Here is a 72089-nt window from a genome sequence, read left to right on the forward strand (position 1 = left end):
AAAGAGTGTGCTTAAGAGCTCTGGACACCTCTAATTGGGGACTCTAGCAAAGATGAGTCACAATCTGAAAAGGTTCACCCAGTTATGTGTCTGTAGCATTTATGTATCCGGTGGTAATACTGGAAAACAAAGTGCTTAGGGCTACGGCCAAGACTCATAAAGTAGCTGTGTTCAAGAATCAACATACTTAACTAGGAGAATCAATAACACTATCTGGATTCTGAGTTCCTATAGATGCCAATCATTCTGAACTTCATGGAATAAAGTGAGATGCCAAAACTGTTCAGAAGCAAAAAGCTAAAAGCCCCGCTCATCTAATTAATACTGATCTTCATAGATGTTTTTGGAATTCATTGAACATTCTCTTCTTTTTATCCTATTTGATTTTCAGTTTCTTGGGGACAAGCAACAATTTAAGTTTGGTATTGTGATGAGCGGATAATTTATACGCTTTTTGGCATTGTTTTTAGTATGTTTTTAGTATATTTTAATTAGTTTTTATTATATTTTTATTAGTTTCTAAACAAAAATCACAATTCTGGACTTTACTATGAGTTTGTGTATTTTTCTGTGATTTTAGGTATTTTCTGGCTGAAATTGAGGGACCTGAGCAAAAATCTTATTCAGAGGCTAAAAAAGGACTGCAGATGCTGTTGGATTCTGACCTCCCTGCACTCTAAGTGGCTTTTCTGGAGCTACAGAAGCCCAATTGGCATGCTCTCAATTGCGTTGGAAAGTAGACATCCTGGGCTTTCCAGAAATATATAATAGTCTATACTTTGCCTAAGATTTGATGGCCCAAATCGGCGTTCCAAGTCAGCTCAAGAATTCTAGCGTTTAACTCCAAAACTGGCACAAAAGCTGGAGTTAAACGCCCAAACTGGTATAAAAGCTGGCGTTTAACTCCAAGAAAAGTCTCTACACATGGAAGCTTCAATGCTCAGCCCAAGCACACACCATGTGGGCCCGGAAGAAGATTTCTGCATTAATTACTTATTTTTGTAACCCTAAACTACTAGTTCTCTATAAATAGGACCTTTTACTATTGTATTTGTACACACATCTTTGGACGTTTAGTCCCTAGACCTTGGAGGCTGGCCATTCGGCCATGCTTACACCATTATCACTTTTGTATTTTCAACGGTGGAGTTTCTACACACCATAGATTAAGGTGTGCAACTCTACTGTTCTTCATGAATTAATACAAAGTACTATTATTTTTCTATTCAATTCACGCCTACTTCTTCTCTAAGATATTCATTCGTTCTTCAACTTGATGAATGTGATGATCCGTGACACTCATCATCATTCTCACCTATGAACATATGCCTGACAACCACCTCTGTTCTACTAGCAATGGCTTGAATGCGTATCTCTTGGGTTTCTAATCTAAGATTGGAACCTTTGTGGTATAGGCTAGAATTATTGGCGGCCATTCCTGAGATTCAGAACGTCTAAACCTTGTCTGTGGTATTCTGAGTAGGATCTGGAAAGGGATGACTGTGACGAGCTTCAAACTCGCGATTGTTGGGCGTGTGACAGACGCAAAAGGATCAATGGATCCTATTCCAGCATGATCGAGAACCGACAGATGATTAGCCATGCGGTGACAGCGCATTTGGAACGTTTTCACTGAGAGGACGGGAAGTAGCCATTGACAACGGTGATGCCCAACATAAAGCTTGCCATGGAAAGGAGTATGAATGATTGGAAGAAGGCAATAGGAAAGCAGAGGTTCAGGAGGAACAAAGCATCTTCATACGCTTATCTGAAATTCCTACCAATGAATTACATAAGTATCTCTATCTTTATTTTATGTTTAATTTATCTTTTAATTATCAATTCTCCATCACCATCTGAATTCGCCTGACTGAGATTTACAAGGTGACCATAGCTTGCTTCAAGCCGACAGTCTCCGTGGGATCGACCCTTACTCACGTAAGGTATTACTTGGACGACCCAGTGCACTTGCTGGTTAGTTGTGCGGAATTGTGACAAAGTGTGATTCACGTTTAAGAGCTCCAAGTCCTTTGGTGCCATTGTTGATGATCACAATTTCGTGCACCAGTACTAAATCGACCATAAATTAAGCTACAGAGGTCCAAATGAGGCGGTTCCAGTTGCATTGGAAAGCTAACATCCGGGGCTTCGCAACAATATATAATTTGCCATAGCTGCCCCAAAGATAGGTGACACGCACGTGTGGATCTCGCGCACATGTGACCTGGAGAAAATTCAATCCACGCGTACGCGTGACTTTGCGTGTGCTGGACGTATCAGAAATCGCTGGGGGCGATTTCTGGGCTATTTTTGACCTAGTTTTCGGCCCAGAAAACACAGATTAGAGACTGTAAAGTGGGGGAATCCATTCATTCATTTATACAACTTTCAGATTGATAATTTTAGGTTTTAGATGTAGTTTTCTAGAGAGAGAGGCTCTCTCCTCTCTCTAGGTTTTAGGATTTAGGATTTCTCTTAGTTTTAGGATTGTTTCTTCTCAATTCCAGATTCAATGTTCCTTTAATTTATGTTCTCTTCTACTTTTATTCATTCTATTACTTTAGTTTTTTATTTTTCCAATTTGGTTTATGAATCCTTATATTGAAATTGATTTTCTATTTAATAGAAACTGAGGTATTTCAGATTTATGATTGTCTTTTCTATTTAAGATTATTGATGCTTTTAATTTAATTTAGATTTTTTCCCCTTTGCTTTGGTTGAGTAATTGGTGACACTTGAGTTATCAAACTCAACTGTTGATTGAAAATTTGAATTTGCTGATTAATTTGGATCTCTCTAAAGCTAGTCTTTCCGTAGGAGTTGACTAGGACTTGAGGAATCAAATTGATTAGTCAACTTGACTTTCCTTTATTTAGTAAGGGTTAACTTAGTGGGAGAAATAAACAATTCTCATCACACCTGATAAGGATAACTAGGATGGGATTTCCAGTTCTTATACCTTGCAATGGTTTTCATGATAATTAATTTACGTTATTGCCAATTTATTTCCTTGTTTCATATTTCAAAAACCCAACAATATACCTTTTTCCATAACCAATAATAAATCATAATTCCCTACAATTCCTTGAGAGACGACTCGAGGTTTAAATACTTCGGTTTCATTATTTTTATTGGGTTTGCTTTAGTGACAACCAAAACTTTTGCACGAAAGGATTCCTTGCTGGTTTAAAAACTATACTTACAACGTGATTATTTTTATAAAATTCTTTACTGGCAGAAATCCGCTCGTCATCTATCTAAGAGGAAACTCTTGTGCTTCACAGATTCAATTACTATCGAGAGAGGGATTGAATCTATTTGAATTGTGTGATGAACTTGAGCAAGGAGTTATAGAATTCAGTTTGGAGTTGTTCTCTCATGATTCTCTTGATTGATATATTCTTGGTTTGGTATGTGAGATGTAACCACCATGAATTGAAATACTGGGAATTGTGTGGCGTTTGGGATTTGCAATTGATCTTCGCATCTTCTCATGAGCAATTAGATCAAGAGATTGGCAATTGTTTATGATAAGAGAAATTGAATCACCAAGAAATTGGGATCCAATTACTCACAGTCTGCCATAGATCTATCCACATGATTGAGAAGGAATTGATCACCATTAATTCATGAGAAATCAACATCTCTGATCCCTAGTGATCTTACCAATTTAAATCGTTACCTCAATTCTTTTGAGTTTCTAGTTTTCTTTAATACCCACTACTCAATCTCCCTTTTACGTTGCTGCAATTTACAATTCCTGCCATTTACATTTCAGCTCTTACTTACTTGCAATTTAAGCTTCAGCCATTTACATTTCAGTTCTTACTTTCTTGCACTTTAAGTTTCTTCTCTTACATTTTTAGTCATTTATTTCATTCTTTTACTTTCAGTTATTTCAATTCCATGTCATTTATATTTCTGTATTTTACTTTCATGTTGAATATATCAAGAAATCACAAATTGTTTGTCTAATTAGAACATATTTAACTAAAATTGCTTAATCCACCAATCTCCGTGGGATCGACCTCATTCTTGTGAGTCTTACTACTTGATACGACCCGGTATACTTGCCGGTAATTACGTGAAATTAATTTTTCCATATCATCTGGTAAAATGGTCCGAATAACATAAATCTGATCCCTTAAATACTAAACAAATGACTAGTAAGGGTAAAACAGTCTTTTTAGTACTAAAATCCACTTATGGGGCCTACTTAGTGAGTGTTTGGCCTGAGATTTGATGAGATCCACGTGCTAGGAGGCTTCTAGAGCGTTGAACACTGGCTAGGGGGTCCTCTCTGGGCATTTAGACACTGGCCTCTGCTTTGTGGGCGCTGGACGCCTGGAAGGGGGCAGAAGGCTGGCGTTGGACGCCAGTTTTGGGCCTTCTAATCCGAAGCAAAGTATAGACTACTATACATTGCTGGAAAGCTCTAAAAATCAGCTTTCCATTGCCGTTGAGAACACTCCCTTTAAACTTCAGTAGCTCCAGAAAAGCTCTTGTGAGTGCAAGGACGTCAGATCTGAACAACATCTGCAGTGTTTTCTGTCTCTGAATCAGACTTCTGCTCCAGCTCCTCAATTTTAGCCAAAAATTACCTGAAATTGCACAAAAACACATAAACTCATAATAGAATCCAAAAATATAAATTTAACACTAAAACCTATAAAAACTTAATAAAAACTAAATAAAATATGGTAAAAACTATATGAAAATAACACCAAAAAGCGTATAAAATATTCGCTCATCACAACACCAACTTAAATTGTTGCTTGTCCCCAAGCAACTAAAAATAAAATAGGATGAAAAGAAAAGTAGGATTCAATAAATCTCTAAGTTTCCAATGAAGCTCAGTTTTAATTAGATGAGCGGGACTTAATAGCTTTTTGTTTTTGAATAGTCTTGGCATCTCACTATTCATTGAAAATCAGAATGGCTGGCATCTCACTAGTTCAGCTCTTTTTTATTCTTGAATACAGCTTTTTAGAGACTTAGCCGTGGCCCTAAGCACTTTTTTTCCAGTATTACCACCAGATACATAAATGTCACAGACACTTTACCTGGGTGAACCTTTTTAGATTGTGATTCATCTTTGCTAGAATCCCCAGATAGAGGTGTCCAGAGTTCTTAAGCACACTCTTTTTGCTTTGGATTACGACTTTAACCGCTCAGTCTCAAGCTTTTCACTTGACACCTTCACGCCACAAGCACATGGTTAGGGACAGCTTGGTTGAGCCGCTTAGGCCAGGATTTTGTTTCCTTTAGGCCCTCCTAACCATTGATGCTCAAAGCCTTGGATCCTTTTACTCTTGCCTTTTGAATTGAAGAGCTGTAGGCTTTTTGCTCTTGCCTTTTGGTTTAAAGAGCTAATGGTTTTTTCTTTCTATTTTTTCTTTTCTTTTCGCCATTTCTTCTCATTTGCTGCTTTTTCTTGCTTCAAGAATCAAATTTTGGATTTTTAAGATCATCAATAATACTTTTACTTTTTTTTCATTCTTTCAAGAGCCAGCATCCTAAAATTCCAACTTTAAATATGTACTGTTTATTCATACATTCAGAAAACTAAAGCAATGACACTACATTAAAATAATTCACTATTCTTTATTGGAAAACTAAAAAAATTATGCATCTTTAATTCTTCTAAAAAAGTCTAATATTTTATTCATGTTCAATGATGATAGGAGAAATAAATTATAGCTAATTGGAAAATAAAAATTAATTAATTACCACTAATGCTTATGTAATCCTAAAAATTAAAAGACATAAAATAAAAAAATTAAAATAAAGACTTAAATACTACTAGTGATCATGTAAACCTAAATATGAGACATAGGAATTAGAATAACAGAAATATAAGAAATAGGAATTAGCATAGCCACAGAGTTGAAACTCAACAACCTTCAGCTTGAGAAATGCTGGGCTCTTCTGGTTGATGGGCGCTGGACTCTTCAACTTGAGGGGCACTGGGCTCTTCAGGGGAGAGCTTCTAGCGCTTCAGCTCCTCCAACTCATGCCCTTGTTTCTTCTGCTCCTTGATCAGTTTACAAATCATACTAGTCTGATCTTTCTGCTCCTCTCTAAGCTGATCTAAAGTGCCCTGCAAGTGTATTACAGACGCCTTTAGCTGGTCCCAATACTCCATTGGAGGGATCTCTTGGGGAGGCTCAGGTGCCTTCCTTTTGGATTGATCCTCTTCTATCTTGGAACTCTCCATCACCTTCTTGGTGATTGGATTTACCACTGGAATAAAGTTATCCGATAGGATCATAACCTTAGCCTCTTGGCATAGGCGAAAGATGAGATTTGGATAAGCTAGCATTGCATTAGTGGACACCCTGTTTGCTAGCTTGTAAATCTCACGGGGGATGATTTGGTGGACTTCCACCTGATTCCCCATCATGATGCAGTGAATCATCACAGCTCTTGGAATAGTGACTTCAGAGTGGTTACTTGTGGGGAGTATAGAATGCCCAATGAAGTCTAGCCATCCTCTAGCAACTGGCTTGAGGTTCGCCCTTTTTGTATTCTTAATCCATTGAGTTCTAGGCAAGCATATGTCCTCTAGGACTTGATCTAGCTTTTGGTTGGCTACAACCCTTCTGTTGTATGATTCAGGGTCATCCTTTTGCAAGGGTAATTTGAAGATCTTTCTCACCCTATCCAGATGAAAATACATGATCTTTTTCCTGACCACTTATTTTCATTCTTTTGTGTATTATTCTCTTTCTATGATTGTATCTTTGATTTGTTTAATTCTTTATGTCCATTATTTTGTGTATGAATACATTTATATGATTGAGGCCATTGTTTCAATTAGCTCACTTACCCAAATAGCCTTACCTTTTATCTTCCATTGTAAGCCAACCTTGAGCCTATACTAAACGCATTTATTCTTAATTTTAGCACATTACAAGCCTTAAAGTGAAAAATAACAAATGTCCCTTGTTTGGATCTTTGATTAGTTTAGGCTAGTGAGTGTGTGTAACATTTAAGTATGGGAAATTTGGGAACATTGGGTGAGATAAAAGTGTGTTTTTATATTTTTGTCAAAATATTGGGAATTGGGTACATACTCATGCATTAAATGTTAAACCATATGCATTGATACTTTTGTATATACTTTATTGCAAAAAGAAAAAAATATACAAAATAAAGAAAAATATATATCAAAAGAAAAATAAAAAGAAAAAAATAAAAAAAGAAAAAAATATATATAGAAAAAAGAAAAGCAATAAAAAGGGGACAAAACCCCAAAGTGAAGTTCAATAATAATCAATGCATATGGAGTGTGAATTAAAGAGAATACATGAGTGTGTGAAAAAGTGAAAAATCGATAGTTAGGTTTGCTCTAAATAGTATAGGTTGTCATAGGTTAGGTGGGAAGTTTAAGCTTATCAAAGATTAAAATTTCAAGCTCACTTGACCAAATACAATCTTACCTTAACTCTAGCCCCATTACAACCCATGGATAAGTCCTCATGATATTTGTATGTATGTATGAAATAATTGTTGATTGTTAGATGAAAAACAAATCCTAGAAAGCATGATTAAGGGAGAATTGAGTGACTCAACCTGATAAACCCCCTTTGTAGGGTTTATCTAGTGTTGAATTTAGAGCATTTTGATAACCTTTCCTCACATTTATTCAATGAAATAGCATGATTTTGTGATTGTCCCCGTACTTGTTCTTAGATGTGAAAATATGCTTTTTAGACCTTTAATTTGATAGTTTTAATCTTCCTTTGATTCCACTAGATGCCTTGATGTGTTTGTTAGTGATTTCAAATTGGAAAAGGCTAGGAAAGGGTCCAAGGAGTAAAAGGAAAGCATACAATGTAGAGAAATCATGAAAAGCCAAAGATTTGGAAAAGCTCATGGACTCACGCGCGCACTTTGCACCTACGCGCAGATCGCGAAATTTTCCAGGGATGCGTACGCGCACTGTGCGCCTACGCGCCGAAGGCCGCACGTGATTTTTAAAGAAGAAATCGTGCCTGGTGATTTTGGAGGGTTTCTGGCCCCATTTGGAGCAGAGTTTTTGGCGAGAAAAGGCTAAATAGACCAAAGAATGAAGGGGAAGGCATGTAGACATTCATACACACATTAGGCTAGTTTTAGTTAGTTTTAGGGAGAGAGAAGCTCTTTCTTCTCTCTAGGATTAGGATTAGGATTAGGTTTAGTTCTTAGATCTAGGTTTTAATTCATGCTCTCTTCTACTTCTTCTTCTTAATTCTTTGTTGTTACATTCATCATTCTTCTATTGTTTGTTATAATTTCTTCTACTTTGTTTGTAGATCTACTTTTGTTCATTCTATTTTCTTTCAATTTAATTTGAGGTAATTCATGATAATTGTGTTCCTTTTGATTGTTGTTATCAATTCCTTGCAATAATTGTTGTTAGATTTCATTGTTGTTATCAATCTACTTTACTTTCCTTTTATTCCTTCCAAGTGTTTGATAAAATGCTTGGTTGGATTTTAGTATAGATTTTGTTTCTCTTGGCCTAGATGGAGTAATTGGTGACGCTTGAGTTATTTAATCCTTTTGTTGATTGATAATTAGAAGTTGCTAATTGATTTGGATACCACTAAAGCTAGTCTTTCCATTGGGAGTTGGCTAGGACTTGTGGAATCAAGTTAATTCATCCACTTGACTTTCCTCCATGATTAGAGCTTAACTAAGTGGTAGCAATGGACAATTCTCATCACAATTGAGGAGGATAATGAGGATAGGACTTCTAATTCTCATAACCTTGCCAAGAGCTTTTCTTAGTTGTTGGTTTATTTCTTTTGCAATTAACATTCCTTGTCCCTTAACTCAAAAACCCCAAACATACTTCATAACCAATAACAAGACACTTCATCGCAATTCCTAGGGAGAACGACCCGAGGTTCAATACTTCGGTTTATAAATTTAGGGGTTTGTTTTAGTGACAAACAATCTTTTGTATGAAAGGATTATTATTTGGTTTAGAAACTATACTTGCAACGAGATTTCATTTGTTAAATTCTAAACCGTCAAAAGTCCACTCATCACAACCCTATACACTTGAGTGACTAGAACGGATACACATCCGGTGAGGGTTTGATCGCTCAATTACATGTTTTCACCCATGATCAACACTTTTCTTGCAAGTTGTTAAAATCTTTTAATAACTCAATTCAATTGTGGGTTTGATTTGATAGCTATTGCTCTAGCCCTTGCACTTATATATGTATTCTTAGAAGTTGATTTATTTTGACCAAGTAGTTGCATTCATATAGATAGATTGCATGTAGATAGGTTGCATTTAGATAGTTTGCATTGAATAAATGTTGATATCCTTTGTCTCTTTCTTGAGTTTAGCATGAGGACATGCTTAGTTTAAGTGTAGGGAGATTTGATAAACCCCAATTTTGTGGTTTATCTTGTGCTTAATTTGGGGGATTTTTTCAACTTATCCCACATTTATTCAATGAAAAAGCATGATTTTGTAATTCTCCCTAAATTTGTGCTTAAGTGTGAAAACATGCTTTTTAGGCCTTAAAATAGCTAAATTTAATTCACCTTAATTCCATTCGATGCCTTGATATGTTTGTTGAGTGATTTCATATTCATAAGGCAAGTATTGGATGGAAGAAGTGAAGGGAAAAGCATGCAAAGTGGAGAATTCATGAAGAAATGAGCATTTGGAGAATTCAGGGCCACGCGCATGCGTCGCCCACGCGTACGCGTGAGAAGAGATTTGCAAGTCACGTGCACGCGTCACCAACACATACGCGTGAGGAGGAATTTTGGCGAACGATGCGAACGCGTCATCCACGCGCACACGTGACAAGAGGCACGTGACCTCATTAAAGTGAATTTGCTAGGGGTGATTTCTGAGCTTCCCAGGCCCAAATCCAACTTGTTTCTGAGGCTATTTCATGCAGAATTGAAGATTGGACAATGGGGGAGCAATTAGATTAGCTAGGATCATGCTTTAGTTGGCTTTCTAGAGAAAGAAGCTCCCTCTTCTCTCTAGAATTAGGTTAGGATTAGGTTAAATTCTCTTAGATCTAGGTTTAATTTCGTGTTTCCATCTTATTTTCTCTACAATTTCTTGTTCTATTGCTTGGATTTTCTTAGTTCTTTTTGTTAACTTCTCATTTTGGGTACTTTTTATGTTAATGAACTCTTATTAATTTCCATTCTCTTTAATGCAATTTTGAGGTATTCCATGTTTAATGTGCTTTCCTTAGTTGTTATTGTTAATTTCTTGCATTGGGTAGTGGTAGAATTTACTATTTCTTGCAATTTACCATGCTTTTTTTTATGCCTTTGATGCCAAGGCATCTTAGGCTAGTTTCACTAGCCTTTTCTTTTGTTTTTAGTAGGTTTTATGTATTTTCTTGAACTATAAGTATGCATTTGGATTAAAAGGTCATGTGTGCCTTAATTCATTCAAACATGGTTAATTTGATGCATTTTCATGAGATTTATGTCATAATTACTTGTGTGCTAAGAATGATGCAAATTCTCATGACTTTAGCAAGGCTTTGATGCATGTATTGGTTGATGATAGGTGAAGAAATGCATGGAAAGAAGTTGGAGAATGGCCATGGAAAGGAGTAAAGGAAGCAACGTTGGTGGCCAAAGTTTTCCCACCAACGTTGCCTCAAACATTGGAGAAAAGAGTAGTGAAAAGTGCTGAAGTTTTGGTGCCAACGTTGGAGGGGACGTTGGTGAGCCAACGTTACCTCCAACGCTCTTTGATACAGTTTGCTTTCTGGAATCGGAAAAATTTAGTGCAACACGTACGCGTGGACGACGCGCATGCGTGCATCGAGGAATTTTGATGATCCACGGGCACGCGTAGGTGACGCACACGCGTGAATCAGCCAACGTTGGAGGGAACGTTGCCACTCCAACGTTGAGGCAAACGTGCACGATATAGCATTCAAATCTAGAGTTCTAAAAAATGGCACCGACACGCACGCGTGGGTGACGCGCATGAGTGGGTTTGCCAACGTTGGAGGGAGCGTTGCCAGGCCAACGTTGAGGCAAACGTGTGCGAAAACCTTTCGAAAATTGGAGTTGGGGAAATTGCAATGACGCATACGCGTCGATGATGCATACGCATGTACGTGCATTCCTTCCCAACCACGCGTATGCATAGGTGATGCGCACGCGTGACTAGGCAAACGTTGATGCTCCAACATTGAGTCAAACATTGCTCAAAGTACCCAGAACCCCATTTCTCTAAAAGAATGTTTGACTCAACGTTTTCTCAAAAACGTTAACTCTAACTTTGACATCAGAACTCTGCAACTTAAGCACATCTCTTCTCAACAGCATTGGAGCCACTCCAACCCACTTCAGTAAAGGCCAAAAGCCCAATCCAAGAGTCTAAGTTAGTAGGGGTTAGCCAGTAAGGAACCCAATTGGGGAATTCTCTGCATAATTTACTTTCTCTAAAATTTTAGTTTACTTGCAATGTACTTTCAATTTCAATTTCCATTTTCTAGAGCCATGAACAACTAAACCCCTTTCATTGGGTTAGGGAGCTCTGTTGTAATTCAATGGATCAATAATAGTTTTCATCTTCTTGTCTATCTTTTTTCTTGATTTTGTTAGAAAGCTTTCGATCTTACTTCAATTGAATAGTTGTCTTGACAGAGAAGCTATTCATAATTGGATTTCCTTTGATCCTTGAGAGAGGGATGAGGAAATCATGCTAGAAATGCTTTCTCACATTGGATTAGATTGGGGGTTGGATGGATATCGTGACATGTAATCCTACCAATACTTTGATCTATGAATTTTTGTGGTATAATTAGTGACCAAACTTTATCTCTTCCCATGAGCAATTAAATCAAGACATTGGGTAATTGTTTAAGCTTAGAGAGATTGGTGAGCCAAGACATTGGGATCCAATCACCTAATATTGCCAGGCAAAGTCAATGAATGCATTGATTGAGGAAGATATGAAAATGATTTGATCCGAAGAATTCAATATCTCTTAAAGCCCAATGAATCCCTCATTCTGATCTCTTCCATTCTTTTACATTATGTTGTTTAATTTGATGCACAATCTCCATTCCCATTTATTTCTTGCAACTTAAGCTTCTGCACTTTAATTACTTGCCATTTACTTTCTATCACTTAGTTTCTGTTCTTTACATTCTGCAATCATTCAGTTCTGATTCAGTTCAACTAGAAAACTCCTTCAATTAAAATTGCTCAACCAATCAATCCCTGTGGGATTCGACCTCACTCTATTGTGAGTTTTTACTTGACGACAATCCGGTGCACTTGCCGGTGGAAATTTGTTGAGAGACAAGTTTTCGTGTATCAGCCTTCCAAGTGTTTGACAAAATGCTTAGTTGGATGTTAGAGTAGCTTTTTTAGCATTCTTGGCTTGGAAAGAGAAATTAGGCAATCTTGAGTCATTAATACCCAACTCATGTTGGTGATCTAGAGTTGTTAGTTAATATTGTTTCCATTTACTCTAACCTCTTGCTAATTCAAATAGAAAGTTAATTAGGACTTTTAGATTGAGATTAACTAGTCTTATTTGACTTTCTCTCATGTGAAGATAACATTGTACCTTCTTCCATTGTTGGAGATGACTAAATAGGATAAGCTCTTGATAATTATTGTAATATGATTAGTGATTAGGATAGAAAGATTATATTCTCAACCCTTGCCATGAATGTCTCTCTTTAGTAATTGTTTTCTTTAGTTGTTTGATTTATATTCCTTGCCCTTTTACCAACCCACCCCTTGGATACCATAACCAATAATACGCATACCTCACTGCAATTCCTTTGAGAGACGACCCGAGATTTAAAAACTTCGGTTACTTTTATTGGGTTGGACTTGTGACAACCAAACAAATTAAACTTTGATTGAGCACTGCTTGTCAGTTTGGAACTATACTTGCAACGAAGTTATTTTCCTCTAACTGAGAAGAAATTCTTAATCGATGGTAATGCTCTTTCAAGTTTTTGGCACCATTTCCGGAGTATTGCAATGTGTGTATGTTATTGGTTATTGTATATATGTGAATATTGTGAATATGTTTGCCTTTTGTCTCTTTGTTAGTTTTTGCTAGTTTTAGGATTTGGTTTTCTTTGTTTCTTGTTAGTTTTTGTTTTCATTTGCTCTTGCTACTATGAATTCTCACCCCTTTGGCTATGAGTTTGGTTCAAATTATGTTGTAGGAAATGAGAACTACAATGACAACATGCATCAAGGATGGAGCAATCAAAGATGGGAGGTGCCCCAAGGAATTGATCACTCTTCTTGGCAACAACCTCCTTCGGATTCTTATAGGTATAATCCCACTCCTAATGCATACCAACTTAATGGATGTGGTGACCCTCATTGTGGTTGTCAACAACCACCACCATATGCCTATGAACCACCTCCTTAACATAATTTTAAACCACCATACTCACAAGCCTCTTACCATCATTCACCTCATTATGTCCCTAATCATTATCCACCGTACCAACCACCCTATGAGCCATATGAACCATACATAGAACCACAACAATTCCAACACAATTACAACCAAGAACTACCTCAATATACACCATCTCTATACCCTTACCAAGGTTCATAATAGTTGCACGTTCAAAGTTTGATTGTAAGTTTTGGTGTAGAGCTAGATTGCTTGGGTCTAAGAGGAGAGTTTGGTGCCTTCATGAGAATTCGGCTTGCTTACCACTCAGAGAAAATTACCATGATCAACTTGAAGACGGGTGTGAAAACAAAGTATGGGATTCCGGATTACAAGATGTGGATCAACTTTTGGAGCTCATAGTTTGTAAAGAACTCCATCAAAGCTTGGAGCTATTAATTTTGAATGATGGAGCTTATTGGAGATTCAAGCATTGATGGATGTTCAAGGATAGATTCAAGCACAAGCGACCTTGATGAGAGCTCCCCATAAGTCCAACTTAAGGACAATAAATAAAAGTGCTAGGTGGGAGACACCCCACCATGGTAACATCTTTTCATTTTTTTTCTTTTTATAAATATTGGTAAAATTAGTTTAATTTTATGTTTAGTTTTATTTGTTTGGTTTATTTATTAGTCCAGTATGTTAAATAAGGTTTTATGGTGTTTTGGTAGCTGTTTGGAGGTTTGGAATGCTTGGTTTGGTGCAAGAACTTAGAAAAATTTTGAAAAACAGAGCACCATACCATGCGTACGTGTGACCCCAAGTTTTTTGAGCACTCACGCGTACGCCTCCCCCACGCATATTCGTGACATCTAGATTTTTCAGGGCCAGTACAAAAACCAGAGAGTTGCGCGCGTTTTGGGCTAGAATTGTGCCTCTAGCACAAAATCCATCCACGCGTACGCGTCACCCCACACGTATGCGTCACGTATCTCTCTCTTCACTCACGCATGCGCGTCGCACGCCATTTCGATCATTCATGTGTACGCGTGACACGAAGCGTACACATGACACCCCTGCCCTGTCTCACTCATTTCTTTTCTCCTCTTCTTTCCATTTCTTCCCTTCTTCTCTCTTCTCTTCTTTTCTTTCCATCCTTCAACCATCATCCAACACTACTAAACACCATATATCACCATTTTCTTTAGTTATTTAGATTGTTAGTTATCTAGTTAGTTAGATTTTTGTTTAATTTTTGTTTTCATGACAAGTGTTGGATTATTAATTTTGTTTGCTGTTTATTGCTGCTTATTATTAACTGAATGCTATTTTAGCATAATTGTTTTTTTATACTCATTGTTGGATTCCTTGTTGAGGTACATTTTGTTACTTGATTTTGAGTTTTTATGTTTAACATATTTGCATACCAAGTACTTGTACATTGCCTTCAAGCATCTTAACCCTTTTGAATTGCATGTTGTAGCTAGCCACCATGCAATTTGAATTTACTATCTATTGGGAGGAAATTGTGTATTATCAATGCATTTTTTGTTAGGTGATGTTTGTTTATGATTGATCCTTACTCACATCACCTATTTCATGTATTGATATTTTGGAATTGTGAAATTGGATCGTAAACTTACCTAATTGCATAATTTTTAACTTTCCAAGCTTTGTGGACCATGTTTGCTATGTGATTAATTTTAATTTTTATCTTCTTTTCCTAAGTTCCATAGCACCCATGTGTTCCACCTCTATGTCACTTAGCTGTTGCAACAACTTCAAAGTGTGTCACTGATTGATGTGTAAGTTTTATATTCCATTTTGTGCATTAAACTTCCTTGCACATTAATCTATGTCCACCCATTATCCATTTCACAATTGCTTCTTGTTTATTTGCTTGAATGCTTTTATGCTTCTTTATTGCTTGTTTGGTTATCTTAACTTACAAGTTACTTTGAAGTATTTCAAGCACACTAGAAAGAGTGAAGTGCACACCTCTTTTGTAACGGTGACATAGCTATCTATGCTAGTGTGTGTGTTATAAACTGCATGCAACCTAGAACTCACACACTTATTTCATTAATGTCACCAACACGTACGCATGAGGAGGAATTTTGGCCAACGACGCGCACGCGTCATCCATGCGCATGCGTGACAAGAGGCACGTGACCTCATTAAAGTGAATTCACTGGGGGTGATTTCTGAGGTTCCCAGGCCCAAATCCAACTCGTTTCTGAGGCTATTTCATGCAGAATTGAAGATTGGACAAAAGGGGAGCAATTAGATTAGCTAGGATCATGTTTTTGTTAGTTTTCTAGAGAGAGAAGCTCCTTCTTCTCTCTAGAATTAGGTTAGGATTAGGTTAAATTCTCTTGGATTTTCATAGTTATTTTTGTTAACTTCTCATTTTAGGTACTTTTTATGTTAATGAACTCTTGTTAATTTCCATTCACTTTATTGTAATTTTGAGGTATTTCATGTTTAATGTAATGTGCTTTTCTTAGTTGTTATTGTTAATTTCTTGCATTGGGTAGTGGTAGAATTTACTATTTCTTGCAACTTACCATGCTTTCCTTTTCTGCCTTCGAAGTGTTTGACAAAATGCTTGGTTGGATGTTAGTGTAGCTTTTTGAGCATTCTTGGCTTGGAAAGAGAAATTAGGCAATCTTGAGTCATTAATACCCAACTCATGTTGGTGATCTAGAGTTGTTAGTTAATATTGTTTCTATTGAGTCTAATCTCTTGCTAATTCAATTAGTAAGTTGATTAGGACTTTTGGATTGAGATTACCGAGTCTTCTTTGACTTTCTCTCGTGTGAAGATAACATTATACCTTCATCCATTGTTGGAGATGACTAAATAGGATAACCTCTTGATAATTATTGTAATATGATTAGTGATTAGGATAGAAAGCTTAGATTCTCAATCCTTGCCATGAATGTCTCTCTTTAGTAATTGTCTTCATTAGTTGTTTGATTTACATTCCTTGCCCTTTTACCAACCCACCCCTTGGATACCATAACCAATAATACGCATGCCTCACTGCAATTCCTTTGAGAGACGACCCGAGATTTACATACTTCAGTTACTTTTATTGGGTTGGACTTGTGACAACCAAACAAATTAAACTTTGATTAAGCGTTGCTTGTCGGTTTGGAACTATACTTGCAATGAAGTTATTTTCCTCTAACCGAGAAGAAATTCTTAACCGACGGTAATACTCTTTCAATCTCCGGGTATTCTTCTTCTCCTAAATTGAATCCCACCTCAGGGATTACTGGCCTTTTACTCATTATCTTGTGATAATGTTCTTTATGTTGCTTGGTAAGAAATCGAACAGGTTTGAAAACAACTGTTGATTTGTCTTCTTTCTTGTTCTTTGGGGCAGTTTTGCCACTTTTTGGAGCCATGGGATTGAATTCTTGATGAGAGAACAGGGCTCCTGCCACACCAAACTCCATGCTGCCTTGCTGGCGTTTAACGCCAAAGTGGTTCTCCCTCTTGGGCGTTAAACGCCCAGCCAGGACTTCTGGTTGGCGTTTAATGCCAGGCTTGTGCTCCCTTTAAGGCGTTAAACGCCCAGCCAGAGCTACCTGACTGGCATTTAACACTAGGCTTGCTGCCTCCATGGGCATTTAAATGCCCAATTGCCTTCTCTTTCTTGCGTTTAACGCCAGAGAGATCCTTACTCTAGGGTATTCTGTTTGCTTTTCTGCATCATTTTGTTTCTGTTTAAGCACTGTCCATGATCACTAACATTAAAATTAACTTAAAACATAATGAAAAACTAATTGAAAAGAAAACTAATTAAAATAGAAACAACCAAAAAATTAAAATGTATGAGTGATTATTGGGCTGCCTCCCAACAAGCGCTTCTTTAATATCTTTTGCTGGACTTCACTGTACTTATCTTAGTAGCAGTGTTGAGCCTCCTGGCTCAATATCTCCTCCAAGGTAATGTTTAACCCTTTGTCCATTGACAGTGAACCTGGTTTCTTTACCTTGAAGTTCTATGTGCCCGTAAGGTGATACATTAGTAATCACAAACGGTCCCGTCCAACGGGATTTGAGTTTTCCAGGAAACAGTTTGAGTCTTGAGTTGAAGAGCAGGACTTTCTGTCCCGGTTCAAAGACTCTGGAATCTATCTTCCTGTCATGCCACCTCTTTGCCTTTTCCTTATAGATCTTTGTATTTTCAAATGCAGCTAAGCGAAATTCATCCAACTCATTTAGTTGGAGCAGCCATTTCTCTCCTGCTGCTTTAGCATCAAGGTTGAGGAATCTAGTAGCCCAATAGACTTTATGTTCTAGTTCCACTGGCAAATGATAGGATTTCTCATACATCAGCTGGTATGGTGATGTTCCAATTGGGGTTTTGAAAGCTGTTCTGTATGCCCACAGAGCATCATCAAGCTTTCTAGCCCAATCCTTTGTAGAGGCACTTACTGTCCTCTCTAGGATTCGCTTTAGTTCTCTATTTGAGACTTCAGCTTGCCCATTTGTTTGGGGATGATACGGTTGTGCTACTTTATAGTGAACTCCGTAATGGCTTAAGACAAAATCCAGCTGTCTGTTGCAGAAATGAGTACCTCCATCACTAATTAGTGTCCTAAGGACACCAAATCTACTGAAGATATTCTTTTGGAGGAACTTCGTTACTACTCTGATGTCATTAGTGGGTGTTGCTATTGTTTCAACCCATTTAGACACAAAATCTACTGCTACAAGGATGTAGGTGTTTGAGTATAAAGACGGGAATGGTCCCATGAAATCTATGCCCCATACGTCAAACAACTCAATATCTATGATTATTTGCTGAGGCATGTGACGTGGCAGAAATTGGCGAATTAAGAATTGTTATGAGATATGCGTTGCAAGTATAGTTCTTAACCAACCAGAAATCCGCTTATCAATTTAGAAGGGTTGTCACAAAATTAAAATTAAAATACTGGGAGTATGAATCCCAGGTCGTCTCCCAATGAGTTGCAGAAAGGTGTGCTATTTTATTAATCAGATATTTTCAAAAAGGGTTTGAGTTGAATAAACAGGAAATTAAATTGGAGAAATTAAGTAATTTAAAAAAAAGCCTTGACTGGGAGTAGATTAGTTGGAAGCCCTATTCTTGTTGAAGTACTCTCAAGATTAATTGATAATTGAAGGTTGTTCTGTTTAGTTATCCCTTACTAGGTAAGGGAAATTCAAACAAGTTGGAATGCTGTTTCTATTCACAAGTTCCAATCCACTCAATTGAAAAGGATTAATGTCAGTGACTAGAGAGCATTCTAACAATAAACCCAATTACAATTTTTCTTTTAAGCATCCCAACTCAAGGGTTCCTTTTAATCAACTCCCCATCAAGTCAGGGAACTACTCGCTCATTGTGAATGTAGAACTCATAACATAGGAAAGGGAATTGAAGAAAGACATGATAAATAAAACTCAAAGGAATCAATTAAAAATAAAAGTAATTCTTGTATTAATAAATTCTAAAATAATCCAATAGTAAAATTGAGTAAATTAAAGGACATGGAAGAGTAAAGCCAAGTAAAGAAAACGAACTAGAATGACGAAGTCTTGATGAGGTAATAACTCTTCTCAATATCCCAATGCAAAGAGCAATAGAAATAAAATCCTAAGAACTATGAATGTGTAAAGAGAAAACCTAGAGGAGGAGTAAAACTAGATCTAAAAACTAAAAATTGTGTGGAATGAATGTTGTTATGGTTTCTGCATGTTCTCTGGCTCTAGTCTGCTTTTCTGGGCCAAAAACTGGGTCAAAACTGGGCCCAAAATCGCCCCCAGCGAATTCTACAGATTATGCAGATCACGCACGTCACGCGATCGCGTCATTCATGCGGACGCGTCATTCGGCGTTTTGCTTTGCCACGCGGGCGCGTCGTCCACGCCTCCGCGTCACTTATGCTATTCCAATCCGCGCGGTCGCGTGAGCCATGCGGCCGCGTCACTGCGATTTCCTCTCTTTCGCGCGGTCGCGTGAGCCATTCGGCCGCGTCACTTCTCGCTGGTCATCTCCTTAATTTCTTGTGTTCCTTCCATTTTTGCAAGCTTCCTTTCCAATCTTCAACTCATTCATACCCTATAAAGCCTGAAACATTTAACACAGATCACGGCATCGAATGGAATAAAGGAGAATTAAAATACATAATTAAAAGTCTCTTAGGAAGCAAGTTTTCAATCATGTAATAATTTTAGGAAGGAAATATAAATGCATGCTAATCATATGAATAAGTGGGTAAAGATCATGATAAAACCACACAATTAAGCACATTATAAACCATAAAATAGTGCTTTATCAGCATGCTGTGACTATGAGGAAGATTGCCAGCCCTTTGGCAACTATCGCAGTTACGGACAAACTCTCTAGAATCCTTAAAAAGAGTAGGCCAGTAAAAGCCACTTTGGAGAAATTTGGTGGCTATCCGCTCACCTCCAAAGTGTCCTCCATAGTCTGAGCCATCGCAATGCCATAGAATTCTCTGTGCCTCTTCTTCAGACCCACAGCGTTGGATTATTCCATCCGAGCATCTCTTAAAGAGATATGGCTCATCCCATAGGTAATATTTTGCATCATGTAAGAGTTTTCGGGCTGTTAAATTCCTTGGGAATAAACCTTATAGCTTTGTAATTTGCAATGTTTGCAAACCAAGGTACTGTCTAGATGTTGTAGAGTTGCTCATCTGGGAAGGATTCAGATATGTCACTGGAGGGCAAAGAAGTCCCTGCTACGAGTTCAATCCTAGACAAGTGGTCAACCACTTGATTTTTTGTGCCTTTTCTGTCTCTAATTTCTATATCAAACTCTTGCAGGAGTAATACCCATCTTATAAGTCTGGGTTTAGAGTCCTGCTTAGTGAGTAGATACTTTAGAGTGGCATGGTCAATATAGATAATGACCTTAGAACTGAACTTGTCAATGGCATAGAGCACTGCAAGTAGCTCCTTTTCTGTAGTATTGTAGTTTTTCTGTGCATCATTTAATATGTGACTAGCATAATAAATGACATGCAAAAGCTTGTCATGTCCTGCCCTAGGACTGCGCCAATTGCATGATTACTGGCATCACACATTAGTTCAAATGGTAAGTCCCAGTTGGGTGCAGAGATGATAGGAGCAGTGACAAGCTTGGCTTTCAAAGTTTCAAAGGCATGCAGGCATTCTTGGTCAAAGACGAATGGAACATCATTGGCCAAGAGATTGCACAAGGGTTTTACGATTTTTGAAAAATCTTTTATGGACCTTCTGTAAAATCCTACATGTCCTAGGAAACTTTTGATTGCCTTGACATTAGTAGGTAGAGGCAAGCGTTCTATCACTTCCACCTTAGCTTGATCTACTTCTATCTCATTATTTGAGATCCGATGCCCAATAACAATGCCTTTAGTTACCATGAAGTGACATTTCTCCCAGTTTAGAACTAGGTTTGTCTCTTGGAATCTTTTTAGAACTAGGGTCAGATGATCAAGGCAGGAGTCAAATGTGTCTCCAAAAACAAAGAAGAAATCCATGAATACTTCAAGGAACTTCTCTACCGTATCAGAGAAGATGGATAACATATATCTCTAAAAGGTGACAGGTGCATTGCACAGGCCAAATGGCATTCGCCTGTAGGCAAACACGCCAGATGGGCATGTGATGTTGTTTTCTCTTGATCATATGGATCCACTGCTATTTGATTGTACCCGGAATATCCATCCACGAAACAATAAAAAGCATGCCCTGCTCGTCTTTCTAGCATCTGATCAATGAATGGTAAAGGAAAATGATCCTTTCTAGTGGCGTCATTGAGTCCTCTATAGTCAATGCACATACGCCACCCTGTAACTGTCCTTTTAGGGATCAGTTCATTCTTTTCATTATGAACCACTGTCATGCCTCCCTTCTTGGGAACAACCTGGACAGGGCTCACCCAAGGGCTGTCAGAAATGGGATAAATAATCTCAGCCTCCCAGATCTTAGTGACTTCCTTCTGCATTACTTCCTTCATAGCCGAATTCAATCGCCTCTGTGGTTGTACCCCCGGTTTGGCATTATCCTCCAGCAGGATTTTGTGCATGCATCGGGCTGGGCTAATACCCTTAAGGTCACTTATACTCCACCCTAGGGCGGTCCTATGTGTTTTGAACACTTTAATTAATGCTTCTTCTTCCTGTGGCTCTAAGGTAGAGCTTATGATCACAAGATAAGTATCTCAATCTCCCAGAAATGTATATTTCAGGGAGGATGGTAATGGTTTGAGCTCAAGCTTTGGAGGCTTCTCCTTTTCCTCAGAGGTTTCCAGAGGTTCCTCTGAATCAGGCTGGATATCATCAAGGATATTATGTAGCCCTTCCTTAAGACTTTCAACAATGTTGACCTCTTCTACCAGAGAATCAACGAGGTCAATGCTCATGCATTCCTCAGTGATGTCTGGATGCTGCATAGCTTTAACAGCATTCAGTACGAACTTTTTCTCATTGACTCTTAGGGTTACTTCCCCTTTTTCAACATCAATGAGGGTCCGCCCTGTAACTAGGAAGGGTCTCTCTAGGATAAAGGATGAACTCTTATGCCTTTCCATGTCCAACACCATAAAGTAAGTGGAAAAAGCAAAGGGTCCAACCTTGACAATCATGTCTTTGATTACTCCTGATGGTATCTTAATAGAACCATCAGTAAGTTGAAGGCATATGCGGGTTAGTTTGACTTCATCAGTCAAACAAAGCTTCTTTATTAATGAAGCAGGTATTAGGTTGATGCTTGCTACAAGGTCACATAGAGCTGTCCTTGTACAAGCATCACCTAGAGTTCATGGTATCATAAAGTTTCCAGGATCCTTAAGTTTTTCTGGTAAACTATTCTGAATAATTGAACTGCATTCTTTAGTGAGGAGTGATGAATCCACATTTCATGGTATTTATTTGCTCTATTTGGGTGGATTTCATTAACTTTTCTTGCACTTATCCATTGAAATAGCTTAGTTTTGTGATTTCTTCCTAAATTGTGCTTGAAAGTGAAAACATGCTTTTTAGGCCTTTTAATTGCTAAATTTTATTCACTTTAATTCCATATGATGCCTTGATGTATTTGCTAAGTGATTTCAGGTTTCCAAGGCAGGTATGGGTTGAAGAAGTGAGAAAAAGAGCATGCAAAAGGGAAGAAACCATGAAGAAATGAAGTTTGGAAAATTCAGCGATCCGTGCGTGCGCACAAGTGATGTATGCGCGCGCATAAGCGCGAGCTAGGCGACGTGTGCGTGTGCACAAGCGCGAGCTAGGTGACGCGTACGCGTGATCCACGTGTACGCGTGGAAGTAGAGTTTGCTCAGGGACGCGTACGCGTGACCCACGCGTATGCGTGACTCGAGTCACGTGAGCTCATTAATGCAAATCGCTGTGGGCGAATTATGGGCCTCCAAAACCCAATCCAGCTTATTTCTGAAGCTATTTCAACCCCAATTCAAGTAGAAACAAGGGAGGGCAATTAGGATTAGCTTTTCTTATATTCTTCTCTTAGTTTCTAGAGAGAGAAGCTGTCCCCTCTCTCTAGAATTAGGTTAGGTTTAGTTTAATTTTCTTTAATTTCATTCTTTTATTCTTGTTTTGATGTAGTTTCCTTTTTGTTTTCATGTCTTTATCTTCTTTATTTCTCTTGTTATTTCCTTTATTTTGTTACTTTTATGTTATGAACACTCTTTGTTAATTTTAATTTCAATTAATGCAATTTATGTTTCATGTTAAAAAAAATAAACAAACAAACATTTTATTTAATTCAACTACTTATATGCATGTAACTATACTAAATGCTATCTACATATATCTATAATATGGTTCCTATTAAATTTGGCTAAAATAAACAAGAGAATCTCAATCGATCCAACAATTAATCATTAGGGCTAAGATAAGAAAATATAGCAATATAATCGATGTCCAAAGATTTGATTTGAAATTTCCAAAATTCATTTCAACAACTTGCATGAAGACACAAGATAAGCAATGGGAACATAGAATTTGAGCAATTGAAACCCTCACCGGATGTGTTTACACTCTAATCGCTCAGTGTGTAGGGTTTAATCACTCAATCCTCCTTTAATCATGTCTCTCAAAGATTTGCAAGTCATCTAACAATCAACTAATATTTGATGCATGAATGCAAATATCATGAGGACTTTTGTGGGTTGTAATGGGGCTTAGGTAAGGGTAGGATTAATATAGTTAAGTGGGCTAATAGATTGGATCTTTGATTAGCTCAAGTATCCCACCTAATCATATATCATCCTATATATATAATAAAATAACCTAACTACCCATTTATCCTCTTTCTCACATTTACTCATGCATGCTTCTTTCCGATTCAAATACATATGCATCTCTTATTTACATTCTCATTATCATTTCTTTTCTTTTTTTATTTTTTTTAAACAAAGTATGTACACCAAAAAAAGTTTTTTTTTTAAAACAAAGTATGTACACCAAAATTTTTTTTCTTTTATCATATAAGAGAGATCCATATGTTTTAAGTAATAGATGCATGAGTGATTATCCATTTTTCCAAATATTCACAATGAACACCCAAAGTAAACTAACTACCAATGATTTCCCACAAATTCCCCCCAAACTTGAATAACACACACACTCAAATCTAAGCTAATCAAAGATACAATCAATGGACACAATGGTTTTTTGTAAACCCCGCTAAAATCGGTAAATAATTAGTCAATAAATCAAATTTTAAATAAGAAAATTAAAAATGCAAAACTAATATCAAAATAGGATAGAGCTCGTCAAAATGAGAATGTTGATACCAATTTCGAAAAATTTGGCCCAAAATTAGACCGAATGGGCCGAACCGGTTGAACTGGGCCCGAACCGGGCCGTGGGCCCAACCGGACCCATCATTTAAATGAGCAGAAGCTCATTCTTCCCAATTTTGCATGCAAGAACACGCTGAAGGCAAGAAAACAGGGGGGAGAGCATCATAAGAAACCTAACCCTCACTTTAATTTCAAATCCACATAACTTTTGATCCAGAGCTCCGATCGTCGCACCAATTGTGGCCACACGTCCACGGCGTCGAGCTCTACAAATCCCAGTACATTGTAAGGTAAGGAATTCACGTTTTTTTGCTCAATTTCCCCATTTACAGTTTTGAAAATCTATGAGCAATTATGTTGAAAATTGTTCAATTTTGGTGTTTAGGATCAAATTAACTTGGTGGACTTGCCGGGTCTTGTCCCGATTTCTTGTTGGTAAGGTGAGAGTCTTAGAACTCTAATTAATTCATTAATTTGGTGTTTTGGGTATTGAATTTTGGGAATATGCTTGTGATACTTATGTTAGGTGCATGTAAATATGTGATATGAAGCAATTGGATATGTTGGGAGCTTAATTGGAAGCTGGGAGTGAGTTCTAGTTGCTGGATGTTAGTGATTAAGGCTTACAATTTGGCCTTGTGGGTTGCCTTGGACCAAACGCGGTGATCGGCCAAGGCATGGTCTAGGTTTCACGCGTTTAACATTTAAGGTGTTGTGAAAACGTAGGTTAGAAAGCCATAGGTTAAGTTGAAAAGGTTAAATGCATTAAATGGTTGGCTTGTGTTGATGTTGGATAAATATATGATTGAGTTTAAATTAGAATTAATGAGTTAGAATTTATGAGCTTGACTTGTTGATGTTGTGGTATGTATGCTCTTGGAGTTGATGTTAGTATACATTAATAGATTATGGTTGGTGTTTGTTAATAAAGAGTTGTTATATGAGTTGATGGGTTAAAATATGTAGGGTTGATAAATGTGTTAATGGAATAATGTATATGAAGGGTTGACAAATGTAATATTGGAATGATATATGTGAAGGGTTGTTCATATATATACATATGATATATGTTAATGCAATTTGTGGTTATGGCTCATTGGATTGGTTAAAGGTAGCTTGAAGTGGTTGTTGATGAGTTGGGATTAGGCATGCTTGCAATATGCAGGTTTTAAGGTAAGGATTTGTGAATGTGGTGAAAATGAGGTTTGGAAGTGTTTTGGTAAAAAATGGTTTTCGGTGAACTTTGAAAGTCCATAACTTGCTCCTCAAAGTTTGGATTGAGTTGAGATTTATTGCAAATGAAAGATGGTTTTATGAGCTTTTGATTGATGTCAATTTTGTGAAAAACGGAATTTTGTAGAGAAAGTTATGGACGTTGGAAATTTGGTATATAAATCTATGTTACAGGGTATTTAAAACAGGTCTGAAACAGCTTTCTGGAATTTTGGAAAAACGCCCATCCACGCATACGCGTAGCCCACGCGTGCGCGTGGCGTGGTATTTTGATGACGCATGCGCGAGAAGCATGCGTACGCGTGACTTGCTGTACGCTCCACGCGTGCGCGTGGCCTACGTGTACGCGCGAATGCTGCTTGCTGCAAAAACTGGTTTTTGACTGTTTTAAACCAATTTTCCACTTCTAAACCTCCATTTTCTCCTCTTTAAGGCTTAAAGGATGGTACTAGGTCCAGTAGATAAATGAAGCTAGGATAATGAGATAACTTGAGGGTGAAGTAAGAGGTAAATGATGGCTTTTATGAAGAAAATAAAAATGTTAAAGAAGTTTAACACTAAGACTTGATAATTGATGATGTATTGAAAATGAAATTGAAATGGCTTATGAATAATGATATCTGAGATACGAATTTCCCTGGGTAACAAAACTGTGGCTCGCCACCACGTGTTCTAGGTTGAATCTCGATACTCTATTGACCCTACGTCGTAAGGGTGACCAGGCACGTATAAATTCCCGGGTATGGATGGTCCCCAATGAATGATTTAACTGATATATGAATGTGAAATCTATGCATAGACTCATGGGGATGCGCGACGGAGGACAGTCTAAGTTTTTCAGACTTGTCGGGTTGGATGGATAACCAACAGATGGACCCTATCAGCCATAGGACAGGCGTGCATCATCTGCATTTGTTTGTTTTGATTGCTATGCATTTCCTGAGTTTGCCTAACTGTATGTATACATCCTGCTACTTGCTACTTGCACTTTCTGCCTATTACTTGTGCATGAATTTGTCTAGTTGCTTGTCTTTGATGAATTATGGATGACGGAGGAAGGGTAAAATGGTTTGATGTTAGGTTAGGTTTAAGATTGAGTAAGTTTAGGCAGGTTTAGTATACCTCCCCTATTTATGGCTTTTGTTTAGAAATTAAGTTTTACAATTGCATAACGGAGTTCTAGGATTGCCTATGGCATTCCCAGGACCTTATTTATTATACGTGTGGCACCTTTACCATACTGAGAACCTCTGGTTCTCATTCCATACTGTGTAGCTATTTTCAGATGCAAGTCGAGAGGCTCCTCGCTAGGCGTCTGGATTCCTGAAGCGGAGTAGTCCCTGGGATATTTTGGTTTATCAGTTTATGTATATATGTACTTAGTTATTTAGCTTGCTCTCCAAGAAGCTTGTTTATTTTGCTCCTCTTAGAGGATACAGGAGAGTTAGGGTTTCATTTCTGTACTTTGGTTTTTGGGATAGTTGTATATGTATGTATATATATTCTCCGGGCAACCTTGGCTTCGCAGGTTGAGTCAAGAGCTAGTTATGCTGTATTCTTGGCCCTCTTTTCTCTCTCTTGCTTATTTATATCTTGGAACTTTTAGGTTTCTTAGCACGCAAGTAATCCCTTCTTTTGAGTGTTGCGCTTTTCACTTTGCGATTTTTGTTTTACCCATTTTTCAAGGCTCCTAGTTTATTATATTCTTTCTATTATTATATATAAGTGTTTTATTTTTAGAGGTCATAGCACCTCGCCACCTCTGTTTTACATCCTAGGTGTAAAGCTCTGTGTGGTAGGGTGTTACATTTTTCACTTAGGGCAAATGATGTGCTTAAAATTAGAACAAAGGAGAATTAAAAGGCTCAAAAAGTGGTTTATAATGATAGATGTAAGGGTTGGTCATATGGGTTAGTGAGTTCAATTTCTAAAAAAAAATGGCCTCAATCATACTAAATACAATTCAAAACATCAAACATAGGATGTATAGGCTAAAGCAAATCTAACTTAGATTATCAAAGGAGTATATCACACAAGAACAAAAATTGTGATTGAAAATATGCAACCATACAATCAAAGCTCAAATCTCACTTGGTATTTGTTCAAGCTCTTTTCTATGTTCCATAAAAAGATACTTCAAGCAAGTTCAAAAATATATTTTCAAATCTAATCAATGGAATGCCCAAAAAAAGGATTTCTTGAAAATTCTTTGTTATTTTACCAAACTTATTTACTATACTAGGCAACATGCAAGTATCTACCAAAAATAAAAATATACGCAAGCTAAGATATATACAAGCAAACCAAGCAAAATGCAATAGAATGAAATACTAAACAAATATTCACAAAAAAACATAACTACTAAAAACTAAAGAAAAATAGTACAAAGTGTTGAGAAAGAGAAACTTACGCCCTAAAAACTATAGATCCTCCCCCACACTTAAACGTTGCACGGTCCTCCGTGCATGCACTCAATCCGGGGGTGAAGAGATGTGAGGCTCCACCTTCAGCTGGTGGGCACCAGGGCTCCGGGTTGCTGTAGAGAACAAGAATTGAGGAAAAAGTCATAGTAGTGTGGTATGATAAAAGATAATGTGTGTATTCTAAATGCGCGCAGTTTAGAACACAACACATTAGCCGGTTAAAATGGTAACCACAAAAGCAAGAAAAATAGCATGTTCCTCAATCAAGTAACCTAGGTTGCAAGTAAAGAGTAAGTAAAACTTAAGGCACAAGCAACCCTAGGTAACCACAAAAGTGAATTGAGTATTTGAGATATTGGATATTGAAATTATGCAAGTGAAAGCACAAAATTAATAGAAAATGGCACAATTATCAATAGCCAATTCAATGATGAAAAGAGACTACTTATTCATCCTTAGGAATAATGAACTAATCACATGTATAAGGTGCTTGTTACAAAAAGTGACAAGTCTTGATAAGAATCAAGTCAAGTCGACTCAAAAAAATACAAAGCATTAACAAGGAACAAATACCTTGTTATGTGATTATATTCACTTAAGAACCATGATAAGTAAGTAGTTCAACTCAATTCACTAAATGCATTATGCACTTATAAAAATTTCACCTAATATGCAATAACATGTAAACGTGCAAAACCAACTAGGTGCTAGTAATTTAAGGCAAAGTATAAGTGCATTGATGAAATTTAATCAAGAAGCATCCTAATCACATAAATCAAACACTTCCAACTTATTTAATTAACAAACAACTAAACAAAAACTAACATAATTACTAAAAAAATGAAATGCAAACAATACAAAGTAAAGCAAGTAGAGAAGAGAGCAAAAGCAAGAGAAGAGAGGGATGGAAGAAAGAAGAAGAGAAGTAATAAAGAGAAGAGGAGAGAAGAAGTATAGTGGTGAGAAAACAGGGGCGTGCGTAGGCACAGAGGGCTGTGCGCACGCACAAGGGGTCATGCATACGCGTCACAGACGTGTGCGCGTGGTGTGGCGAAAAAAAGAAATCGACACGTACGCGTGAGAGACGCATACACGTGGTGGGAAAAATGTAGAAATTGTGCATTTGCATAATGTGTGCGAATGCCATGGGTAGAGGCCTTGTTCTGAGCTGTGCCTACGCACAGGGCTGTGCCCACGCACAGAAAGGCAATTTTTTTTTTTGCAAAAAGAAACATTAAAATTGCCAGCTATCTCGCCATCTGTGCGTATGCACACAGGTCCGTGCGCACGCACTGGGCACAAAAAGAGGGGGATGCGGACGCACAAGGTGTGCTAACACTCCCAGTAGAAGGTGCATAAGATGGTGTGCGCGCGCACAGAGTGGTGCACGCACACAGATCGCGAAAATTGGGGTTGTGTGCGCATGCATATGCTCTGTTTTTCTCAAAAAATTTTAGTGCTCTAAGGCACCAAAGTTGAAATCCAAAATAGCTTTTCAACCCCAAAACATATTATTCATCAAAAACACATAATCTAAACTAAAATCTAAGCAAATTAAGCTTGAAATTAAACTAAGCTAAGCTATCTACAGGAGAAAAAATGCAATAAATTGAAACTATGTACAAAGAGAGGGTTAGAAAGGTGTTACCATGGTGGGGTCTCTCCCACATAGCACTTCTATTTGGAGTCTTTAAGTTGGACTTTCTTGGAAAGCTCTAACAATGCTTGAGTCTCCAAACTCTCCATTGATTGCACCAAGCTTTGGTGGAGTGTCCAACAAGCCATGAGCTCTCAACAAGAACAACAAAAGCAAATAAGAAAAACATATTCACAATATTAACATATTCACAATAGTAAACAAAAAATAAGATATTCACATACTAGCAAAGAAGAAACAAGTTATTTACATATTAACATATTTACAATAGCCAAAAACATCGCACCATTGCAACTCCCCGGCAACGGCACCAAATTTGACAACGACCAAAAGCATAGGTTTGGATTTTTCACACTAAAAATAGGATTGACGTTGCAAGTATAGTCCAAACCCCACAATTGATCATCAATCAAATGTTATCACAATTTAAACCAAATATAAACCGAGAGTATTGGACTCTAGGATCGTCTTCCCTAGGAGTTACAAATGAAATGTCATATTATTGGCTATGAGGGAAATGGGGGTTAGATGGTGGCAATTGGCAAGAAATGCAAATAGCAAGAAAGTAGCTTAGCATGCAAGGAATTAAATAAAAGCAATTAAACGTACTGCAAATGGAAATTAAACAATAAAAAAGACTCTTGGCAAGAAGTGGGTAATTAAGGATTCTTATCCTAGTTGTGGACCACAAACATGGTAATTGTGTGTGAATTAATCCCAATTAGTCAACCCTACATTGAGAATAAGTCAAAAGGGCATAATTGATTCCAATCCCTAAGTCCTAGTCAACACTAGTGGGTCACTTAGAGTTAAGGGAAACCAAACCAATTAACAATCCTCACACAATGCAGAATAGACATCCACAACTCAATTTCACCCAATCACCCAATTTCTCAACCAAGAGTATAAAATTAAACATGCAAAGAATAAAAAAGTCAAAGCAATAAAAGTCAAAGCAATAAAATTCAAAGCAATAAAATGCAAGGAAAGGAAAATTCAAATGCAAGAAACCTCTTGGCAAGTAATTGAGAGCTAAGGTTACCTATCCTAGCCATTGACCACAAACATATGATGATTATGAAGAGTTAATCCTACTTAGTCAACCTTACATCGAAGATATGTCAATTAGGCATAGTTGATTCAAATCCCTAAGTCCTAAGTCAACACTCTTAGGTCACATAGAGTCAAGGGAAACCAAATCAACTAACTACTCTAATGTATCAAACAAGAATGGACATCAATGACTCAAGGGTCACCAAAGTCATCAATTCCAAGCCAAGAGTGGAGAAAAACTAAGTGAAAACTAAGCCAAGCATTTTATCAAACACTTGGTGTGCATGAAAATAAAATAATATTAAATTGCAACAAAATGAATTCTAGAGCTACCAAAGCAAGAAAATGACAACAACAACTAAAGAAAGCAATAATCAACATGAAAACATAAATTTGCATTAATTGAAATTAAAACTAACAAAAGTATCCATAAACATAAAAATGACAAGATAAATGAAATAATAAAGGAAATGAAGAAGAACAAAGATGCAATAACAATAAATGACAAGGAAAAGTAAATGAAAACAAGAATTAAAAGTAGAAATTACAAGAAACTAAACTAAAGAACCCTAATTCTAGAGAGATGGGGGAGCTTCTCTCTCTAGAGAACTACACTAAAACATGATAAAAACTAAACCTATTTGCCCCCCCCCCTTCATTCCTCTTCACTTTGGCCTCAAATAGCTTCATAAATGGGTTGGATTCGGTTCTGAAGACCCAGAAATGAGCTCACATGACTCGGGTCACGCGTACACGTGGGTCACGTGTACATGTCGTTTGGCGCAATTCACTCCCACGCTTACGCGTGGGTCACGCGTATACGTTGCTCACAAATCTTCCTTGTGCGTACGCAGGCATAGTTGTGCGTGCGTACACATGCTGGAATTTTCAAACTCCATTTCTTCATGGTTTCTTCCTTTTTGCATGCTCTTTTTCTCACTTCTTCAACCCATGCTTGCCTTGGAAACCTGAAATCACTTAACAAATATATCAAGGCACCAAATGGGATTAAAGTGAATAAAATTGACTAGAATTAAGCACAAAAGAGCATGTTTTCACTTTTAAGCACAATTTAAGAAGAAATCTCAAAAGCATGCTATTTAGATGAATAAATGTGGGTTCATGTGATGAAATCCACTCAAATCAAACCAAAATATATCGTAAAATATGGACTCATTAAGGAATATTGTTTCTGTCTCACTCCAATCCTTCTTATGATATAAGATGTCCTTCATGAACTTAGCATAAGAAGGTATCTGTTCAAGAGCCTCTGCAAAAGGGATCTTGATCTCTAATGTTCTGAGATAATTCGCAAAGCAGGAAAACTATTTATCTTTTTCCTCTTGACAGAGTTTCTGAGGAAATTACATTTTAGCCTTATAATCATCAACCTTGGTTGATGAAGGTCGAATGCCATGTGTGTTGGAAGGGGGGTTACTAGCTTGCTTAGGAGGGTTGTTATTAGTGAGTGTCTGACATCCTTTGCTTGGGCATTCAACGCCCATGCTGCTGTCCCCTTCCTGGCATTTTACGCAAGGGGCATCATCCCCTTGTAGGCATTCAACGCCAAGGGTGCTGCCTCCTTGGGCGTTTGAACGCCTAGTCTCTGCCCTTTTCTGGCATTCAACGCTAAGAGTGATACCTCCTTGGGCATTTGAATGCCCAGAGTTATCCTGTGCAGAGACCTAATTATCCTCTGTCAGTAGTTCTTTTCCCTTCTTATTGTACTGAGGTTGGGTGTTTAGGGATTTTCCACTCCTCAGTTGAATAGCATGGCATTCTTCTATTATCTGCTTAGATAACTGGTGCCTTGTTTGACTCAGCTGTGCTTCTACATTCTTGTTAGAAGCCTGAGTTTCTCGCAAAACCTCTTGTAGTTCCAGTAGTTGCTAGGCAAGGGCATGCAATTGTTGAGTCAATAGGCCATCCCGTTCTAGAGGCTTAGGTCCAGTGGTTGCTGCCTTAACCTCTCCTTTTATAGAGGTCTCAGCAGATGAGTATAGATGCTGATTAGTGGCAACTATCTCAATGAGCTCTTGAGCCTCTCCAATGGTCTTTCTCATGTGTATAGAACCACTAGCAGAGTGGTCCAAAGACATCCTAGCCATGTCTGAAAGTCCAAAATAGAAGATGTTTAACTGTATCCATTCTGAAAATATTTCAGTGGAAGATTTTCTTAGCATCCTTCTATACCTCTCCCAGGCATCATATAGAGATTCACTATCTCCTTGTTTGAATCCTTAGATGTCCAGCCTCAACTAGGTCATCTTTCTTGGAGGGAAATATTGATTTAAAAACTTATCTACTAACTGTTTCCAAGTTTTTAAGCTAGCTTTAGGCTGGTTATCAAACCACCTCTTTGCTTGGTCCTTTACAGCAAAAGAAAAAAGCAATAATCTGTAGACATCTTGCTCTACTCCCTCACTGTGTACTGTGTCAGCAATCTTTAAGAAATCTGCCAGGGACTCTGTAGGTTCTTCCTGAGGAAGTCCAGAATACTGGCAGTTTTGCTGCACTATAGTAATGAGTTGAGGGTTTAGTTCAAAGCTACTTGCTCTGATGTGAGGTATGCTAATACTTCTTCCATAGAAGTCAGCAGTGGAATTTGCATAAGATCCTAGAATTCTTCTGAACTCTTCATTCCCATTTGGGTTCATGATGAAGAAGGGTAGAAGAAGAGAAAGAAGGATGAGGAAAAAAGGAATAGAAGAAGAGATAGAAGTAGAAAAGATAAAGAATAATTAAAATATTTTTTGTTTTTATTCTATTTATTTATTTAATCCGAAATTAAAATTAATTAATTAAAAGGAATGAAATTCAAAAAAGAAAAAAAAGAGTAGAAGAGGAGATTTCGAAAATTAGGAGAGAGAAGAATTAGTTAGGAAGTTTGAAAAATAAGAGAGAAGATAAGTAATTAATTAAGAAAAGATCTGAATTTAAGATTTGAAATTTAAAAATTAAATTTTAAATTTTGAAATTTTGAAATTGAAATTTGAATTTTGAAATTTGAATTTGAAACTTTGAATTTTGAAATCTTAATTTTGAATTTTTTAAAAAGTCAACAAGATAAGATAGAGAATTGAAAAAGATTTGATTTTTTGAAAAGATTTAATTTTTGAAAATTGAAATTTGAAATTTAAATTTTGGATTTAAAAAAAAATTAATTTTGAAATTTGAAATTTTATTTTTTGAATTTTTAAAGTTGAATTTTAAATTTGAAATAAGATAAGATAAGATTTTGAAAAAGATATGATTTTTTTTATTTTGAAAAGATTTGATTTTTAAAAATTTAAAAGTAAGATAAGATAAGATGAAAATTTAAAAATTAAAATCTAAATTTTTAGTTTAAAATTTCGAGAATTAATATAAAAAATAAAAATAGAAAAGATATTTTTTTATTTTTGAATTTAATGAGGAAAGAGAAAAACAACAAAATGACACCAATCTTAAAATTTTTAGATCTAAAATACCCTATTATGCGAAAATTCAAAGAAAAATACCAAGGGACACCAAACTTAAAAATTTTAAGATCAAAAAACAAGAAAAAACAAGAATACTTTGAAGATTGACAAGAACACCAAGAACGAGACTCAAGAAATTTAAAGAGTACAAGAACACATAAAGAACACCAAACTTAAAACTTTTGATCATCAACCATCAAATTTTCAAAAATTTAAAAGAAAAAACACAAGAAAACACCAAACTTAAAAATTTTACACAAGATTTAACCAAAAAGAGACTAATTCTGAAAACTTTTTAGAAAAAGGACTCAAGATTTTCGAAAATTACCAAGAACAAAAACAAAGAGACTCAACCAAAAACAAAGATTAAACAAAGAAAAGAAAAATATTTTTGAAAAAGGTTTTAATTTTTTTTCAAAAATAAAGAAGAGAAAAATAAAAATAAAAGACTCAACTAAAATCAAAAGACTGAATTAAAAATGATCAAGAAATAAATTACCTGATCTAGGGAGCAAGACAATCCGTCAGTATGTCCAAACTCGAAAAATCCCCGGTAACGGCACCAAAAACTTGGTACACGAATCCCCACAGTCCGTACAGCTGTACCAGCAAGTGCACTGGGTCGTCCATGTAATACCTGAGCGAGTTAGGGTCGATCCCACGAGGATTGTAGTTTGCAGCAAGCTATGGTTATCTTGTAGGTCTTAGTCAAGCAAAATCAGAAGGTTGTTGGATTGATAGAGTGAAAAAGGTCTAACATAAAATACTTTGTGAATTAAATGGAATCAGTAATAGGAATATAGTTGAAGATTGGAGTTGCTTTGTCTTTCTGAATTAACTCTGGTATTACTGTCTTCTTTGCTTGTGAATGATCTCTTCTATGGCAGGCTGTATGTAATCAACACTATTGCCCGTGGTCATCAATCTCCTCTGCTCCAAATCAAACACCATTGCCTGTGGTCATCCAATCTGACGGAGAGTGAAGCTCTAGCTGTTCATTCTCTTGGTGATCCTACTCAAAACGCCACAGACAAGGTCGAATCTTCCGGATCAAAGAATGCTGCTTCTTTGGATTTTAGCCTATACGATAGAGACCCTAATCTCCCCGAAAATCAGCTGAACTAGTGTCTCGAGAAGTTCTCAATGAATTCATAGATTAGCCATCTGAGAGATGTATAGTCAAGCTGGCGGTTCGCGCTTTCCAGCCACGTATTCACACGAACCCAAGTAGACACCGGTGTTTGTCAGGCACGCGGTCCTAGTATGATGAACAGAGCTGATTATCACTAATCATCCTATTCACCATGTTAAATGCTGGCTAGGCTTCCTCTCTGGGCGTTTGGATGCTTGTCTCTGCTTTGTGGGCGCTGGACACCTAGAAGGGGGCAGGAAGCTGGCATTGGATGCCAGTTTTGGGCCTTCTAATTCGAAGCAAAGTATGAACTATTATACATTGCTGGAAAGCTCTGGAAGTCAAATTTCCATAGCTCTTAAGAACGCCCCATTTGGACTTTTGTATCTCTATAAAAGCTCTTCCAAGTGCAAGGAGGTCAGATCTGGACAACATCTGTAGTGCTTTCTCTGTCTCTGAATCAAACTTCTACTCCAGCTCCTCAATTTCAGCCAGAAATTACCTGAAATTGCACAAAAACTCATAGTAGAATCCAAAAATGTGAATTTAACACTAAAACCTATAAAACTTAATAAAAACTAAATAAAACATGGTAAAAACTATATGAAAATAACACCAAAAAGCGTATAAAATATCCGCTCATAAGGGGCCTCTGTGAAATTTCCAAAATGTGTTTAGACAACTCTACAGGTGGTTCATTGCACATGAAGAAAACACCTGAAGATACTACAAAGCTTATTGAGTTGGTTGCTAACAACCAATATCTTTACTCCTCTAACAGGAATATTATGAACTCTGGGGCTCCTCTGAAGAAAGGAGTTTTGGAAGTAGAGACCTTGGATGCTATTCTTGCTTAGAACAAAGCCATGTCTCAACAGATTAATATGGTTACTCAACACTTGAGTGGAATGCAAGTTTCAGCTGTTAGTGCTCAGCATACCCCTCAAGAAGCTCCATATGACATGAATGGTGGCTTTAATCAAGGTGAGAATTATGATGCTCAATTTCCTCCTGAACAGGTCAAGTATATAGGGAATGCTCCTAGAAACCCCAATAATGATCCATATGCCAAGACCTTTAATCCAGGATGGAGAAATCACCCAAATCTTAGGTGGAGAGAGCAACCTCATAAGTCACAGAATTTCAACAATTCTCAGAGCGGTTTCCATCCGAATAATTTCAATAACCACCAGTTTCAGTCATCTCAGCAAGTAACTCCTCGGTCTCCGAAGACTACTGATTTAGAATCTTTGGTAATAAGTTTTATACAGGAAACTAGAGCATCAATCAAGAACTTGGAGGTTCAGATGGATCAACTAGCCACACAAGTTAATGAAATTGATTAGAGGACCACTAATAGCCTTCCTGGTAACATAATTCCAAATCCAAGAGAGTAGTGCAAGGCCATCACCGTGATAAGTGGACAAGTGGCAAGTATGGAAGCACAAGTTACTGAGAGGCCAGTTGAAAAAGAAGTTCTAGAGGAGAAAAAGGAGGAGGTTGAACACGCCCCACCTAGTCGTGCAGACAATCCTTTTCCAATCACTCTTGACATACATCCAACCTTACCTAAAGCTCCTGAATACAAGCCTAAAATGCCATATGCTCAGAGACTTCAAAAGGAGACCAAGGACAAGTAGTTTTCAAAGTTCTTAGAAGTTTTCAGAAAGTTACAAATTAATATTCCTTTTACTGAAGTTTTGGAGCAAATGCCTCTCTATGCCAACTTCATGAAGGAGTTGTTGTTAAAGAAGAAGCCTTTAAAGGGAGATGAGACAGTGGTCCTGACTAAGGAATGTAGTGCCATAATTCAGAATAACTTGCTAAGGAAGATGCCAAATCCAGGGAGCTTTCAAATTCTATGTACCATTGGGAGCACCACCTTTGAGAAAGCCCTATGTGATCTGGGTGCAAGCATAAATCTAATGCCCTTGTCTGTGATGAAGAAATTGCAAATCCAAGAGGCACAACCCACAAGGATAGCATTACAAATGGCAGACAAATCACTAAAGCCTGCATATGGATTAGTGGAGAATATCTTGGTCAAAGTGGGTAAGTTCTTCCTCCCATCAAATTTTGTGATTCTTGACACCGAGGAGGATGAGAATGCCTCTATAATCCTAGGAATACCATTCTTAGCTACTGGGAGAGCTCTGATTGATGTAGAAGAAGGTGAATTAGTGCTTAGAGTGCATAATGAGCAACTGATTTTTCATGTCTTCAAAAATATGCACTCATCAGGTGAAGAAGAGAAGTGTATGCAGACTGAGCCTACTAATCCAAACCTTCAAGAACCCCCTGATGATGAACAACAGAATCTGTAGCTCAGATCTCCTTTGGTGACAATCAACAAAATTTCCCCTGACATCAAACCTAAGTTTGGTATCGGGAATGCATCATCCACCAAGGTGGAGGTTCTCAAAAAGAAAAAAGTACCCAGGGGATGGAGAAACAAAAATATTCCCATTGAAGACTTGTCCCCAGAAATGAAGGTGGTATTCACTGCATGCCCAATCCTGCCTCATACAGTGAACAGGATCCTGTCTCTTGAGCATGTAGAGTTGATCCATGAGAGCACAGCAAAGAAGTTCACAGTGAGGGCTGAAGAGCTAAGCCCCTATGATCCACCTCCTCAGAGGAGCTGACCGTCAAGCTAGTGATGGTGAAGAAGCGCTTGTCGGGAGGCAACCCGATGTTTTCATATCCTTGAGTTTGATTTTTACTTTGATTTTTTTATTTATTTAGTTTTGTTTGAGTTTCTACTGTTTTTCCTTTGTTTTACGTGTATTTTGATCATGCAAAATGATTAGAACAGAAACAGGTGCATTAAGACAGAGTGTCAAACACCCTGTAGGAGCTGGATGCAGACAGGGTGGCGCCTAACTTCACTTTCTGAAGTTAGGCACCACATGAAAAGCAAAATTGAAAGAAGCTGCTGGAAGGGTGGTGTCTAACTTCACTCCTTGAAGTTAGGCCCCAGTCATGCGTACAATTTGAAGTTTGTTGCTGGATGGGTGGCACCTAACTTGAGTTTTACCAAGTTAAGCGCGAGAGAGAGGCATCACATACGGGAGGCCTGGTGCCTAACTCCACTATTCTCAAGTTAGGCGCCAGGAGAAGAGAACAGGAAAAGTTAGGCACTGGAATCCTCAAGTTAGGTGCCAGGAGTGGGAATCACAAGCAAAGTTAGGCGCTGGAATCACCAAAGTTAGGTGCCAGCTCTACCCCTTGTCCTATTCTGCACAAGAATCATACAAATCCTACACCAAATCAAATGATTTGGTCCCCACTATGTGCCATCTTCACCCATCAATTCCCCATCAATTCCTTTCTTTAATCCCTTCCTCATATATTCGTTCCACCACACCACACCCCTTGTCCCTTCCCCTCTGTCCATCTCCTTTTATTTTTTTTTTATTTTTTCTGTATTTATTCAGTGTTCAAAAAAAAGAGAGAAAAAAAATTTTCAAAATTTAATTTTCTTTCATTATTTTAGATTCCTTTTTCTTCCATATTCTTCTTTGTTATTTTCTATTTTGCTCGAGGACGAGCAGAGTTTTAAGTTTGGTGTTGTCGCTTCGCTTGTGGCTTTTCTATTTATTTTAATGGCACCAAAGGGAGGCAAATCATCTTCATGGAGGAGCACAACCTGAAGAATGATATGGCCACTAGGATAACTGAGGTGGTCGAGTTCCTTTCATTCTATATTTCCTTCCGTTCTTATTTGTTTCCGGTGTTATATTTCAAACTTATGTGGTATGACTGTATGACCCTATCTTTGCATATGTATCTAGGGGTGGGCAAAAAAATCCAAACTTTGGATTTTAATCCAAATCCAAACCAAACCATTTAAAAAAAACCAATTTTAAACCAAAAAAAATCCAAACCAAATTATATTTATTTTATAATTTGGTTTTTGATCCAATCCATTTAAATGGTTTTAAATCCGGATCCAGATCCGGATCCAGATCCAGATCCAAATTAAGATCCAAATCTTAAAAAAACCCTAATTTCGGATTTCTGATTCGGTGAACTTTCCTCTTCTACTCCTTCGCCTCTTCTCTTTCGACCGGGGACTCTCCACTCTCCACCGCAGCCGGCACCGGAGCAGGCAACTGGCACCGGCACCGTCTCATTCAACGTTGAACGGGTCTCACCTCTGTTTCTCTTCTTCTGCCTTTGGTCTTCTCCGCCGTCATCTTCAGTTCTTCACCGTCGCTGACTCATTGTATCAAGCTTTCATTGTATCAAGCTTTCGTTGAACTTGGGTGTAGACGTGTAGTAAGTCTCCATTTTAATATCAAGCTTTCATTGTTATACTAATTAGTAGAGTTGAATATCAAGTTTATACTAGTTCTCTGTTCTAGGTTTTTATTTTCTTAAGTTTGATTATGAATATCTTCACCAAAATGCTTTGGGAAATATTTCTTAGGAAATCTATGAACTGGATGAGTCATGAATGCAGTACTTTTGTTATTGGTATGAATACTTATGAGTTATACAGGTTATGTAAGACTGGTATAGTATAACTTTGAGGCTTGTTTGTGTTGTAACTTGTAAGATGTGACTTTGTTACTAAGCAGAGATAATTTTGACGGATTGTGTTTCTAAGGTGATGAAGATTATTGTTTGGGTCAAGAATTACATATACAGAACTTTTGAATAATGAATTTGTTTCCCATTCAGATTACTTTTATTGTGGGAGATTGGTTTGTTAGGACTTTATGCAATGTAGCACCAATTTTGTTGATTTTTCCCGTTAGAACCACAGGAGTAGTGGATCTATTAACTCTATGGTTTAAGCTGATGTTTGACTTATCCTAATCTGTTGCTATTGTTTTTGTATTGTTTTAATTTTGTATTGAAACATGTCATTATGTGTCAACGAGTCAACCTCCCCTAGTTTTCTTCCTTACTGGAAATCTTTGTCATCTTAAAACCTTTGTTGTTTTCACTCGGTAAGCTTTCTATCTGTGAACTGTTGGACTAATAAGCTCTCTGTTTATGAGCAGAGGTTATATGGTTTTGCAATATGCTTTTCGGCTGGATTAACTTTTACACTATTGGTAAGTCTAGAAGCATGATTTTTCTTTCTAATTAGAACTTCTGCTATATATTAGCTTTTGGTTTAGTGCAAATTATTCTTCATAATGAAACCTTTTGTTGTATCCTTTTCTTTTTGAACTATAAAAGAATCTTATTATTAAAAAAAAACAAAGAGAAGAATACAACTATGATTCTTTCGGTACTTTCTGTATAATCTTAGGTTTTTATCTCCAACTTATATTTGACTACATAGCTAGAAACTAATGTAGTGTCATTTATTCTTACCATTGTACAGTCAATGCTTGTTTTTCTCAAACTAATCAAGCTTAACTCTCTTCATTTCCTCCTCCAATTCTTTCAGCAGCTTCTTGGTTTTTTCTGAATCATCTAACAGCATTTCCTTGTCCTCTTCCAAGCTTTTTATGTTCCTCTTTATGTTCTGTTAACTTATATATGTATATACTTGCAAATTTGCAATGTTTGAATCATCTAAGGTTAAGTGCTTTAGATTATTTTTACCAATGATCAATATATGCACGTATATATACATATAAATAAATAAGGCACGGTCCTCTGCCATAGATTCATATGAATACCTTACTAGTTACTACAACCATAAATAGTAAAACTATGCATGTTCTTTAATTTTAGAAGAGAACTGCACTCATTACTATTAAGTTCTTGCAATTGAGAAATTTGACATAATAAACAGAGGTTCTTGCATTCTGGGTAATTTACAATTTCACCTCCCGCATAGACTTTGAAATTTGGGCACATTAATATTATTGTGAGTTCTTTATGAGAAATCCCTTGTAGCCTTTTGAGTTTTGAAATTTGGGCACATTAAAAATTGAATTTCTAAAAACTAGTTTTAAAAGTGGATTTTTTGTTAAAATATCTGGTTTAAAAATTGAATTTTTAAAAACTAGTTTTAAAATTGGATTTTTGGTTGAAGAACTAGTTTTGAAACTGGATTTTCAAAAACTGGTTTTAAAACTGGATTTTTGGTTACCAAAAATCTGGTTTTAAAACTGGATTTTATAAAAAAAACCAGATTTTAGATTTGGATTTTAAAAAAACCGGATTTAAAACCGGTTTTGCAAGTAAAAACAGATTTAAAACCGATTTGTAAATAAAACCGGATTTAAATTTTAAAACCGGTTTAGAACCGGTTTTTGTTTTTTCAAATCGATTTAGAACCGGTTTTGCTCTTCAATCCAGTTCTGGTTTGGTTTCCTAAACCATAAAACTGGTTCTGAAGTGGATCCAGTTTGGATTTTTAAAAATCCAAACCATGCCCACCCCTATATGTATCTGTTACGTTTTATATTTATGTTCATGACTGCATGTCCACATATTCTCGTAGGTATATGTTGCATGAATTTTCAATTTGTTTTTGCGTTAGAGAAAATCATATTAAATGAGTACCCAACAACTGCTTACCATACAATTGACAAGAAAAACAAATACATCACTACAAGTTAAGAAAGTACTAATGCATTACCTTAAACAAAAACAAACACAAATGCCTACCATTGCGATATGATAACATGTAAGATAGCACAACGAATAACCAAGACGAACAACAACTACTACTTAACATAATATAAAGAGTTGAAAACATCTAATCCTATGACCCGACTGTCGAACCTCGCTGAGGGCAACTCCTACCAGTGTGGCCGGGCTGCCTGCAAAGCCTACATTGCTTCGATCTACTGGTGTCAACTTCATCCATGTTGTTGCAGATCCAGGTGGATTATGGTCACCCTTCTCTAGCGCATTGCATATTAGGGTCAGGGATGATAATCGGTCCGTCATATGGCAGCCAAAGCCCCTCTTGAATACAAGGTGCAAAGCCCATCTAGTACACCTTGAATACCTCAGACATGCTATAAACTTCATCAACATATGTGGCCCAATCTAGCCGCGACTGAGCATAACATGCGATTGCATAGCAGTAAAGGTAGTGTAGGGCTTGAAAGTGCCCACAGTCGCATGTATGATCTCTTAGAGAAAATCAATAGGTTCCCAACGAGAAGTTACCTGTAGGAGTAGTCTCGGCCATGGTATACTCAGACTGATACCTATCGAACGGTGTCACTGTGAAGCACCTTGAATCCCTCAAGTTCCACTCAATGGCTTTCACAAGCGCTTGGCAAAACCGGTACCCATATCCCAACTATGCCTCTTCCGTCTGACCCCGAACAACAAACAACTCTGCAAGCCATAAGTATGTCAACTTCACCAACGATGTCACTAGTAGATTCCTAGTGCCCTTCAAAACAGAGTTGACGCACTCAGATATGTTGGTCGTCATGTGACCATATCGTCTGCCACCATCCTTGTGTTGTGTCCACCTCTCATACTCCATCCTGTTTGCCCAATCACACATAGCCAGATTTTCTGTTCTCATAATATCAAACCAATACTCAAACTCGGCCTCTGTCTTTGCATAAGCAACATTTACAAGTAGCCACCTTGCATCCTGCCCCTTGAAGCTGAGAGAAAAATTAGCGACAACATGCCAAATGCAAAATGCCCGATAAGCATGGAGAGGTTGCCAACCATTATCAGGTGCCTCTAGTGCAGTCTTGATGCCATTGTGCCTATCAAATATCACTAGAATCCCCAGTTGTGGAGTCACATGTCTTCTCAAGTTGGTCAGAAAGTAAGTCCAAGACTCTGCATTTTCTCCTTTCACAAGTGTAAACGCAATGGGAAAGATGTTCGAGTTTCCATCTTGAGCAATAGCCAATAACAAAGTCCCTCCATACATGCCAATAAGTTATACCGTCGATGCTGACTAGCGGTTTACAGTGTCAGAAAGCCTCAACACAGGGAAGAAATATCCAAAAATGATTATGAAAGTATGCAATTGATTCATCAACCTCATCACCCACTTTAACCGGAGAGGTCTTCAGCAGAACAATCGTACCCTACATGATAGACGTCACCCCAAGGATCTAACGAGGCAACTCGCCATAAGAATCCTCCCAGTCTCTGTAGATCTGTACCACTGCCTTCTGCTTCGCCATCCAAACCTTCCTATAGCTAGGCCTGAAACCATAGGTTGCCTCAGTTGCTTCCTGCAACACCTTAATCGTAACCGACGCATTGGCTATGACCAACGGAAAGATCCTCGAACATATGACATGATAATCAAGCTGTCTGTGGTCGTTCGATATCGATATGGCCAAATAAATGTGTGGTCCGTTATACCTCCGTACTTGCCAAGTGCTCTTCCTTTGCCGTAGTGTGATACGAATCATCCACGTGCACCCTTTTCCAAACTCCTTGCATCTCCTATGGTATTTGAGATGGTTCAACTACATCACCCTGTACTCAACTCCACGTTGGATGCTGTAATTCTTTACACTCAGCACAGCTTCCTCCTTACTCTAGAATGATTGGCCAATCTGAAATTCCATTAGAGCAGTTGCATCATGCAAACCCTGACCCACAAAGGTTGCCTCGACCTCCCCATGTTGGCCTATGGCTTCCAAGTTCAAGGGTGACAAGTGTGGAGGATATTGTTATGTGCCAAAACCCGATCCTCCTTGGGGCGTATGTGTATTACTCGAAATATCAGCATCACTGTCCCCAACAATGTCGACCGGCTCATCGTCCGAATCATCGTCTCGCATCGCATTTTCAACTCGATCTGGTCCAGCCTCAACGTCAAAATCAGGAACACCAAGAGGCACACTAGTAGTACCAACCGCAACATATGGAGGATCAGGGATCGGACATGAAGGTGCTACCACAGGCATCAAAGTCGAGGCACCACCCATCGTCATAGACGGAGGATTCGGCGTGGATGCCCCAGAGCTATTGATACCATCTTCCAATTTCACAAACAACTTGGGTCTCCTAACCTCAGGAAAACTCCACTAACAGTGAAACAACACCTGCATATCTTCATCGAAGTCAATCACAAACGTCTCATACTTCAGACCAGCTGACACAAGGGCAATGGAAATCTTGTAGAATAACTTCTTGACCCACTTTGTCCCACAGACACCCAACTTCTGTAATATGCTGTTTTTTATCTCTGCCAATGTACTTGACGACTGAATAAAAAGACTAAGGGGTTCCCTATCCATAAATTTAACACCGTGCCTTTTGCTTTTTTGAATTTTTCTAGAGCAATGCACTAGCGCCAAACAACTCTCCTCACCATCCATTTGTGATAAATGGGACTCTTCTTCTACCTCAATGCCTTGTATGGGTATATATAGCCAACCAGCATACACACAAACTCAACGTAAACTGCTACTGCCTCCAGCGGTTTACGTTTGCGCTTCCCCACACATAAACTGCTACTGCCTGTAGTGATTTATGCACATGTCCACTTCCACAGAAACCGCTGCTGCCTATAGTGGTTTCTGCTAATGCCACCAATCCACGTCAACTGCGGCTACCAGTAGCAGTTTACGTTCTCCCATAAACCGCTATTGCCAGTAGCGGTTTCTATAATAATATGAAAAATTGTATTTGCGTGTAGGTATTTAGAAAGTTGTAATTGAGTAAATTCTTTCTCCAAATAATTTATTTAAGTAAATTGTCCTAGTTTTTCTCTATTAGTCACTAACAACTGCTGACATAGAACGTTGACTCGTATATGTGGACGGTTAAGTGTTTACATGTGCAATTTGAACAAAACAATCCATAAGTTAAAGTACAAACCAGTCTCCAAAAAAATTAAAAAATCTCAAAATAGTTCCTAAGAAATTTTAAAAATTTTTAATATAGTCCCTTCAAATTATTTATATATAATTATTTTCAAATTAATCAATTTTAATTTCTAAAATTTTTGGTCTATTTATCTCAAATTTAATTTTATATATATATATATAACAAAAATTATATAAATAAATAAAACTATATTTATTTTTTATCATGCAAGATATTAATTTAATTTAATTTGCTTTTATTTGATTTAATTTGATTTGATTTAATTTGTAGACACTATTAAAGAGAGAACTTTTGCGTTGTCTAGAAATTCGCAGATAAATCCTCGTTGCAGGTATAGCTTCTAAACCAACAAAAGTCCTTTCTTACAAATGTTTTGGTTGTCACAAGTAACAAACCCCTTTAAAATTAATAACCGAAGTATTTAAATATCGGGTCGTCTTCTCAAGGAACTGCAGGGATGTATGTTCTTACTATTGGTTATGAAGATTGTAAATTGGGGGTTTTGAAAGTAAGGAACAAGTAATTTGAATGACAAGTAAAATAAATAAATAATTGTAAAACACACTTTTGGCAAGGTATGAGAAATTGGAAGTCCTATCCTAGTTATCCTTATCAATGGAGACGAGAATTGAATCTTAATCCCACTTAGTTAGCCTTTACTAAAGCAAGGGAAGATCAAGTGGATTAATTAGTCTGATCTTCAGGTTCTAGTCAATTCCTAAGAAAGGACTGGAATTATTAAAGTTCAATTCAATTAGCAAAGATAACAATTATCGATCACGTTGAGTTTGATAACTTCTGAGTTACTGATTTCTTAACCAAGACCAAAAGGGGAAAAGTAAATCTACTCGAATAAAAATATCTTCAGGTTGGAAGTAACAGTAACATAAACAAAAGAGAGCAATCATAAACTGAAATACCTCAAATAACATTAATTAAGAGAATTATCTGTAACATAGAAAAGTTCATAAATTAAATTAAGAAGATAATAAAAAGAAAAGTTGAACCTGATAAAAAGGGACAATCATGAAAGCAAGAAAAATCCTAAATCCTAATCCTAAGAGAGAGAGGAGAGAACCTCTCTCTAAAAACTACACCTAAATCATCAAAAGTAAATAATTGGAGACTCTCCTTTTGAATGGATGCATTTCCCCACTTTATAACCTCTAATCTGTGCTTTCTGTACTTGGATTTGGGCCAAAAAGGGCTTCAAAAATCGCTGGGAGCATTTTCTGTAATTTCTGGTGCGTAACCTCTGTCACGCGTCCGCGTGGGTCACGCGTCCACGTGGGTCATGCGGTCGCGTCATCTGGAGTTTTCCTTATCACACGTTCGCTTCGGTCATGCATCCGCGTCATCTGCGTTCTGCTCAAGGCGCGCGTTCGCGTCATTCATGCGTTCGTGTCGCGCTCTCTTCGCGCTGGGCATGCGGCCGCGTCGTCCACGCGTTCGCGTCACTGCCAGTTTCTTCAAAAACTCCATTTTGTACTTTCCTTCCATTTATGTATGTTTCCTTTCCCTCCTTTAAGTCATTCCTACCTTAGAAGATCTGAAACTACTCAACACACAAATCACGGCATCGAATGGTAATAAAGGGTAATTAAAATAATTATTCTTAAAGCATAGGAAACATGCTTTTCACATATCTCACATAATAAGGAAGGGAAAGTAAAACCATTCAATTAACATGAATAAGTGAGTGAACGATTGAATAAATCACTTAAATTAGGTACAAAATATATTATAAAATATGGTTTTATCAACCTCTCCACACTTAAACAATAGCATGTCCTCATGCTAAATCCAAGATAAAGAGTAAGGTTAAAGTTAAAGTGGTGGAATCTCATACAATGCAATCTATTCTAAATGCAAATACCTAAATGAATGATGCAATTCTAATTGTCATTCACTTGTATATAAAACTTACATGTAGTTGAACTAATTCACATTCTCAAGGAGTCATATATGCATAGCCAAATCTTAGATAATGTTAAAGCACTTTTACAATTGAGATGGGAAAGAAAAATAATTTATAAACTTGCAAGACAATTAACAATTTAAGCAGAGATATATGTTGATGAGCTATTGAATCCTCACTGAATTTTGTGTTTACTCTCTAGTCACTCAGTGTTTATTGGGTTAATCACTCCATTCTTCTTTTTATCCTTACTTTCTATAACTTTGTTCTTCATCTAACCAATCAACAATTATAGAATACAGACATACAAAAAATTATGAGGTCTTTTAAGGTTGTAATGGGGCCAAGGTAAAGGTAAGGGTGTATGTATAAGGCTAAGTGATGAGATATTTTGGAGGAAAAATAAATCTCTCCCAAAACACACAAACATAACCGGCAAGTGTACCGGGTCGTATCAAGTAATAAAAACTCACGGGAGTGAGGTCGATCCCACAGGGATTGAAGGATTGAGCAATTTTAGCTTAGTGGTTGATTTAGTCAAGCGAATCAAGATTTGGTTGATGGTTTTGTGACTTGTAGAATTAAATTGCATTGAAGTAAAGAGAACAAGAAATAAATTGCTGAAACTTAAAGAACAAGAAATTAAATGGCAGAAACTTAAAGTGCAAGAAATGTAAATTGCGGAATCTTAAAGTGCAAGGAATGTAAATTGCTTGAAATGTAAAGGGGATTGGGATGTGGATTTGCAGAAATTAAACAAGGAAAAATTAAATTGCATCAAACAGAAGAAGGAAAGGGAATTGGGATTGGATCGGATCTTATAACAGAAAGGTAAACAAACATGGAAAGCAAGAAACAGAGAATGTAAAATTGAGATCTCAGGGCCCAGAGACTAGAAAACCAAGTCTAGATCTCAATGCCTTCCTAGATCCAACAAGAACAATTGCAAGGAAAATGTAAATTGCAAAGAGAATAAATGAAGAGCAATTAACCGGAAATGAAATTCAATTAACAGTAAAGAAACAAAGAGATCCAAGATTGAGATTGAAACAGAATTTCTTCAATTCTCTAATCCAAGATCCAAGACAAATGTAAAATGAAATTGAAAGCAATGAAAACAAGAAATTAAAGTTCACTCAAGTTCAAAAGCTCTCCGAAAACTATTATGAAAATTCTAAAAGGAAAGCTCCTCGAATAACTTGAATTCTATCCTATTTATACACTTTCTTCCAATGATCTTCAAGCCTTGAGTTGGGCCTTTGCTCTTGGTGGAATTGGGTTGAAAGAGGCCTTGGTTGATTGTTCTTGAAGTTTGGAGAAGAACCGAAGTGAACCAATTGAACCGGTTTTGAGGTTAGCAAAAGTTGGACCAAAAGTTTGAGCCAAAGTTAGGGGTCTAACTTTGGCTCCAACTTTTCATATCAGCTTAGCACATTCTGCTGGTATGGACGTTGGTGCCAACGTTAGGGGTCTAACTTTGACCCTAACGTTGGCAATGCCTTGTGTGCTAGTGGCGCCAACGTTAGCCTCCAAGTTAGGGGGCTAACGTTGGCGCAAACGTTGGCTCCTTCCCCATTGTAATTCATGTGCCAACGTTAGCCTCCAAGTTAGGGGGCTAACGTTGGCGCAAACGTTGGATGGCCAGGGAGGAATTCATGTGCCAACGTTAGCCTCCAAGTTAGGGGGCTAACGTTGGCGCAAACGTGGGATGGCCAGGGAGGAAATTTCAAGTTCCAACGTTAGCCTCCAAGTTAGGGGGCTAACGTTGGGGCTAACTTCTTGCTTCCTGGTTCAATTTCACTCATTTCATTGTCCTCTCTTCACTCCTAGCCATTCCTCTTTGCTTCAACCTTTCTCCAAGCTTTCTTCACCTATCATTAATCAACCAAACTCATCAAAGCTATGCTCAAAATCATGAGATATTCATTCTTTCATAATATGCAACAAATATAGCATAAAACCTCATGAAATGGCATAAATTCATATATGGTTGGTTCAATCAAGGGAAACATGAAAATCTACTCAATTAGCTTGCTTGTAGCTCAAGAAAGTGCATAATCCTAATGAAAACAAAAGAAAAAGACTAGCTAAAATAGGCTAGGATGACTTGTCATCACTAAGTGAGCTAATAAGTGAATCCTTGATTAGTCTAAGATCTCACCTAACATACATATTTATAAAGCAAAGCTTCTTTACCTATGTACCCAATTTTTTTTCACTTTGTATTGCAAGCTCATATATTAACTTTAACTTTTGTCCCATGTGCATTGATTCTTTTTTATTTTGCAATTGGGGAATTTTTTGTATCCCCTTTATTTAAATAGAAAAAAAAATTTTTTTTTAGTGCACATGGTAATTCAATTGTTTTGATTTCACATGAGCATGCTTCCCAAAACTTTTATTTTGAAATGTCTTTATTCTTTTTAACTTTCTACCTTTTTTTTTATCATCCATGTTCCCATAAGGTTCCCCACACTTAAACAATACACAATTTCTATCTTAAGCTAACTAATGATTCAACTTGGGATTTTTATTTTGTTTTTCTGCTTAAGGCTAGTAATGTGGTTTATAGAACAAGAGGGGATTAAAAGCTCAAGGGGGCTAACAAGGGTGATGTAAAAGGTAGGCTAATTTGGGATAAGTGAGCTAGAATCAAACAATGGCCTCAATCACTTTCTTGGTATGTATCTATATTCTATAATTGGACATATAGATTAAAACAAAGTAAAGAACATCAAAATAAAAAAGAAGGGCAAAACACACAGGAATAAAATATTATGGTTTGAATGTAACCATACAATTAAGCTTAAAACTCACAGGCTGTGTGTTCTCTAGCTCAAAAATCATATCTCAGTTATATATGTCATGCAAGTAAAAATTAAGAGTTCCCATTATTCTCAATGTAAATCTTAGGGTGGCTTTAAAGTTTTAGTGTTTCTCCTTGATGAAATGTTGTTAACTAACTAACATGTAATGCTATATATACAAGGTGTGTGGATTGTTTATGTTAAAGTCTCTAGTTTACTTCCTTTTTATTTTCAATTTAAACCAAACTATCATATACTAAAAGGGTAAACTATACTAATTAATCCACATATTCTATAACTAATAAGTTAGAATTACAACTAAACTAACTGGCTAAAATATAAACTAAAGTGCAACATGCAGAAATAGAGTAGAAATACATGAAAAGAGCAATATATAAGTACTAAGAAATAAAAATAAAGATCAAAATACAGAAAAATAACAAAATAAAATAAAAAGAATCTGTAGTGGTTCACCAAGAAAAATACGCCAGAGATGGCAACCTCCCCACACTTAAAATAAAGCATCGTCCTCGATGCTCACTCAAGAAGGATGTGAAGGAGTGTCATCACTGGAAGGATGGGTGGCTGGAATCTCTGTGGTGGTGGTCTGAGGATCTGCCTGCTGCAGAGGAGGTGCTGACTGTATAGGAACCTCTGGGTCTGCAGCCTGAATCTGATGCGGCTCCTCCTGCTGTGATGCAGCCAGCTCTGGGCCTGCCTGCTCAGCCTCTCTCTGTGGATGGGTCTATGCCTCATGATCATCCGCCTCCTCCTCAGATGGCTTTGATGGTGTGTCAGGCTCGGAGGGGATGTCACCGCCAGATCGTATCATCAGCTTTAGGTGCTCATAGCGTCGCTTGCTGCGATGCTCAGATCTCTCATATCGGCGCTGGTTGCGGCGCTCCATCTGGTCTAGCTACTGAAATAGGCGGTGCACGAGGTGATAAATTGGCTCTGAGGCAGGTGGAGGTGTAGTGGTGGTAGCTGGGGTAGCAGTAGATGAAGAAGGGCCAGCTGAAGGTGTGGCTGTCTCATCAGGGGCAGTGAGGAATGGAGGTCTGTAGCCCAAGGCCAGAAAGTTCCTGCTGTGAGGGATAATCTTCTTGCATTCTGCAGCAGGTGGCTTCTCATCAGCATCCTCCCAAGGCACGTCAGCTCGACGGCCGAGCTGGGTAATCAGATATGGAAAGGGGAGAGTGCCTCTGACGTGGACCCTGGCCATGTAGTACCAGATGAATCGTGGCAGGTACAGGTCCTTACCCTCCATCACACACCAGAGGAGAGTGATCATAGCGGCAGGTAGCTCCGTCTCATGAGTACTCGGCATAATAAAGTTACTCAGGATCTAGTGCCAGAGTCGAGCCTCATCATTTATGTATATCCGCTTGATTCCCTTAGGCATGGTGGTGTTCTGACCCATGACCCATGGGACAGTCGGGTCAAGGGCTATCCTTGCCTTGACCGCATCCCAGTCAAACCTCATAAAGCGCATGTCCTCCTCAGCCTTTTGGTAACCATCAAGCTGATCGAATTTAGGCTGAAGCTGCAGAATATCCTCAATGGCCTCTTCAGTGACCAGTATCTGCTTCCCTCTTAGGTTCACTGCATCTAGGGAAGTTTTGAATTAATTGCAGTAAAACTCTCTTACCCAAGAAGCATTGACCTCTGCCAGGTTTCTCTCCAGGAAGAACCAGCCTCTTTGTTTGATTTGATCGGAGGTGTATTGCTGGAGTTCTTCTGGAATTTTCAGAGTCCACTCCAGGTACAGGTTCCTGGAGGTTGCAAACACCGGATACTTCAGCTCGCAGTATCTGTTTGCAAACTTAATGGGATCAGTGGCAGGGAGTAGCTGGTCAGCCTTCTCCTGCGGGGTAAAGTGTTTCTCCCGCCAAGAGTCATCATGCATGATGTCCAGGATGGACATAGAGGATTCTCTTCTTTTCCGTTTGCCAGTTGTTGCCTTTCCTTTTCCTTTTCTTTAGGTGTCAGACATCCTGAAAAACAGAAATCTAGGATATAATAAAAATAGAAAAACAAGTAAGCAAATAACAAAATAAGCACATAGTGGCAAAGGAGTAGTAGAATAATGAAATGAGTTGAATAATTGTGTATTTTGGATTGGTTCGGAATTAAAAAGCTGAGATGAGAAATTTCAATCCAAAATGTAATATAAATAGAATTCATGTTAATTAGGAAAAACCATAAACATGCCTTGAGTTAAAAAGTAAAAATAAAGAGTGAGTCAAAAATCAGAGGGGGGTTGTTAGAAAGTTAAAAGTGGTGTTAAATTGAAAAAAGAGATTAGAAATAAAAAATCAGTGAGTTAGTAAAAAGAAAGTCAAAGTAAGTGGCAAGATGATTGGTTTCTAAGTAACAAGAAATTCACAATTTAAAGAAACACACAAATCATATTCAAGCAAGGAAATCAAGTTGTTGATGATTCATATAGTTATATCAATAACGAAAATTTGAAATCAAATCATCAATAATGTGATTTATTAATCGGGGAAACAAAAGGAATAGGAATGCTGGCCCGTGCATTCAGGAATTAGTTTTGGTGAAAGCTAAGGAAACCAAAATTGAAAATGCCAAAACCAATACATGAATGAGAATCAAAATAATATACAGAAAATTGGGCAGCATTCCGGCTAAAATTGGATGTTCCCGGAAAATAAACAGCAAGCAGAATAGTTCATATAAATTAAAATAAACTGCAAATAGGTATAAATAATATGAACATGAAAGAGCAGTCGCAATAGCAGCATGAACAATAAGAATATCATATGAACAATACTTAGATCACCAGCAACAGCAGAATTGCGAAAATTATAAAACAAGTAGCAAGAACAGCGCAATTAATCAGGCCTAGATCCACTAACCACATCCTAGGCTACCTAACCACCTAGAATCCACTACAATATACATATCTAACTAGACTAATTTTGAACATAAACGGAAAAATATGCAATTAACTACGAATTGAAAGAGTGGCGTTTGGCGGAACCTGGTAGGCGTATGAATAAAAGTAGGACAGAGAGATGGTAGGGGGTGGTTGTGGTGGTGGCTGACGCGGCGGTTGAGGGGCGGTTGGCGTGGCGGTGGTGGCTGTTCGGAGGCAGGGGGTTTTCGGGTAGGGGTAATGGGAGGGGTAGGAGTTAAGGGGGAAGGAAGGGAAGGGGTGAGTGATGGTATTTTTGTGGAAAACTGAATTTTCCAAAACACCAAAAACTAACCGGCAAGTGTACCGGGTCGTATCAAGTAGTAAAACTCACTTAGAGTGAGGTCGATCCCACAGGGATTGATGGATCAAGCAACTTTAGTGGGTGATTAGTTTAGTCAAGCTAACATTTAAGTGAAATTGGGTGAAACTTGTAGCAACAAAATATAAATGACAAGGAATTATAAATTACAGAAAATAAATGAGCAAAAAAAAACTTAAAGAGCAAGAAATGTAAATTGCAAGAATCTTAAATGACAAGAAATGTAAATTGCATGAAATAATAAGGGGAGTGGGTGCTGGGAAATTAAAGGAAGTAGTAAGCAGAACTTAGAACAATTGCAGAAAAATTAACTTGCATGAAAAGTAAAATAGAAGCAATAATTCAAGCAACTGGAAATCTAAATTGCAAGAAGATTAAAAGGGACTGGGTGCTGGGAGCAATATAAACAGCGAGACAAAATTTTAGTGAATAAGAACTTAGAGCAAATGTAGGAACTATAAATTGGAAGCAATGCAACAGAAAGTAAAAATGCTTGAAGAATGAAAACAGGAAAGCAATGCTTAATTTGCAGCAAATTAAAAGGATGTTGAAGATCTCAGGAGTGGAAGAGACTAGAAAACAAGTCTAGATCTCAAGTCCTTCCTTGATCCAACAAGAGAATAATTGCAGAAAAGTAAAAGAACAGATTGCAGAAGAAGAAGATTTAAAACAGCAAATGAAATTTGAATTATGCAGTAAAAGAACAAGAGAGAATTCAAGGTGAGATTGAAACAGAATTTCTTCAATTCTCCACCCAAAATTCAAAACAACAATGAAAACTAAAGAGAGAGTTCTCAAATGGAGCCAGCCCCTATACCCTCCAATGGAGCTCTCCTGGGGTCTCCTCTACAAAGATGAAAATGATGCCTTTATATAGGCTTTACAAAATGAAAATGAAAAATGAAATGAAAAACAAATTACAATTAAATGAAATTCCTAATCTATCTAATCCTTGTGCCATTGAGTGATGATGTGGGCTTTACTTGCTTTGGAGTTGAGGAGAAATGGGTTTGGTTGGCCTTGATTCAATTTGGAGAAGAATTGAATTAAAGAGAATTTTAATTGAATTTTGGCCCATGTGAAAATTGCTTGGGGAAGGCATCAGGGGAAAGCTCAGCTCACAAACATTGGTGCCTTGGTGCCAAATTTGTTGCGCGTCTTGTGCTCCTGGACCGTGTCAAGCATGCTTGTGTGATGCCCATGGGTAGCGCTCAGCTCACTTTGTGAGCTGAGCATTGGTGCTTCCAAGGGGAGGTCCCAAGTTCAAGCCTTGGAGCATGCACTTGCAACTTATTTTCTTTGAATTTTTCCTTGTAAGCTCTCGATAATGCTCACTTTGTGAGCTGAGCTTTGTGCCTTGGTCCCTTGAGAGAAAGCGCTCCCTTTTCCTTGTGTCTCCCTCTTCGAGTCTTGGTGGTTGCACTTTAGTCTATTTTTGTTTATTTTTAGCCCTTAAAGATGCATCTCGTTCGTGCCCCAATTTCATGCCAAATATAGATTGCCATACATCGTTGGAAAGCTCTGAATGTCAGCTTTCCAACGCAACTGGAAGAACATCAATCGGACATCTGTAGCTCAAGTTATAGCCCTTTGAAGGAGGCATGGTCATGCTGTGAGCGCCCAGATTTTAACTTAGCCAAATTTTTGCTTTCCAAGCTCATTTTGCATTCTTGTAGCGCTCAGCTCTCCAAGTGAGCTAAGCTTTGTGCTGATTGCCTATTTTCCTTTTATTTGGTCATGGGCCACGCTTTTAAAAGCGTGGCCTAAGGCTCCAAAGTGTGCTCCAACTTCAAAGTGTTCCCCAAAGCTCTTTTTTTCTCCTTTTTAGCTTATTTTGTGCTTCTTTGCTTCTTTTTCTTCTTATTTCCTACAAGATTTATAAAATTAAAAGATCAAGAAAATATACCATTTAAGCACAAAAGCATTCAATATTTAAGCACAAATCATCTATTTCTTGTATGAAAAAGCATAGAAAAACATGACATGTTGACATGTCATCAGTGAGGGTGTTGGTGGTGGGTTACGCGGCGGTGATGGTGGTGCAGTGAGGGTGGTGGTTGCGGAAGGGATGGCGGTGGTGGAGGGAAGAAGAGAAGAGAAGAAGAAGAAAGAGAGGGAAGGAAGAAGGGGGGTGGCATCGCGGTCGTGGCTGGGTGGTCGACGGTGGTGCGGCCGGTGGTGGTGGTTGTGGGTGGCGAGGGGTGGAGAGGGGGGTTGCAGAGAAGAGGAAGAAGAAAGGGGTTGGGGGCGTGACAGGGTAGGGTTTCGCGTCACTGGGGGTTAATGAATTTTAATCCACGCGATCGCGTGGCTGGGGTGGAATGGGGGTTGACGCGATCGCGTGAGTGATGCGACCGCATGGAATGGAGAAAGGATGAATGACGCGGTCGCGTGGGGCATGCGACCGCGTCGCCAGAAATTGTGCGAAACGCACAATTCCAGCGTCGTTTCGGCGCAACTCTCTGTCTCTATTGGGGTGCCATGATATCCTCGCGATGCGGACGGATCGCTAACACTATCGCATGGGATGGGTGTTGTGCAAGTGACGCGATCGCGTCAGGGACGCGACCACGTGGGTCGTTTTGTGCAAAACGCACAACAGCTGCACGATTCCAGCCCAACTTTCTGGGTGTTGGATCTTTACGCCGATTTCCAGATCACGCAGCCGCGTGAATGACGCGGACGCGTGGGAGGTGGTTTTCGCAACTGGCGCGATCGCATGAGCAACGCGGTCGCGTCGCACCCCCCTTTTTTTTATATGCAATTATGCAGTATGCAATGCTAATGAATAATATTCAGGTTCAATTGAAAAAAGAATAAAAATAAATAACACGAAATAAAACTAAAAAAGAAACGACCATACCATGGTGGGTTGTCTCCCACCTAGCACTTTTAGTTAAAGTCCTTAAGTTGGACATTGGATGAGCTTCCTGTTATGGTGGCTTATGCTTAAACTCATCCAGAAATCTCCACCAATGTTTGGAATGCCAACAGCCTCCGGGGTCCCAAACTAGGCATGTAAAGCTTCTGAGCAGCTTCAAACAGATTCTTAGGCTCCCGGGATGACGAATGTCAGAATAGATTCCAGGATCCCAAACTTTGCTTTTAAATCCGCCTTCGTCTTGATCTATATTTTTCCATCCGGGCGGTTTAGAAATTAGATTCTCACCAAGATAACCAAACGTTTTCCGAGATCCATTCGATTGAACATGATGCCAATCCGTGCACTTCGAGTTGAAGCGTGGAACCTTATTGAACCTTGTGCACCAGCTCTGAGTGCGAGCCATTTTCCTCTTACTCTTAAAGCCGCAGAGAGCTATAAGCTGGCCATCTGTTTCAAGCAAACCATATTCAAGTGGAAAAGTAAAGATAAAGGTTAAGGATTGTACCCACTTGAAGCTTGTATTAGGTGGTAATGGCCTTGGGGTAGGTGTGTCCAGTGGTTCTGTAAGTTCTACTCCCTTGTGCTCTTCTATGAATTTCTCCACTTCCTTGCAGAATTCTTCAAATGCAATATCATCCTGATCAAAGTCTTCTATGTCTTCCTCATCACTCAAGTCATAAGCTGGAGGTTGAGAGAAATCTACCTCCGCATCTTCTTCGTATTCACTTGGATAAGGTTCTTCAATCTCAGAGAATTCACTTGCGGATGCAAGTTCATTACTAGGAGAACTTGACTTGTGACTATCGTCATCAAGGATATTTGCTTCTTGGATTATTCCGTCTAGTTCTTCATAAAAGACTTGCCTTGGGGGTTTTGCACTATCCTCCTTAGTATCAATGGTAACGTCCTTGATAGAATTTTCCACAACTCTGGATTCCCATGGAAGTTCAGCGTCTCCTAAGTCTTCAACCAACTCTTCTTCATTTATAATGACAGCTTCCTCTACTTGTTCCAGTACGAAGTCACGCTCTGTTTTGTCCACTGGAGTTTCTAGTATCTCCTTCATGCTACGCTCTTTATTAGATTGTCCACATGGGGTTGTGGGAGGTCCTTGAATGCCCGAACGTCTAGAAGATAATTGACTTATTGCTTGCTCCAGTTGATGAAGGGTTGTTTGAAGTTGATCTACTGTTTCCTTGAGGCGAGCCTGTGATTCTGGAGGTGATGGATTTGGACATGGTACGTAGGGAAGTGGTGGTGTTTGGGAGTAATTAGATTGGGATTGGGGTAAATAAGGATTATATGGTGGTGAATAGTGAAAAGGAACTTGTGAGTGTGGTGGTTCAAAGCTACGTTGAGAGGGTGGTCTATAAGCATAAGGTGGGGCTTGTTGGTAGTTACAGGGCGGTCCACCATATCTATCAGCTTGGTATGCATTGTAGAATGGTCTTTGTCCATGATATCTTGGAGGGTGTTGTTGCCTAAAGGGTAGATCAAATCCTCTTGGCTCCATCCATCTTTGATTTCTCTGACCTTGATGCATATTCTTGTTATAGCTTTCACTCCTTTCAACAATATTAGAACCAAACTCAAAGCAAGAGGGGTGAGAATTCATAGTAGCTAATAAAAATTAAAAAGCAAAAATAAAATAAATAAACAGGCAAAATAAAATACTTACAATAACCAATAATAAGGCACACGTTTGCAATTTCCCGGCAACGGCGCCATTTTGAAGAGAGAACTTTTGTGTGGTCTAGAAATTCGCAGATAAATTCTCGTTGCAGGTATAGCTTCTAAACCAACAAAAGTCCTTTCTTACAAATGTTTTGGTTGTCACAAGTAATAAACCCCTTTAAAATTAATAACCGAAGTATTTAAACCTCAGGTCGTCTTCTCAAGGAACTGCAGGGAGGTATGTTCTTACTATTGGTTATGAAGATTGTAAATTGGGGATTTTGAAAGTAAGGAACAAGTAATTTGAATGACAAGTAAAATAAATAAATAATTGTAAAACATACTTTTGGCAAGGTATGAGAAATTGGAAGTCCTATCCTAGTTATCCTTATCAATGGAGACGAGAATTGAATCTTAATCCCACTTAGTTAGCCTTTACTAAAGCAAGGGAAGATCAAGTGGATTAATTAGTCTGATCTTTAGGTTCTAGTCAATTCCTAAGAAAGGACTGGAATTATTGAAGTTCAATTCAATTAGCAAAGATAACAATTATCGATCATGTTGAGTTTGATAACTCCTGAGTTACTGATTTCTTAACCAAGACCAAAAGGGGAAAAGTAAATCTACTCGAATAAAAATATCTTCAGGTTGGAAGTAACAGTAACATAAACAAAAGAGAGTAATCATAAACTGAAATACCTCAAATAACATTAATTAAGAGAATTATCTGTAACATAGAAAAGTTCATAAATTAAATTGAGAAGATAATAAAAAGGAAAGTTGAACCTGATAAAAAGGGACAATCATGAAAGCAAGAAAAATCCTAAATCCTAATCCTAAGAGAGAGAGGAGAGAACCTCTCTCTAAAAACTACATCTAAATCATCAAAAGTAAATAATTGGAGACTCTCCTTTTGAATGGATGCATTCCCCCACTTTATAACCTCTAATCTGTGCTTTCTGTACTTGGATCTGGGCCAAAAAGGGCTTCAGAAATCGCTGGGAGCGTTTTCTGTAATTTCTGGTGCGTGGCCTCTGTCACGCGTCCGCGTGGGTCACGCGGTCGCGTCATCTGGAGTTTTCTTTATCACGCGTTCACTTCGGTCATGCGTCCACGTCATCTGCGTTCTGCTCAAGGCGCGCGTTCGCGTCATTCACGCGTTCGCATCGCGCTCTCTTCGCGCTGGGCATGCGGCCGCGTCGTCCACGCGTTCGCGTCGCTGTCACTTTCTTTAAAAACTCCATTTTGTGCTTTTCTTCCATTTTTGTATGTTTCCTTTCCATCCTTTAAGTCATTCCTACCTTAGAAGATCTGAAACTACTCAACACACAAATCACGACATCGAATGGTAATAAAGGGTAATTAAAATAATTATTCTTAAAGCATAGGAAACATGTTTTTCACATATCTCACATAATAAGGAAGGGAAAGTAAAACCATTCAATTAACATGAATAAGTGAGTAAAGAATTGAATAAATCACTTAAATTAGGCACAAAATATATCATAAAATATAGGTTTATCAACTATATTCTATGATTATTTTTTAATGATGAAAAAGTGAATGCAATAGTATTATTTGAAGAGATAGAAGAACTCTCTTTTAACATAAAATTTTTCACATAACAGTTGAGAATATTTGTGCAAAATGTTTATAAAGGTAACATTGGAACTTACATGCAATGTTAACCAAGTTACCTATTTTGTATGTTTTGATCCATATATTAGGAGTTTAGGTATATAAATAATGACATTCATAATACAATAACCTCTTAGATTTAATTGTTATTGTTATAGTTTTTACATCGCATCTATGTTAGTATCATAGGTTAATGATTAAATAATATTATTTTGTTATTTTTTATATTTTTATTTATTATATATTTTTAATAATATTTTATTATTCTGATTAGTAAAAATATTATAAGACGTTGACTTTTGAAAAAGATAAAATAAAAAAAACATTCTAAGAGACTATTTTAAAATTTTTAGAATTTTTCAAGGGTTGTTTTGATATTTTTTAAATGTTTCGAAAACTGTTTTATACTTTACTATAGGAATTGATTTGTCCAGTTCACACACGTAGACACTTAACAACCACATGTGCAAGATAACGTTCTACTCAGCAACTACCATTAGTAACTAATAAAAAAGGATTGTATTATCTAACAGAAATAAATATAGAAGATTATTTTATGTATTTTAAAACTTGAAAGACTAAAATGTTTAATTTTAAAATTTTAAGAACTAATTTAATTAGTTACTCTAAAATAATTTATATTATTAACATATCAAAATTGAGTTTATTATTTATTTATGTAAATTATTTTATATTTTTAACGTATTATATACATCAAAACCTAAAAAATTTATTATTATATTTTTAAAATATGATTTTAGGACATATTAAATTAAATGTGTTTATACCAAAAATAAATTATTCATTGTGTTAGAAAAACTCATTAGGTAATAACATATAATATAATATAATATATTTAGTTAAAAAGATTATAATAATATTAAATTTTAAATTGATTACATTTTATTCCATTTAGTGGATGGTCGGTCACATTCTATTTTAAAAAAAACTGTACTACATTAAATAACCATAAAATAACATTTGTTTTTGACGGCTCATATATCATATTTGTTTCTGTTAGACTTAGATAAGAAGCCCATCTTAGTCTGAGTCTTAAATGTGCTTGCAGCCCAAAAGGAAAAGCGCTTGGTGATAAAAAATCGATATAAAACAAAAAGAGGTGACAAATGGGCTTAAATCTAACGAGTTAGCCTGCGTAATTTGCTAAAAAGGATGAGTTGGATTGAAAATTTGAGACCGTCATACTTAAAAATTCGCCTAATCCACATTGCTTAAATCGTGAATTTTGGTAGGACGAGGTGAGTTTTTTCGGTGTGCCTAGTACTTTTTTTGGTTAAGGACGTTTGTGCAAAAAATTTAGTTTATGATTATATTTATTACATATTTATAATTATAAAGATTTTACTATTTATGAATTTAAAAATTATAATTTTTTTATATCTTTAAAAATTATAAATTTATCAAAATAGTTGTAAAATTATATACATTATTTAATATTTAATGATAAAAAAAAAAAGAGAAATTTAGCGGGTCAAGCCCGCTAGCCTGTAAGCCCATCGTTAGACAGAAGTGGGAGAAGGTTTTAGAGCCACCTCTTTAGACGGAGTAGAGTGAGACGGATCAATCCACCAGAAGACGAATTTTTGGCGGAGCAGGACAGGATGGAATGGGCTCTCCGTTTGCCATTCCTAAAAACAAAAGAGCACACCACAAGACTTGTACTAGTCAGTGGCGGATCCACGGGGGGACCTAAGGTGGCCATGGTCCCCCAAAATTTTTTTAAAAAAAATAGTAAATAGACAAATAGTAATAATTAATAATATTAAATTTTTTTATATATAATATTAAAAAAAATATAAGTTACAAAATTTTATAAATTAAAATAACTAAAAACTGCACTATGTATTGGATATTTGAATTATTGTTGCTCTTGTTAACAAATAGCCCATTCTAATAATTAATAAAAATGGTTCTATTATACTAGCCCAAACCCATACTATTAATTAAAGTAACCCTAGTACATTTTTCAAATATTTGTTTCAAACCATCAGAGGCATCAACGCCACTCTTCTCTCTCTTTTAGTGGTTCCCAAACTTTTGGTCTTCTACTCTTCTCATTCTAATTTTCCTTCCATACTAAAACAAGACATATGAAGAAAAATCATTGAAGAGAAGTGAACAGTAAAATATTAACCATTGAATGCACAACAAAGATTCAAAGAGGTATATTTCAATTTTTTTTTAAGTTAATAACAATGTCAAGTATTATTTATATTATTTATTTAAAATAATTAATTTATTTTTTTTTATAATGGACAGTGTTCAAAGATTGAAGTGAGGACAAAACTCAATAGAATTATTTTTTGGTGAGACTTGGAACAAAAAAATAATCAGGTAAATCAATAACTTTATTTTTGGTTATTATATATTTGTGTTTCTAAAATTATTTGTTATTGCTCAATAGGTTTAATATTTTTTTTTTAGAAAATAATATATATGCAATTATTTTTGTTTTTTTTTTTTTTTGTTAGATAGTTTAAGTTAAGTTAAAAATGTCAAAGATGAAAACAATTCACTCATTTTTCAAGAGAAAAGAGAGAATATATGATGAACAAAATTCAGCTTCAAATTCTTTGAGTAATGTTCAAAATATTATTGAACAACCTGTGACACAACTTGTTGAGCAAGATATTCAACCCCCTGCTTCCAAAATAACAAGGACTGAAATAGATCAAGTTAATATTGATACATTGATGCGTGATCCCGGAAAGCGTCCGCAAATTTGGTTTCAAGTTATTCAGTGTTTGCAACATATGCAATCTTGTAAAAAATTTCTATTCTTTAGATTTTTCTGAACAAGAAAAGATTCAATTGGATTATGAATTACAACATTATGAACTTGATGTGGTTAAAGCTCCAGATTTTCAGAATTTGTCTACTCTTGCTGAATTGTGTCAAAAATTGACAGAGACAGGAAAATCAAATATATATCCTTTAATTGATAGATTAATTCGTCTTGTTTTGACTCTTCCTATGACAACAGCAACAACTGAACGGGTCTTTTCAGCTATGAAGATTATTAAAACAAGGCTTCGAAACAAGATGGAAGATGAATTTTTAGCAGATTGTATATATTGAAAAGGAAATTGCTTCAAAATTCACTTCAGAGATGATAATTGATGATTTTAGTTCCATGAAGCATCGTCGAACAAGTTTAAAAATATCAAAATCTTAAAGTATGTAGTTGAACATTGACTTTTATATAATATAATTACTTTTTTGATATATATGCTACAAATCATATTTTATTAATTTTTTGTTATATTTATATTTAATTGGCCCCCTCTTATAAAACTTCTGGTTCTGCCACTGGTACTAGTGACATATACATGTATGCCTTGTTTGAAGGTGCAATCTAGGTTCAAATAATTAAAATCAAATGCGCTTTTACATTTAAAAAACATGTTAAGTGTACACACAAATGTCATTTTTATGCATCTAATTACTTTAAGGAGGATTTACCAAATTTTTTGGTTTAAAAAATCTAAATTCTATATACAAATACTAGCGGCTCACCAGGCACTATCGTGCCTGTTGAGCCGCTTTTCTATTGAGTTTAAGAAATTAATTTTATATTTTTATTTTAAAATTATAAATTTAATAATAATTAAAAATAAATTATAAAAAATAAAATATCTTAAATTATTTAACATGTAAAATATTAAAAAAACAAATTTAAATTAAAAAATAAGATTAAAAAATATTAATTTGCTATTATCTGTAATAAAATTAATAAAAAAATTTATTGATATTATTTAAAGATTAGTTATTTATAAATATTATTAAATTTATTTATTTTTTCAATCCTATTTAATTAGAAGCAAATTTAAAAATTTATATCCAAAACATTTTTTATCTTCATCCATAATTCTAATAGATAAAAAATTATATTTTTTCAATTTTATCTTGAACCTCTTTAATTATCATTAATTTTATTCTTTTTAAGATTATTAATTTTTATTTTAATTATATTATCTCATCATATTATACACTATCGTTTCTCTTATCATTATTATTATGTTGCCTTTTTTTTTTATTCATCCCAATCGCAATTAATTATCACCGTATCATTATTCCAACTCTCATTTTTGTTTATCACTCTTATCTATAACTACCATGGTGTTAACTTTTGAGTTATTACAAATTTGCTAAAGAAATTTTTTTCTTCTTTGATTTAGATATCTAGATGTATACTTATTATATAGATCCTTATTATTTTTCAGACTTATTTGTTAAGTCATATTTTATTGCTTTCAGACAAAATTTAAGATATCAATGATTCAGATTTTTTTGTTTATCAAATTATAAAATTTGTCAACAATTATAAAAAAATAATATCAAATAGTTTATATCTTCTTAAAAGAGTAATATTATATGAACACTACTATTTTAGTTACTATTAACATATACAATTGAATATAAAAATATTACATTATTATTGAACATTTCCCCTATTCTTAACACTTATTTGTAATAATTCTTAATCTTTCTCTAAATCTAATATGTCAACTTCTATGTCTCTAACTAATAAAATTTTTAAGATTTTCATAAAATTTCATTTAATTTCAAAATAAAATTGTAATTTTTATATTGTTATTTTTTCTAATATTTTCAGAAAATTAATTTTTATGCTTTTTAAATTATAAATTTGAGATAAAAAATAAAAATTTTAATAAATAATAAATTATTAATAAATAAAATAAAAATTTTATATGTTATTTATTTTTTAATGTATAGAATAATAAAATTTAAATTAATTTAAGTATGATACTAAAATTATTATGTTATTTTTATATGTAACAATTAAGATAAAGATTTATAAATATTTATAAATTTATTTATTTTTTTAATCTTATTTAATTTAAAGCAGATATAAAAATTTAAATTTAAAGAATTTTTTTCTCGCATAATTTTAATTGCTTTGTTTTATTTTATATTCAATATGTTAAATTATCTTTTGTTTCATTATTTTTTTAAAAAAATTATTTTTATTTTTATTATTTTTTACCATTCTCCATACACATATTTATTATTATTTTTTAATTAAGTGAAATAAAGATAGGGAGAGAGTATTACATGTACTCCATAAAATAAAGAAAAAGACAACATGAGTAGAAGTTATGTGTAGAATAAAAAAGTAACTATAAAAAGAACAAAGGAAAATTAACTAATAATTATATTTTTGACCAAATTTTAAGACGAAAATTATATTAAACACTATTTATCAATAAAATTAAGATAGAAAAGTAAAAATTGGACACTAAAATCTCCTATTCCCTTTATATATTGTTATAGATATTTAATTTAAAGTACATCAATAGCGGAACTTGAAATAAAATTTTGGAGGGGCCAAATAGAAAATAATTGTCAAAATATTTTTTTATATGGACCTCATTTAAGATAAGCTTGTCTAATCTCATCTCTTTGATTTGGGTGATACTGCCAAATTTAAAGCCCTTTTTCAAGATCTCGTTCCAAAAAGTTAAAATTAAAGTCATCAGATATAACTTTTTGAACTTTTGAAGGTTATATCTCACTTTCTTCGTGATTCATTAAAGTAGAAGAACTATCTACATGTGTTGATATTGTAAAAGTTATATGTTCTCCTTCTTAAATATTAGCTTTCCTCTTAAAAAATGTATCAATTCTTTGATTTTTCATTATTATTTTATATAAAAATTTGAATATATATCTTGTAAAATATATAAAGAAGAAGTTAGAAGGACAAATATTAAAATTTATAATATTTATTGAATTTTTTTATCAATTTATACAAATACAATAATATTAATACTTATTGAATATTCTATTATTTTTTATCATATAAAAAATTAAATTAAATAAATAGTAAAATATAAAATAATATTAAATTAAATAAATAAAAGATATCTAATTTTTTATATTTGAACCTAAAGATAGAGAGAGTGTTGTTTATTGAACTTATTAGATACTTTAAATCATAGTAAAGTATTTAAGTCAAGTGAACTATTTTTTATCTTTTAAAAAAGTACTACTAAGTTTTTTATAAAAGTTTGGGGGGGCCATGGCCACCCCTTGTCTGAACTAAGCTCCACCACTGAAGTACATTAAGATATTATAATAATATCTATAACAATATTATTTAGGACAATTATGGAAGGTTTATCGAATCAAAACTTAAGAAAAAATAAATTATTATTATTTAAATAAATATAAATATACAGAATTCTTACCTATATTTGGATCATTCCGTCTATTTGGACCAACTTCACTGTTATTATTAGTATCTGAATATTTAGAAAATTTATTATTAGCATGAAAATATATTGTAAAAGGTAATTCATATTAAATGATATACTAACTACATAAATTTATTAATGGGATGTATAACGCAGGTCTGGCAAGGTATTGCTGCCTCTGTTCTTCGCTCATGTTTTGTCTTTATCGCCAGACATAGTCTTGCCAAGTCGGTCCACCACTTCCATTGGTATACTGTCAACGGTAATTAATCAAAACAAACATATAAACATAGTTTCACACTTTTATTTAATGACGAAAAAGAAATTATATTAGATGAAATGAGAAAAATGCATGAAAAGATGGATGAGAAATGAAGTTTTTCTAGTAAAAGCAACGTGAAGTGAGAGAGAATAAGGGAAGAAAGAGATAATTATTATAGAAGTTACGTGGAATTATAAAATAAGAGAGAACGTGAATGAAAATGAGGTAGTGAGAGTATTGTAATGCGAAATAACTAACGTGGGCTAGGTTATTAAGAAGGATAAAAATGAAAAAAAAGTTTTGGACACCAAAACAGGTTTTGCCATTATATATTGTTATAGATTATTATATTACCTTGTTCTCCTTTCTCGTTTTTTCTTTTTCCTTCCATATTCTCTTCTGACCGTCCGTAATTAATTATCACCAAGTATTATTATTGCAAATTTTAATTTTGTCTATCACTTTGATTTATAACCATCTATTCCGTTAACTTTTATGAGTTGTTGAAGTTTTGCTAAAAAAAGTAAGACATAAAGCATTTAATTTTATATTTAATTTTTAAAATTTTTAATTTTTTAAATATTTTATTTTTATTTTTTAATTTTATATTTAATTTTTTAAATATTTTTAATTTCATTATTTTTCTAAATTATTAACTTATAATTTTTATTATATCCCCTTACTATATCAAACACTATTCTTTCTCTTATTATTATTCTCTATACACATACCTATCATTGTCTAATCGCTGTTATCATATTACTTTGTTCCTTCTCGTTTTTTCTTCTTCTTCCACCGTCTCTTCACCCCATCGTAATTAATTATCACTATTTATATGTTACATCTTTTATATGTTAATCAAATAACCAGTGCCATATGCCAAACAAATGATATTATAGAAGTCAAAATAAATTATATTTTTGTAATATAATTCATTTATTTTAGTTTAATTTAAAAATAAATATTCATGTACTCAAATTTTAAATATAATATTCTATATAATTAATAATTTAAAAATTAAAAAAATAATATTATCACATATGAAGTAATTTAAAAATCCTTAAATTTAACAAAATATTAGACTTTTTCAATTCATCATTGATAGATACAGACATATTTAAAAAAAATACATATAATTTGAAAAAAATTAGTTCTTCCTTGGTAAGAAAAAAATATAGAACACTATCTTTTGTACGTGAAATATTGGAACAAATTAAAAAAAAAAAGTAAAAGAGCCATGAAAATATTAATTAGATAAGTAAATTAAAGAGAAAAAAAATATAGGTAGAAGTTATACGTGAACATAATAACTGCAATAAAACTAAATAAAATTTGTAAGGATGGATGTGACGAAATCGATAGCGTTGAAGGTAAAAAAATAATGGCAGCAAGAGAAATATAACAAAGTGTATTAGGAGGTAAAAAAAAACCAGTAAAATAGATGAAATTATAAAAAAAATAAAAAAGATATATATTTTTTATGATTAAAAAAAATTTAATAGAATAATTAGAATGAGGCTAAACTAATAGACAGACCATCAGAGTACAGTACTCACAGATATACTTAAAACAACACTATACAAACAAAAACCAATATAGAATTAAACAAAACATAATTTAAATGAATACCTCCCAATATAATAAGATCTGTACAAAAAAAATATTTATCACCACTGATTAAACACTTGTTGGCTTCTAATTATTTTTTTATTTCATATATGGCCACGAAAATAAATCTTTTGACATCGTCTTTACCTAGTTTAAGATGTCAAAAAAAACTCATTTAAATAATTGTGCGGTACAGAGAAGAGTTTATAAGATAAAGAAGAATCAGACCAAAAAAAAGAGATCGTGGGAGTAAAGAATTGAATAGAAGTTACGCGTGAGTTTTTGTTGTATAATATTTTTGAATTATGTTAGTAGGGTTAAAACAGGAAATAGAAAATTGGACACCAAACCTCCATGTTTTGGCATTATATATTGTTATAGATAAATAGATGAAAGTCAACAATAAAGACAGCAATTCTAACAAGATAAAAATACTATAATCAGGTGGGACAATGGACATAATGAACAAGGAATCAACCCACCCCCGCTCCTCTTCTTTCCTTCTTTCTGTTTGGTACATGGAGAAAATATATATGTTCAAGAATTCAATATGGAGTTGAACACTATACACTATTCTTTTTTTCTTTTTTTTTTAATGTATATGCAAAGATAACTTTGTAAATTACAAACCATAAGTTGTATGCATATTTTCAATTTTTCATTCCATTGATCAAACATGGATCAACTTCTGCATAATTTAGCCTCAAAGCACCCTTTTCACATATTTAGCAATTTAGCATAACGAAATTTACACATTTCATCTATCTAGAAAACCATGATGTCAAGCCACAAGAACCAAAAGCAACATGAACAAAGGTCCAATTATGTCTGCCAATTGTAAGAACTCGTATATTGGCAGCATGCTATATCAGAGTATCAGACAACTATGGTCACCCTGGTTCTATTTTTCAACACAAATTCCCATGTAAGCCAGACAAACTAATAAGAACAGCAACTACTATTCATAACCAAAAGCCAACACAAACATTACATCATCAAAATATTTCAATTGTCATATAGTTCAGTTATCAAGATTGTAACAATGAACTAACATCTAAGACATTATAGAAGCATAGCAAAACAATTGAACTGTTTCTTGAATACAATTTAAAAAATATATATCCACCTAATGCTCTCAAGAGGCAGTGTTATATACATTAAGCTGAAAATTTGCATACCATCTTAGAGCACAAATCAGTATACCCCTCCCCATGTTTATGTTTTGTTAACAAAAAAGTAAGAAATTAAAGGGAAAAAAAAAACACTAAGAATTTGAGCAAGTTAAGAATTTTTCTTCACCATTGTAACCAATGTGCTACGTATAACCAAAGCCTTCTCTGTAATTGAATCATCATTCTCTAAATCCAACCTACAAAACTCTCTATACCTCTGTTGCTGAAGCTGGTAACCTTCCATTTCGCCAGCCAAAGCAGAGAAATCCTCTCTCATCAACAAACCATTATGAAGAATGGAACACGCGCCGATGTAAGCCACAGCAACCTTAACCTCCTCGAGAACTGGTCCATCAAGAACACCCCAATTCCTCAAACTCGCAGCAGTTCTAATCGCCGGAATCTTCGTAACATCGATCGCCACATTGAAACTCTCCTCATTGGAACCAGCCGCAGCCTCCTCGGCCGCGAAAGGGACCATGAGCCAAGGAAGCAGAGGGTACCCTTCACCACCTCCAACTAAATACTGTTTCACATCAACCTCAACGCCATTGTTCATAGCCTTAACCGGAGGAGAATTCAATAATGTCCCTTCTTCTATGTCTTGGAACAAAGAAGACTTTAGGATTCTTGAATTGCTCTTGCGGCCGAAAAAACCGGCAGCAACGCTCAGAATCCGGCAGGATGAATCAACAACCAATTGTGCAGCCACCGGAGAAGGCGGCGAAGGAGGGTCTCGGGGGCTTACAACCTCGAACCTAGTGTAGTGCAGCACCCCGCAGCAATGGGGAGACCGGTGAGGCCTTCGAATTCTTGCGAAACCGAACCGAGCTCGTTCGGATTCGGGAACGAGATCCAGAACCGGAAATTGGTGCAGAGAACCCTGCAGAGCTGCTTCACGCAGAACTTTGCGACGGAAACCGGAACCCCGAACCGGGTAGATATTTCTGGGTAATCCAATCCTTTGGCGAGGCGGAAGAGGCCGATGCCGAGGCGGGAGCCAGCGGTGAGGTTGAGCGGCAGAGGGTCCCTGCAGTCGAGGAGTGGCTCGAGGAGGCCGGCGAGCCACTCGAACGTGGAGGATTTCATTTTGAAGCATAGGACAAATGAGTCGGGGCTCCGAATAAATAAACCGGTCCGGACCAGGGTCTGGATCGGTGCGGGGGCGTTTTTTGTTGCGTCTCGTGGAAGAGGAGAGAGAGGCAGCGATCTGGTGGGAGAGGAGGACGTGGTGAACAATAAGGGTAGAATTGGAATTAAAAAAAGAATGACTGGAATTGGAAGGGAGAATAAGGAGGAGGAGGAGAATGAGTTGGGAAATCAGGGAAGAGAGTATGGCAGCGAATTTTCGAGGTTCCATAGGAACGGAAATCGAGAGTGAGTGGGGTAAGTTAGTAGAAAGAGAAAGAGAAAGAGAAAGAGAACGAGAGCAGTACCAACAATTGACCAAGCGTGAGTGTGTGTGTCTGACAATTGTGGGTTGTGATTGGCTGAGATTGTATGCAGTGGCGGAACTTGAAACAAAATTTTGGGGGGCCAAATAGAAAATAATTGTCAAAATATTTTATTATATGGACTTCATTTAAGATAAGCTCGTCTAATCTCATCTCTCTGGTTTGGGTAATACTGCCAAATTTAAATCCCTTTTTCAAGATCTCGTTCCAAAAAATTAAAGTTAGAGTCATCAGATATAATTTTTTGAACTTTTGAAGGTTATATCTCACTTTCTTCATGATTCATTAAAGTAGAAGAATTATCTACATGTGTTGATATTGTAAAAGTTATATGTTCTCCTTTTTGAATATTAGCCTTTCTCTTAAAAAATGTATCAATTCTTTGATTTTTCATTATTATTTTATATAAAAATTTGAATATATATCCTTTAAAATATATAAAGAAGAAGTTAGAAGGACAAATATTAAAATTTATAATATTTATTGAATTTATTTTATCAATTTATACAAATACAATAATATTAATACTTATTAAATATTCTATTATTTTTTATCATATAAAAAATTAAATTAAATAAATAGTAAAATATAAAATAATATTAAATTAATTAAATAAAAGATATCTAATTTTTTATATTTGAATATAAAGATAGAGAGAGTGTTGTTTATTGAACTTATTAGACACTTTAAGTCATAGTAAAGTATTTAAGTCAATTGAACTATTTTTTATCTTTTGAAAAAGTACTACTAAGTTTTTTATAAAAAGTTTGAGGGGGCCATGGCCACCCCTTGTCTGAATTAAGCTCCACCACTGATTGTATGTATATTCGTTTTGACGAACCTTCCAATTTCGGCGCCGCGCTCCTCTTTCTCTACGTCGAAACTTCTACGATTACTACTCACTACCCCTGCCATCTTTCTTCTGCTTTCACGTGTGCTCTTATCATTGTCTTGCCTCTCAATCTTCTTCCGTTCTGTTCCCAAACCAACTCTTATAATCTCTCAAATATTTAAATAAATTTTTATATTTTTAATTAATTTTTTAAATTATATTAAATTTATAATTAAATCTTTATCATAATAAAAACGTTAACATTAAATTTTTATATATAATTAAATTTAAAACAATTTCAGATTATCAGAGTTTTCTAAAACAAAGTTAATTTCACAAATTTTAATATTATATAAATCGTTTTATTATTTAAAATTTTACATAAATAATCTTAAAATAAGACGATTTATTTGTTAAAATTTTAACATGTTTAATATATAAATCATTCTAGGACATAGTTATTTAAATTTATACATAAATAGTTCTAGGGTATCATAATTTATTTTACTCATTGTTTTATCGATTTTTAGCAAATTGATGGTGGTTCGATATCTAATGATCTGGAAGCAAAACTTACTTCTCTGTGCGAGTACCAGTTTTCTAGAAGTGCATCAAAAGCGTCTTCAATTAAACCAATTTTAAAAAATAACATAAAGTAAATATACGAATTAATCAAAAGAACTTAAAATTTAAAGTTCTGAATTCCAAATAGATAATAAAACAGAAAAGTTTGTAAAGAAATTAAAGGAAAACAAATAAGATGCCTTCGATTGGATCCAAGGACTTCAATATGAAAACTTAAAGGCAAAAGTATAAATTGAACCTCGAAAGTAAAGAACAATTAATAAATAAACTTGATTGAAATGTTAAGTTTACAAGAAAAATAAAATGAAAGAAAGAAGAAGATGGGAGGAACCCTACAGAAAATGTAACTCGATTGCAAACTCAAGGATTCGCTGGGATGTGAGAGTGCTAGAGTGTTTTACTGAGCAAAAGTTCCAACCCTTATTCACTAAGAATTCCTAGTATTTATAGGCTAATCTTACATAACTGCCAATTAATTTACTATTAATTATAATTAAATATGTGATGGGTGGAAATTAGAATTCCACACAAAACTCACCGGCAAGTGAATCGGATCGCATCAAGTAGTAATTACTCACAAGAGTGAGGTCGATCCCACAGGGATTGATGGATTGAGCAATTTTAGTTAGGTGATGAATTTAGTTAAGCAAATAGTTGATGATTTGAGTGATTTTGATTAACAGAAGCTAAATTGCAAGAAATTAAAAGTGCAGAAGGTAAATTGACTGAATCTAAAGGTGCTAAAGAAGTAAAATTGGAGAAACTTAAAGAGCAAGAATGTAAAAGAGCTGAAACTTAAATTGTGAGAAAAGTAAATTGCAAAGCTTAAAGTGCAAGAAATGTAAAAGAGCTGAATCTAAAGTGCTAAGAA

This window comes from Arachis ipaensis, chromosome B10, assembly GCF_059453495.1.
Source record: "Arachis ipaensis isolate K30076 ecotype BB chromosome B10, ASM5945349v1, whole genome shotgun sequence".
Classification (NCBI taxonomy): Eukaryota; Viridiplantae; Streptophyta; class Magnoliopsida; order Fabales; family Fabaceae; genus Arachis; species Arachis ipaensis.